The following is a 72,089-nucleotide window of genomic DNA, read 5'->3' as shown; positions in this document are numbered from 1 at the left end:
TTTTTCTCTCACAACAAAACAGCTCCAGCCGACTTTAATACCAGCCGAACAGGGCCTAGAATATGGATATTGGTTCAAGCACATGTGTTCGTCCGAGATTGATCCTCAGTCTCACACTTAGTTGTGCCATGGTTTTTGTGAGCTTGAATGCTGTAGGATTGCTAAACTGTAGCAATCAAGGATCACACTCCGGTTTAGTGGTTTTGTTGATCTTCAGTTATCGGTTAGAGCAGCAGTTTATATACAGTATAGAGTACATAAAGTAAAATGAGTGGTGCATCACGAAACTTGCCCCAAATTCTGAACAGGGTTAATCAACTTGACTAAACTTGCCGCAAATTCTCGACTGGATCATCCAAGTTGAAAACGGAACGAAGTGCATCATCAAACTTGCCACAAGGTTTACCCAATGAACGTAAGCGCTTAGCACTAGTCATTCCACGTAAACAGGTTGAATCCATCGAGGCAGTAAAAGATTGTAGGGGGCACGTTCGTCGTCCGCTTAAGACGGGTGACCTGTGGAGCTGGGAAAATTTTCACAACAAAAAAACCGTAAAGAATTAGGCAACGGCAATTGTTCTGTTTCTGCCCAACAAATGAATGGTGTGGAGCATTTTTTAGTGATTTTCCGAAGTGTGATATTTTGCTGAATAATGATTGGGAAGTGTTCAATGAGTGCATCTTTGCATATGTAGTAACTAATTGTTACCACTACTGTACAATTCTTTACGTTAGTAGTACTCCTTTTGTTCTAAATTATAAGTCGCTTTAACTTTTTTTGGTACATCTATTTTGCTATGTATCTAGCTATAATATATGTCTAGATACATATCAAAATAGATGAACAAAAAAAAAATCAAAACGACTTATAATTTAGAAAGGAGGAAGTAACTAATTGTGTCTTGGTTCGGCCATTCCATCCCATAGTCCCTCGTCGTCGTCCACCTTCAAACGCCTGCATTAATGGTGTGTTAAGGTCTCTTGAGAGATGAGAAAAGACAGTAGCAAGAAGAAAGGGGTAGAATGCATGGTCTATACAAAAATATGTGTATTGCGTCATATGCCTATAGGTATGCCCAAAGCCTCGCTAAACGCAGTGCGTGATGCATTTCATGGGAAAAAGGAATTATAATGGCACATCTAGGGGCGGAATCACCCAAGGGCATGGTTGGACGACCGCCCTAGCTACTAGGGTGGTCGCACCAAACCTCCTTCTTCCTCATTTCCTGATACTGAATGTTGAGCTGAGTGTCCACCACGGCTGCGACATGGTAAGGAGCGACTGAGGAGAGATAGAAGAAGGCGCCGGTGACTAGGGCTCACGTTGGTTCAGCCCAACAGGTAGCAACAGACCATTGAAGGCTCAATCGTCCCACACAAGTGACCGATTTCTTCCCCAATCAACGCATTGACCATCCATCGACTCGAATCCTTCGTGCTTGGATCCCAAATCCCAACCCTAGCCGGCGAGCATGGAGCACTGAGGTCCGCGGACCGACTGACGCAGACATCATGCAAACAGCCACGGTGCCACCTGCTAGAGGTCAGACTGCTAGAGGACAGAGCCTCGACACCCGAGCACTCGAGAGCCAAGTCGATGCCCTCAACGGCTCAACAGACGTGTCTCGTATAATCGATCGCCCTTAGTGGCTTTGTGCCGATGTCTCTCGTAGTCGGCCGCCCTTAGCGCCTCCATGGTCGTATCCTGTGTAGCTGGCCAGGTGGTCATCGGCCACACGAGCGCGCGATTACTCAGAGAGAGTAGAAGTGATTCATGCCCATGGCACGCTAATTGGTTTTCATACAATTTACACGTTCCTTCATTTTCAGCTTTTTTTGTATTTTGCAATGTATCATATATATGGATCAACTCATCCAGAACTATCAATTTATTCTTCAAATTTAAGGTAACATTATGTGATTGCGGTGTGATTTGGTCCGTAAACCTTTTGATTTCTTTTTCTGTTAGAACTCGTCCCACTTATAACTTTTTTTTTGAGTTTCGTCACTAGACACATCTTAAAACATCTGAAATTTTTGGTGCGATTTGGTCCGTAAACCTTTCAGTTTATTTTTTTGTTAGGACTCGTCCCGTTTATAACTTTTTTTTAGCTTCGCCCCATCTGAAACCAGGTGAATTGTACTTTTTTTTAATCCACGAGCGAAAGTTGCAATGGCACCCATCAATTGACCCAATCTCCTTATCTCAGCAAGATAGGAGACACATGAAAACGATCCATCCTATCCATGGGTCCCACTCCAGCCCCTCCTTCCTATGTATGGCCATGCAGCCCAAGCCCGTTGGCCCAACCCAAGGCCCTTTTTTTGGCCTGGCCCGGCGACGAGCGGGCCCGGGCTGGCATGGCTCGGAGGAGCAGGCTGTGCCTGGGCCTTACCCCAGGCACGTGGCCCGGCACGGCACGACCCGCTCCTCAACCGGAGGCCCGCTGGTGGCCCAGCCTGCCATCGGCCGGCCGCCTCCCCACGCCCCCGCATATATAACCAGAGAGCGTCGGCTGAGCCGCTCCCCGCTCGCCCACTCGCCCAGTCGCCCGCTCCGCAGTCCGCTCCGCTCCCAACCCTAACCCTAATCCCCACTCGAGTCTCGCTCACCGTGGTGCAATCTCTGCTCTCTCTCTCAGCCGCATCCACGATCTGGCGAATCTAAGCTCTCTCTCGTCCGTCGTCCCCGACTCCGGTGACCTCGATCCGCCTGTCTGACCCTGTCTCCACTCTCCTCCCTTCTCCCTCTCTCCTCTCGACCTCTCGTTCTCGGTGAACTATGTGAGTTCGTGACCGTGTTCCCATCCGTCCCTCCTCCACCGTTCGTTGTCGTTTCTAATCGGTGTCTCTCCTCTGGGTGGCCCTCGTCATCTCCGGCACCGGGCTCCGATTGCGCAAGTAGTCCACAAACCCTAACCCTAACCCTAACCCTAGATCCGTCTTCTTATGTCTCTAAGACTGAGTGTCTGACCCTGGATCTGGATCTCTATCTCCCCGACTCTCTGTTTTTCTCCTCCGCGCAGGTCGGTTGCCGATGCCTCGTCCTCTTCCTGTGGCATAGAACGGCTCCAACCAAACACTAAAATAGAACGGCTCCATCATTCTTCCAAACACACGTATGGAATCATTATATTCCTGAAAACTAGAATGGATCCGCTCCATCCTGCTAGTTTTCAAACCAAACGCATCCTAACTCCACTCAGTCTACACGGGGACCAAAAAAGATATCAATAAACACTCTCTCTTCCGATGAACTAGAAGATACCCCACGCACCGAAATTACAAAGAGATTAGACTAAAATTGTGTGGAGATTATGTATGTTGATAGCTTGCAATTAAGAGATTGAAAGTTAGTGTGGAAGATGACGTGAATAGTTAGTGGGAGATGATATGGATGGCTTACATGTTGAGATAGACTTGTAGTGGGGATTAGCCTTATATAAGGGATATAGATTATTAATGGGTTGTTTAATTGAGACATAATACCGATTTTATCTCTATATTAAGCACCTTTTTCCACCCAGCGTGTTTGAATGATAGAATACAATTAGCCAATTATATATGCATTTGTTTTATATTTGTATGAAATTTATCCTACTGCGATACAAAATCGTCTAATATGTTTAGACAGGTCTCGTGTTCTAGATTATCTAGACGCTAGTTGGAAGGTTGGCGACTGTCTTGCGTATAACGACTAGACTAATATTGATTCTACGCTACACTAATTAAAATAGAGAAACAACTAAATGGGCCAACTAAGCCATCAAAAGAATAAAAAGCAATCTAACGGAGCAAACCAGTTACAAATTAAATGGGTCCATAGGTATTAATCTTAAATTACCGGTATCAAATGGTTTCACCAAAATTCGGATGCCTTCAGGAAGAATTCTATGAGGAACGCTCAAAATGGATAAAGAACAAGCACAAGGATCAAATGTAGTCAACTTTGACCAAATATATTAAAAAACATTAATATTTATGGTATAGATCATTGAATATATTTTTTATAAAAAATTATTTAAAGATAGAAATGTTGTTAATATTTTCTATAAACCTAGTGAAATTTAAGAAAGATTGGCCGACAAAAATATCATAGCAACTCCACGTGCATTACTCGTCCAACATTGATAGTAAAACACAGCGGTGATAAATGAAAGAATCATTCCGCTGCCTCTATAGAAAATAAATGCAATTCTATATCTCTATCCTTAATTAGAATTTTGAAGTTTGACCAATATTATAAAAAATATTGATACTTACATCACAGATATATATATTATGATCTTCTATAATAAACTTGATCAATTTAAAATAATTTGGCTTCATACTAGTATGTCGCATTCTTCTTATACTGAGGGAGTACATAAGCTCACAGACCTACGCTAGTTGACCAGAACATGTACTACTGCTTATTACCAACAACACATTCGTCCAGCAATCCAATTGAACAGCAAATCAAGGAGAGGAGCCTTGCATGCAGCAGTGAGTAAGGAGAGGAGTACTCCGTAGGTGACTACTGACTATGCCATGATCATCAGCCTCGGCTTCTTGAAGGCCAAGGGGCTGAGCACTTCCTCCCCCTCCTCGGCCTCGGCCGCCGGTGGCAGCATACACCAATCGGCGTCAACCATCAAGTCCGGCAGGGCCGGGACGTTAAGATCGAACCCGCGGCTGCTCAATAAGGCAGTGGTGGCGGCGCCGGCGCTGCCCTCGTAGTGGCACCGTTTGTGGCCGCCCAGCGCCTGCCCCGTCGGGAAGGTCTTCCTGCAGACGGAGCACTCGTGCACCCTGCCAGTGCCAGCAGCGCCGGACGTGGACGGGGACGCGGCGGGCGACGCCGAGGACGCCGGATCGTCCGCCGGCGGGGAAGTGGTTGCGGCGGGAGTTCTGCTGGCGCGGTGCCGGTGGCTCGACTTGTGGCTGCCGAGGGCCTGGTGGGACGGGAACGTCCTGCCGCACACGGAGCACCTGTGCTCCTGGGGCGACGGTGTGGGCGCGGGGGTGTGAACGGCGACGTCGCGCTGCCCGTGCGCCAGCATGAGGAGGCAGAGCGCGAGGTGCTCCTCCTCGGTCGGGGTCGGGGTCGGGGTCAGGGCGGCGCGGGGGTGGTGGCGCGGCTGGCGCCTCGACCGCTTGCAATTGGCGGACCCGTCGGCGGCGCAGCGCGCCTGTGCATGGACATGGACGACAGTGCCGTCGTCCTCGTCGATCTGCTGGCGTGACCACGGAGTAGTCGCCGCGGCGTCGAGAAACGCCTCCGCCATGGCCGTGCCAACGATCTGTATGGCTAGGCTCTCTGCGGGCTTCAAGATCACTGGAGCAGAGTTAGAGTAGCTGGGTAGTGGTTGGGTGACTGGTGACTGGTGAGTGCAGCACATTGAGAAGCAGAGTTAGCGCGGTTTTATACTGCAACATTAGCAAGGAGAGAGAAGAGAGGCCGGCCAGCCAGCCGGCCGGCCGGTCACAATTCAGAAAGGGGCAGTAGAGAAGCTGGTGGTGTGCGCAACTGGAGGAGCTGGAAGGGAGGTGCACTGGCAGTAGTGTTTGCTCAACTAGAGAGGATGGACACGTGGGTGGATGAGAGACGACGGAGGAAGGAGGACTTTGTCTGCCAGGTAGGCACGGTCCAGTCAACAGGGGAGAGTAGCGATGACTGGCTTGGCTTTGAGTACGTGGACTGTAACTGTGCGCTGATTCGCAAGCCCACGCCATCGATGGAAGCCAGGGCGGACACAGCGGTGGGGCAGGGGGCTCAAGCCTCTCCTACTCATATTGTAGCCGTGGAACCACTGTGGAGCTCTCAAAAAATTTTAGACAAGGGGCTAAGACTAACACCTGAAATATTTTCTAGGTCCGCCGCTGTATGAAAGTTGCAAGTTGGTAATGCCGCTGCGATGGTGGAGTCAGCAGGCCGGCCAAGACCAGGGCATTTGGCAGTAGCAGTAATCTAACACGAGTAGGAGTAGTCGAGGTCGGCAAGCAAGCGCGAGCAAGACCGGTGCCGTCCGAGTGAGTGAGTGGAGCTGGAGCCTGCTGCTTGCTTGTTTCGTTTGTCACCGCGCGCTTGTTGCCGCGTGGAATCTCTACAGCTATTAAGACCCGGAGGTCGCTTCACCCCTTCTCGTACGTAATCGCCCCGCTAATCCCCTGCCCCGCGCTCCCTCTGTCGCGAGTCCGTGGAACCGCTGCTCGCGCACGACGCCCGGCCCTGCGGCCTTTTATCGCGTCGCTCCGCTCCTCCGCATAACCAACGCCCGTGCATGACGTCGAGGCCACGATCCTCCATCCGCGCGCCAGCCGCCATTCACTGCTTCGTCTCCCCACGACACCGGCTGCCCCACCACTTCCCCGCGCCATGCTACACGAGTCAATAACAGGATCCCTACGCCAATCCAGATTACGGCCGAGAAGATCCTCCGGCAGGCTAGGGAGCAGCAGGAACCCTGTTTGGCAGGGCTCCTCTCCGGCTCCGGCTCCGGCTCCTCCAGAGGAGCCCTGCCAAACGTTTTCTTGGAGGAGCTGTTTTTCAGTAAAAAACAGAGGAGCCGGAGCCGTTTTGGAGGAGCCACAATTTGTGGCTCCTCCAAAACGGCTCCGGCTCCTCCGGAGGAGCCCCTCGGGAGGAGCCGTGCCAAACAAGCCCTAAATCCACCCGCCCAAGCAGAAGCAACTCGTCGCCGCCGCCGCCTACGAAGCCGGAAAGCGGTTCCATCTCCTCCATGGTCGCCTCCTCTGCCTCCTCCGCGGCAGCCGCGGCCACGAACTTCACCTGTTGGGCCCAAACCTTCGGCGCCGAGAAGGCCGACGCTGCCAAGGCTGACCAAGCAGAAGCGACTCGTCGCCGCCGCCGCCTGCGCAACCGGAGAGCGGTTTCATCTCCTCCATGGTCGCCTCCTCTGCTTCCTCCGCGGAGGCCGCGGCCGCGAACTTCACCCGCTGGGCCCAAACCTTCGGTGCCGAGAGGGACGACGCTGCCAAGGCTGCCCAAGCCTCCGCCACCACCTTGGCCACCTCATCTGCCTCTGCGACGGCTTCTGCTTCCTCCACGGCCGCGTCCTCCACCTACGCTGCCGCCTCCGACCTCGCTCTCATTACCAAGGTGATGGCCCCCATTCCCCTCGCTTTGTTCGATCTAGGCACCATTTGGTGAAAGCTCAAACCTTTGGTTGTCCTGTTCGCAGGAGGAGCTGGAATGGGTGAATAAGGAGTACTGTGTTCACGAGCAGATTGTGTTTGTCAAGATCAAATTTTGCTATGTAAAGATCAGATAGCTTGGAATTCCCCTTAATTTGATGTCCTCGTAGATGATGTTCATCTTTGTTGGTGCAATTATGCTATTTTCTTTTCATTTTTGCTCAAGCAGGGAATGTTTAGATACATAATAGAGCAAATTATTTCCTTGGCCTAAAAAAGTGCCTCTTAGTTTCTTGGTCTTTTTTTGGTCGAACTTGCTTATTTGGCCTAGATTCAAGTTGTAAGGAAAATGCACTCTAGGTTCATTTACTTTGGATTTTGGTGTTTAATGACCAACACAACCAAATTGGACTAATGAATTTGCAAGTGATTGTTTTATAGTTCAATAGGGTGCAAGACGTGACGTGAACGAAGGCGACGTGATGATCCGATAATCAACACAATAAGTAAGACCTTAGAAGCACAAGAGAAGACCCAACATAACAAGCAAAAGTCCAAGCACGAAGAAAGAAACTAAGGCGGACGCAAGATCGCGAAAAAACGAACTCACAGAAGTGACTGGACGCTGGCGGAAAGCGACCGGACGCTCCGATCAAGAGGCTCGGCAACAACAGTTGCGACCGGACGTTGGCGACAAATCGACCGGACGCAGGACTGCAGCGTCCGATCAAGTACAGAAAGGTTTCAGAGCGGCGAAATTACGACTGGACGCGTTCGGTGGCATGTGACCGGACGCTGGCAGCGTCCGATCAGTTGATCGTGGCTCTAACGGTCGGGACGACCGGACGCGTCCGGTCAGTAGCAGAAAAGCGGAATTTCGTCCCCCAATGGCTACTTTCTCAGTGGAGCTTATAAATAGACCCCAAACCGGCCATTTGAGAATAGTGGAGCTAAGGAAACATATCAAGGGTGCTGATACACCATTTTAGTGATCTCCACTTGCATAGTGCTTAGTGATTCATTAGGTGATTAGTGTAGGTGTTTTGCGAAGTGCTTAGGTTGATTAGACCATAGCTTATGCGCTTGCTCTAGGTTTAGGTCTAGTGTTTAGTAAGGTTTGCATACCTCTTATCACTCGGTGCTTGCGCGCACCATTGTTGTACATCGGAGGGGCTTGTAGTCTTGCGAGATCACACCAACCGCGATTATGGTGTGGCCGCCACCCTGTACCAGAGAGAACAAGGCCCGCGGTGTTTCGGTCGAAAGCTTAAAGTAAAGACGACGGGGAGCATCTGGGAGAGGCTTGCTGAAAGACACGTCGGAGACCCACTTACGTGTGGGGAAGGCCCGAGGCTATCCACGGAATTACCCGACAGAGAGCTTGGCCCTTGCGAGGGGCTCCAACGAGGACTAGGGAGAAGCTTGCGTGCTTCTCGATACCTCAGTAAAAATACCAGAGTCATCGACGGGAGTTGTCATATCTCTACCTTGCTCTTTATCTTCCGCATTTACATTAATTGTATTACTCCTTTTGCGGTAGAGATAACAACATACTAGCAAAACCGTAGTTGCATATTTGGGTAGTTTATCTATTGCATAGGTTTTGCTAGGGTTAGTATGGGGGTATGACCCCTGGTATCCTTAAGACAAGACATGGGCCGCACCATCAGAGGTGGTCCGGCCCATAAGATCGAGGCGTGCACGGCAAGATTACAAGTTATACTAGATATTGTAATAGTATCAAATATGATACTTTACTTGTAACCCTCCTCCAGACTATATAAGGAGAGGCAGGGGTCCCCCTCAGAAAACATCTACAATAGATCATCTCAATCAATACAGAATAATGAGACACAGGACGTAGGTATTACGTCAACACGGTGGCCGAACCTGTGTAAATCTTGCGTCTTGTGCCTCTGTAACCATCTGGTTCCTGATTACACGCACCGTCTACCGATAATCTACCACCACGGGCACCCCCCTCGGTGGACTGCCGACCATATTTCATCGACAGTGGCGTGCCAGGTAGGAGTCCCCTTTTAGGGGTTGTACGTGCTGATCTTCCGGCGAATCAGATGGGATCCTCTTTATCAACACCACCCGTGGTGACTTCAGCTGCCGCAGCGATCTGTCCCAATCAAGATTGATCCCGACGTTCAGCCTCTGTCAACTCCAACCAGCATGCAAGACCAAATTCTCCATGCCAGATCTTCACGACGCCGCAATGTGTGGTCAAGGAAAGCTCCAGGCAATTAAAAAAAGGAGGTGTACGATCTAGTACGTGACAAGCAAGAACCACCATACGGACTACGAATGCATAATGTACAGGATTAATCGTGCAGGCATGCGGCGGTAATTGGTCATGTGTCTGTGTATTTGGCCAAAGATCCAATAATGCCAAACCAAGAACCAGACGTACATGCAATCTACAGAGCCATGCCATGCACAACCATGCCATGCACAGGGCCCATCGCAAGCTATGCAAAGTTAATTAGAATATGTAGCTTGCATGCATCTACGTGTATACACACATCTACACGGAAGGAAGCCAACTTTAGATAAGATTGGTTTGCATATATCCGTACATCGTGTAGGAAGACACATACATGCTCAGCATATGAGAAGCAAGCTAAGTCATGTTTCTTATTTTAATTAATTATTCTATGAAATATATGTCAGATATATCTACATCTACGCGATTACTTTTGGCAGGAGCTGCGCAGCCACCATGGCATCACTAGAACTCCAACCAAGTCGATGAACAAGCCATGTCGAGCCGCTGAGCGAGCCACGTCGAGCCAGTGAACCACACGAGCCGTCAAGCGAGCCGCCGAGCTCTGACCACATCGACCACGTCCCGAGCGGCTCCACCGAGCTTCGACCACCTCGACCATCAGACCACGTCCCGAGTGGCTCCGCCGAGCTCCGACCACCTCGACCACATCGACCACGTCCCGAGCAGCTCCGCCAAGCTCCGACCACCTCGACCACCAGACCACGTCGACCATGTCCCGAGCGGCTCCGCCAAGCTCCAACCACCTCGACCACCAAACCACGTCGCAATGATGATCGCCGCGAAGAACGACGCTATGACAACCGCGACCACCGTCACAACAGGCCGAAAAGCATGAGGACCGGACAACTTTATCGCCATCGACCAGATTTCTATCCAAAGATAAGTACACTTCTAATATTTATATTTAATACAATTTTCATTACGACGTTTCTCCACAAACGTCCTCGTCATGATTATTCTTCAAATAACGTTTGTCCATGTATACTTAATGCAAATCCTCGACCAGTCATGTTGACACTCGATGTCTCCAGAAATGGTCCTGTCTCTGGCTCCTCCCTACACGTGCACGAGCGTCTGCCCTCTGCGTTATGGGTGGTCGGCAGTGGCTCCTTAGCAACGCTTTGTTCATCCTACACGTGCACGGGCTCCACGCCCCGCGTTATGGTTAACGGGCTAGCTAGGGATGGAGGCTCAGCTACATACTAACTGGTCAGACAGTTTATATTAAGTATAAACACAAACTTCACATTAACACTGATGTTTACAAAGCACCAACTGCTTTATCACATCATGCTCATTTGCAAATGACTACTGAGCGTCATACGCTATTTCTTCACCACTGATTTTTCTTCATAATTTATTATTTTGTACATCATGTACTACCGTTCTATGTATTTATATTGCAGGGATCTCGAGCTACGCTCGGGGACTTCGCCGCTCACCCCTCGACCTGTGATCGGGGACTGCCTCGACCACTCTCTGACCATAGCTCGGGGACTTCACCGCTCACCCCTCAACCTGTGCTTGGGGACTGCCTCGACAACTCTCCAACCACAGCTCGTGGACTCTACCACTCGCCCCTCGACCTATGCTCGGGGACTGCCTCGACCACTCTCCGACCATAGCTCGGGGACTTTGCGTCTCAATTACATGCGACTGGCGACTCGCATACAGTTGGGATATTCTTTCTTGTTTAGACCTTGCTACAAGGCTCATACCTCGCCTTCCAGCAAGCTCGGGGACTACATCGGTACGATGCACCTGCCGGTGCATCTTGTATTGCCTGTATGACGATTGGATTCTCAACTTAACTGGGAGTTCTTTTTAGACCCTGGCACCACGTGCCTACGTCACCTACTACCAGGCTCGGGGACTAAATGGGCATACTTCACCTTACGGTGAATGTGCTCGCTCTGATGGTTCAAACACCTCCGATTCTACAAGGATGATGGTGTCTCTTTTTGACTCAGAGTCAAAGTGGGCACACTTCGAGGAAAATATTTTTCAAATTTTATCTTGAGCCCCTTACATCCTTCTGGCAAGCTCAAGACGACGCTACTCGAAGGATACAAGGTGCTCGGGGACTAGCTGTGGGGGTATGACCCCCGGTATCCTCAAGACAAGACATGGGCCGCACCATCAGAGGTGGCCCGGCCCATAAGATCGAGGCGTGCACGGTAAGATTACAAGTTGTACTAGATATTGTAATAGTACTATAACACCCTAAAAATGACATTCTTTTAAAATTAGTAAGTATGATTTATTTATGCAAATATGTGTGCATTAAAATATAGGAAAATAATAAATTTTATGGAATTAAAATTTAAAAATAAGGTTAGAAACTTTTTGATGCATACATGCTGCTGCATATCTAATTTTGTGATGATTGATCTTGATTCAAATTTCAAATGAGTTCAAAACTTATTTAAAAATGCCTTTGGAAATCCATGTGGAAAAAGAAAAAAAAATGCAAAATTCATTTTTCCCCTCCCTTCTTCATTTCAGCCCGCAGGCCTTCCTTCTGCTGGCCCAGCTCCCTCCTGCAGCCCAACTCGCCTCCCCCTTGCGCGCTGCATGGCCCACCACAGCCGCTAGCCCAGCCGCCGTGCCTTCCTCACGCCCGCAGCCGCTGACCCCCGGCCCCACGTGTCAGCGCCATCCCCTTCCTCCTGCGCGGCTCAGAACCGCCCGCGCCCGGCGCTGCTGCAACCGCCGCCCACGACGTGCGTCGTGGGAGCGTTCCCCCCGTTCCTTGGCTTCGATTTGAAGGAGCCATTCCCCCCGCTCCTCAGCCTCGATTTAAAGGAGCCGAGCCCCCCCTGCGCGCTCCCCTGCTCTCCCCACTCCGTTCTCGCCCTCGCCCACGCCACGGAGGTCACAACCGCCGCACGGAAGAGCTCCGCCAGCCGCCGTCCTCACCTCCGCACGGAACGCTGTCCCCGAGTCACGTTCGTCCCCATTTGAAGTCGTGGTGAGCTTCGCCGTGCTCCCCTCCTTCCCCCTGTGCTTTCAATTTAGTATTTCGTGGCCGTTTGGGGCCCTTTTCGCGAGCATCCGCGAGCTTTGGCCGCCAGCCATGGCGTCCGACGCCTTGGCTCACTCCTCCGGCCGTCGTAACGGCCTGGGCGAGTTCCCCTTCACCCCAGCTAACTCCCGGTGCCTCCGGTTTTCCAAATCGTGGCCCATAGGCCGTGTTCCGCGCGCTCCGGTGACCTCCATGCCACCGGCAATGGTGCTTTGCCACCAGCGTCACTGTACCGGCCGGCCAGCTTTCTTCTCTCTCCCCCGGATCCATTTCTGGCCGCTCAATTCTAATCCAACGGTCGAGAACGTCCGGTACCCCTTCGCGTGGCAAATTTGCAAAAGAGACCCTCGATTTTGGATGAATAGAACCCACAGCCCAAAGCGCATTTCCCTGATTACGCATTCTCATTTTGAAAGCGTAAAGATCACTGCTTAAGTCTAAAAATACATTTTCAGTATTTACAGAAATACCATTTGAACTGTTTTGCGTATAAAATTGTCGTTTTAGCTCCGAATTGATCCATTCAAATCGCGTTAGCTTCGTAATTCCATAATCTACATGTTAGAACCACTGTTAGTCAAGTTTGGAACTTTTTAATTTCATGGTTAGATTTAATTAAATATATTGCTATAGGAAAACCCATTTAAATCATAACTTTCGCATTTTAGCTCCGTTTTTCGTGAACTTCGTATTGACGTGATCGTAGCGAGACGGAGATTATTTTCACAAACATTTTACCTTGTTTTCTATACTGTTGATGTACTATTCTAATGATAGAAATGTTTGCTTTGCATGAATACTTTTGGAATGTTGTATGTTGCCGTGTTGGTCGCGTTCAGACGGTGAGGAGAATGTTGGAGATCAAGAATTTTTCGATGACCAGTAGGACCAGCAAGAGTTTGTGAACTAAGGCAAGTATAGCATGGGCCTACCTTGATGTCCTATTTCACTTTAATCAATTACTAATTTGCATGTGTCTAATTTTGATACCCGTAAGGACATCCTAGTGATTGATTATCCTATTCCTTGTCTCCTATGGGTTAAATGCATATGGGTAGATTGCTAGTTCTCTAACTGAACTTGATATACATGATGATGAATGATTATATGGAACTAAGAGTTTAACATGATCTTATAACAACTGTTCCATAGGGCGAAGGAGCAAATGACCTTTGTTCATGTTACTCCCAGCCCTCCATAAGGACTTATCTGTCGGCAAAAGCTGGGACTGACAGTGCAACCGGGAGAGTCATATGGCTCTAACTTTAGCTCAGTAATAGGACCTTTTCTAGCTAGTTAGAGGTTACCTTTTTGGCGCAAATGGGGCTTGCCATGTTGGGTATAGGGTTGCCTCTGTTCCTATGAGTATAGCCACGATGGATATGTGCCATAGGAAAGGGGGGTTCCTACATCTGCCTACCAAGGAAACCTAGCAGCCCTAACTTGTTAGTGAAACCTATGAAATGGCTTCATAGTGTACCCTACTCGCTCACCTTGGCAGTGACATGGGAGTAATTAACCCGGCCATATGGGAATCACGACTCGCGGTGAATGTGCACCACCTCTGCAGAGGGTAACAAACTATTATAACAGCCGTGCTCATGGTTACGAGCGGCCCGAAAAACTCATAGAATAACTGGATACTTGTTGATGATCATTTAAGATGTTCTATGATGTTATATGATACACTTGACCTTGATATCTGTTCATATGGGGTTAAAAGGGAGCTTAAGCATAATTTGATAATACCTAAGAATAAAAGTTTGACTTATTAAAAATGCTAACTGCAGTAAACCAGAGTCAACCTTTTTGAGCTTCATAACCCCATGTTAACTTGTTAAGTATGGGATGTACTTACGCTTGTTTATTTTCTTTATTTGGATAAAAATCCCAGATGGGTAACAGATGACAACGGGTATGAGGAATTCCTGGAGGATTTTTAGGCTTATAGTCAACCAGTTGACCTTCCCTGTGATGGTGTTCCACGAGAGAGTTATCCTTTACTATTCTGCTGTGTTGTGTAAGACTACTTAATGTTATTATTTGTGATGTAAGAGACACCGTGATGATACTTTATATGATTTGTCGACTTGTGTGTGTGACTGATTTCTGGGCACACATGAGTATTGTGCATTCAATTTTATCCTTAAAATTGGGTGTGACAAGTACCAAATAGGATACTTTACTTGTAACCCTCCTTCTCCAGACTATATAAGGAGAGGCAGGGGTCCCCCCTCAGAAAACATCTACAATAGATCATCTCAATCAATATAGAATAATGAGATACAGGACGTAGGTATTACGCCAACACGGCGGCCGAACCTGTATAAATCTTGCGTCTTGTGCCTCTGTAACCATCTGGTTCCTAATTACACGCACCGTCTACCGATAATCTACCACCACGGGCACCCCCCTCGGTGGACTGCCGACCATATTTCGTCGACAGTTAGAAAAAGAGGCCATAGTTTAGAGTTAGAATTTTGAGTTGTCTAATTCACCCCCCCTCTTAGGCGTCATGGTCCCCCTACAAGTGGTATAAGAGCCGGTTGGCTCAATTTGGACCTTTGGCTTAACCGTCGTTGAGCCGATGCTTTTTAGAGAATTTGGGATGGATACCTTAGGCCTCCGTAGTTTGACGGTACTAATTTCCCCTATTATAAAGCTAGAATGGCTTGCGACCTTGAGGCGGTTGATTTGGGAGTTTGGAGAGTCACTCGTGATGGGATGAAACCCATTAAGAATCCCGATAAACCCACAAAGAGTGAAAAAAGGAAATACATTTCAATGCTAGAGCTAAGAATTGTTTGTTTGAATCTTTTAGCATGGATGTGTTTAACCAAGTGTTCACTTTAAATACGGCACATGAAATTTGGTTAAAACTCTAAGAGCTCCATGATGGCACATCTAATGTCCATGAGCAAAAACATTGTCTAGCTAAACAAAATTACAATTCCTTTACAATGAATGATGATGACCTTGTTCGTGATATGTATTTTTATTTGAATCTAATTATCAATGAGCTCCATTCAATAGGACTAACAAAGCTAGATGATGCGGACATCATGAGGAAGATCATATCCGTGCTACAACAAAAGAAATATGCAAGCATCATCACCATCCTTCACAACATGAAGGACTTGAGCACCATGACCTCGGCCATAGTCATTGACAAGATAGTGGCATTTGAAATGTCATGCAAGATGGGTCAAGAAGAAGCCTCTTCATCAAGCAAAGGCAAAGCTCTCGCATGTAGCGAGAAAAAAGATGAAGGGCAAGCAAGTTGAGACAAGCTCAAGCTCAAGTTCCTCAAGTGAAGATGAAGAAGAAGATGAGGATGATGATGATGATGAAGATTCAAGTGATGATGATCAATCTTTCTCCTCCACCTTCGACCTTGATGAAGAATCAATCAAACTTATCAACAAGGTGGAGAAGATGATCCAAAGGCTCAATGTCAACGGTGTGCCCATCCAAATTCAAGATATCATCTTCACTAATCAAAGAAATGAGTAAAGAAAGAGAGGATGCTATGGACGCGGTGAGTTAGGGCACTTTATGGAAGTTTATCCAAACAAGCCCACACCCAAGACAAAGAAGAAGGCATGCAAGAACCAAGGCCTCACATCAATAAGGACATGGGATGACTCTTCAAGTGAAGAAGAAGACCATCACAAGAGGCGAGGGCGCAAGCACTCATCATCAAGCTCTTCTCGTGTGTGCCTTATGGCACAAGGTAACGAAAGCTCATTCTCTAGTGAGAGTGATAGTAATGATGAAATGCCTTCTTATGATGAAATTATGCAATAAAATCTTAATTATGCTAAAGTTTGTATTAGTCAACAAAAGAAGCTCAATAAAATAAAATAAAAGCTAGATAGTTCACAAGAAGCATACAAAACTTTGCTTGAACAATATGAGACATTTCCTAATCTCAATATTGAACTATCTACTAAAATTGAGCAACTTGAGGCTAGTGCAACAATAAATGCATGCACAATCAATGATGAGCAACTTGTAAAGAAAAATGAAAAATTAAAAGAAAAGTTAGTTAGTTCATAAGATGCTTATAAAAGTTTGCTTGCTAAAATAGAAACCATGTGCACACATTGTGATGAGCTAACTAATAAAGTTGCTACTCTTGAAGCCGTTAGTACAACCCCCACTAAGGCATCTAAAAAGAAAAGTTCTATCTTTAACACATGTAAAAAGCATGCCTCTACTTCTTATAATAATTTGTGTTTAGACTCATCTTTGTGCAACCAAGTTTGTGTTGAGAAAGTTGTTGTAGATACATGCACACAAGAGGTTGCAAAGGAGAATGAGCAACTCAAGCAAGAAGTAGCTCGCCTCACCAAGGACTTGACTCAAGTGAAAGGCAAGACAAAGCAAGCCCAACTTCATCAAGATAACACCGTTAAGGGAGTGAAGAAGCTTGATGAAGGATAAACCGTGGTTTGCTACGTGTGCCACAAGGAAGGTCACAAGTCCTATGAGTGCAAGGTGAAGAATGGGGGATGTGCAAAGAAGAAAGAGAAAAAGCAAACAAGCAAGCTCTCCAACACCTACACCAATAAGGTGGACAAGAAGGCCTCCACACCATACTTGTTAAAGAAGAAGAAAAATGACAAAGTAGTGGCCATCATGGTGAACAAGCAAGCCGATAATGGGGTCAAACACTTTTAGGTGCCAAATGAAATCATTTCCAATATGAAGAGCATCAAGAAGGTTTGGATCCTGAAAGGGAAGTTAGAAGTCCGATGGACTTCGGGGAATTTAGAGACTTGGCAAAGTATGGGTGCATTTCATGGGGCGCATCATAATGGATAAGATTATTACCAAGTGGGTTAGTGAATACTATGGACCCAAATTCGCCTTCCCATGTTAGGTAACTAGATTCAATTTGCTTCAAATGGTACTAGATTTAATTTCCTATAAATGGCATCTTTAAGCATCTAGTTACTTTTCATGCCTAGGTTTGCATTTGCATGCTTATATCTTTTGTCATGCATATACTAGGTATATCTTATGGTAGGCTTGCTCAGTTTCATTCTTAATCCTTGGAGCAAACCTACATGGTTTAAAATTATTTAGGAGCAAGGCACATAGCTTGTCTTTCGATTGTTCATCTAATATATGCCAAAGTCCAAATTGTAGATAATTTCTCCCGAATATCACCTTCAAAAATGATTCTCACATTCATGTGATGTCATCTTTCAAGTGGTATTGTTGATTCTAAAATCAATGTGCATGTCTCCTACAAGTATTCCATACTTGTGTACACAAATTTTGGGGAGGTTATTCTACAAGTTGGATGCTTTGAGACTAACATTTTTTCAAGCTTATCAGGTGTGTAGTAGTCTCATTACAAGGAAAATGGAGTCCCCAGAGTTAAGCATCATACTTCAAATATCCACCACCTATTGCAAGTGGTAGAAATCAAATTGGTTTCCAAATGTGGTATTTCTAAACCTGTATCATCATGTTGATTTCATTTTGATATTTATATGCTTTCTCCATGCATTATATAGATTAAATTCCCTTGAGCAATAATTTGCCAATTATGCATATGTTTTGCCTTCTACTATATGTATGCATATATTTAGGGGGAGCTTAATCTATATAATGTGAGAGTCAAATTTTGTGACCTATTCCACTCTACACACAAAGGATCACAAAGTTTGACCCTCCCTTGTGCTACTAATGTCTTCCTTTTCGGTGTTTGATTCCAAAGGGGGAGAATTTAGAGGACCAAAACCAAGCATTAATTTATAGGACCAAAAGCTAGATCATAAAAATTTACAAGTGGTAATGGTCTACAAGTGGTGTCTACAAGTGGTAATGGTCCGAGAAAGGGAGGATAGTGGATTATGGATTGCCTATGTAATGGGGAGAATTTGTAGGAAGCAAGGCTTAAATCCATAATGCCACATGGGGACATTTGCAAGGGCAAGATAAGTTTTTTATGTAGTATCTTTTAGTCTTACAAGTAGTATCTTTTAGCATCATATAACCTTGCCGATTGCATTGCATTCTAGCAAGTAGATAGCTTTTAAATTACAAATTTTTATTATTTGCTTGCTTTGGTCGTGTTGTCATCAATCACCAAAAAGGGGGAGATTATAAGGAAAATGGACCCTAGACCCATTTACTTTGGATTTTGGTGTTTGATGACCAACACAACCAAATTGGACTAATGAATTTGCAAGTGATTGTTTTGTAGTTCAATAGGGTGCAAGACGTGACGTGGACGAAGGCGACATGATGATTTGATGATCAACACAATAAGCAAGACCTTAGACGCACAAGAGAAGACCCAAGATATCAAGCAAAGTCCAAGCACGAAGATAGGAACCAAGCTAGACGCAAGATCACGAAAAAACGAGCACACAGAAGTGACCGGATGCTGGCGAAAAACGACCAAACGGTCCGATCAAGAGGCTCGGCAACAGCAGGTGCGACCGGACACTGGTGACAAATCAACTGGATGCAGGACTGCAGCATTTGATCAAGTACAGAAAGGTTCCAGAGCAGTGAAATTGTGACCAGACGTGTCCGGTGGCATGTGACCGGACGCTGGCAGCATCCGATCAGTTGATCGTGGCTCTAACGGTCAGGACGTGATCAGCATTCGGTCAGTAGCAGAAAAGCAGGATTTCATCCCCAATGGCAACTTTCTCAGTGGGGCTTATAAATAGACCCCCAACCGGCCATTTGAGGATAGTATAGCTAAGGAAACATATCAAGGGTGCTGATACACCATTTTAGTGATCCTCCACTTGCATAGTGCTTAGTGATTCATTAGGTGATTAGCGTAGGTGCTTTGCGAAGTGCTTAGGTTAATTAGACCACCGCTTATGCGCTTGCTCTAGGTTTAGGCCTAATGTTTAGTGAGGTTTGCATACCTCTTATCACTCGGTGCTTGCTTGTTGTACATCGGAGGGGCTTGTAGTCTTGTGAGATCACACCAACCAGGGTTGTGGTGTGGCCGCCACCGTATACCGGAGGGAACAAGGCCCATGGCATTTCGGCTAGAAGCTTGATAGTGAAGATGGCGGGGAGCATCCGGGAGAGGCTTGTCGGAGGGCATGTCAGAGACCCACTTGCGCATGGGGAAGGCCCGAGGCTATCCACGGAGTTACCTAACCAAGAGCTTGGCCCTTACGAGGGATTCCTTGCGAGGGGCTCCAATGAGGACTAGGGGGAAGCTTGCGTGCTTCTCAATACCTAGGTAAAAATACCAGAGTTGTCGATAGGAGTTTGCATATCTCTACCTTGCTCTTTAGCTTCTGCATTTACATTGATTGTATTACTCCTTTTGCGGTAGAGATAGCAACATACTAGCAAAACCATAGTTGCATATTTGGGTAGTTTATCTATTGCATAGGTTTTGCTAGGGTTAGAAAAAGAGGCCATAGTTTAGAGTTAGAATTTTGAGTTGCCTAATTCACCCCCCTCTTAGGTGTCATGGTCCCCTACATGAGTTTTGTTTGATTTCCTAGCCCTTCCATCCAGTCCATCCATCTCTATCGTTAGCCAGCACATGGACCGCACACGAAAAGATAAAAATAGCCTTACCCCTAAAGTAGGCGGCGACTTCCTCCTTCGCTCTTTCCCGTACCTGTTTGAGCTACGGTCATGATTTTAGGCGAGCGCGATTTCTAGTGTCGGGCACCCAAACCCTAGCCATCGGCGATGGAGAAGGCCGGCTCCGGTGAGGCCCCATCGATAGATCCACCAACGCCAGCGCCGGATCCACCACCATCACGTTAGAGCAGGGTGGCTCGGTTGGTGTCAGGGCTAGCCACCAACTGCACAAGGCAGGGCACCGCGGGGCTAGCTACCGGCCGCACGAGCCAGGGAGCCATGCCTACTGGTACTTGGCCGAACAGAGGAAGGCGGTGTCACAGGCTTCGTCTAGCTGGTCCATGGTGTCTTGGTGGGATGCTTTGGCCCCCTGTTCATCGAATGCTCTGATTCTTAGTGCTCTGTAGTCAAGGTCCATCAGAAGAACAGCCTTAGAACCATAGACCATGAAGAAAGGTGTGTAGCCAGTGGCCCGGCTAGGAGTTGTCCTTAGGCTCCAGAGCACTACCGGGAGCTCAGCGAGCCAGTGCACGCCAAACTTGTTCAACTAGTTGAAGATCCTAGGCTTAAGGCCCTGCAGGAGCATGCCGTTTGCACGCTCGACCTACCCATTTGTCTGGGTGTGTGCGACGGCCGCCCAATCGATCCTGATGTGTTGTTCATCGCAGAATCGAATGAATTTCCTATAGGTGAACTGCATGCCGTTGTCTATGATGATGGAGTTCGGTACTCCAAAGTGATGGATGATGTTGAGGAAGAATAGTACAGCTTGCTCGGATTTGATCGTGGAGATCGGTCGAGCTTCGATCCATTTCGTAAACTTGTCTATGGTGACAAGGAGATGGGTGAACCCCCGGGCACCTTTTTGAGTGGCCCAACTAGGTTGAGCCCCCAGACCATGAAGGGCCACATGATGGGGATCATTTGGAGTGCCTGGGCCAGGAGGTGAGTCTGCCGAGCGTAGTACTGACATCCTTCATAGGTGCGTACGATTTGCTCGGCGTCGGTTACTGCAGTAGGCCAGTAGAAGCCCTATCGGAATGTGTTTCCAACCAAGGCCCTTGGCACGGCATGGTGACCGCAGACCCCACCGTGGATGTCGCTCAGCAAAAGTCTTCCCTATTCATCGAGGATGCAGAGCTATAGGATCCCGGTGTGGCTCCGTCTGTAGAGTTTGCCCTCTACAAGGACGAAGGACTTGGCATGACGTGTGAGCTGTTGGGCTTCCATCTTGTCCATTGGTAGTGTGTCGTGGAGGAGGTAGTTGAGGTAGGGCGTTCTCTAGTCGTCTGAAGGGTCAGGCTTTGCAGTCGGATCCTTTTCAAGCTCCATGACCTCGGGGTCAAACGGAATAGTCGGCGGGTCAGCCCATGGGGCCAGATCAGATAGACCATCCTTGGCCCAATCCAAGCCTTCATAGCGCACTGAGGGTTTGTGTTGGTCGCTGGCGAAGACGCCCGTTGGCACTAGCTCTTGACCGGCCGCAGCCTTTGCGAGTGCGTCGACTGCCTCGTTGAGGCGCCTCGGGACATGATTAAGTTCGAGGCCATCGAACTTGTCCTCCAGCCATCGGACTTCTTGGCAGTATGTAGCCATCTTGGTGTCATGGTAGCTAGACTCCTTCATGACTTGTTTAACGACCAGCTGAGAGTCACCCCGAATGTCGAGGCATCGGATGCCCAGCTCGATGGCGATGCATAGGCCATTAACGAGTGCCTCATATTCGGCCACATTATTTGATGAGGGAAAATGGAGCCAAACCATGTACCTCATGCGGATGCCGAGGGGTGATACGAAGACCAGCCCCATGCCGGCGCCCTTCTTCATTAGTGACCCATCGAAATACATCATCTAGCACTCTTGATCGACGACCGCTGGTGGCATCTGGACCTCGGTCCATTCTACAATGAAGTCAGCCAGCACCTAGGACTTGATCACCGTTTGGGGGGCATACCCGATGCCTTGATCCATCAGCTCTAGTGCCCACTTTGTGGTTCTTCTTGTGGCATCCTGGCTATGGTCAACCTCACCAAGGGGGAACGACGTCACTACGGTCATAGGGTGTGACTCAAAGTAATGGCATAACTTCCTTTTGGTGATGAGGACAGCATATAGGAGCTTCTGGATTTGGGAGTAGCGGGTTTTGGAGTCAGATAGTACCTCACTAATGAAGTACACCGGGTGCTGGACCTTGAGGGCATGCCCCTCTTCCTCCCATTCTACTACTAGGGCAGCGCTAACCACTTGCGTGGTGGCCGCTATGTATAGCAAGAGGGATTCCCCGTCGCTTGGAGGGACTAGGACCGGGGGTTTTATTAGAAGTAGCTTGACCATGTCAAGCGCCTCCTAGGCCTCGGCTATCCACTTGAAGTGGTCGGCTTTCTTTAGGAGTCGATAAAGGGGGAGTCCTCATTCGCCGAGGCATGAGATGAACTGGCTGAGGGCGGCAAGGCACCCTGCAACCCGTTGGACCCCCTTTATGTTCTGGATCGGACCCATCCTTATGATGGCTAAGATTTTCTCTGGGTTGGCTTCGATGCCTCGCTCGGAGACGATGAAGCCAAGCAGCATGCCCCTCAGGACCCGAAAACATATTTCTCAGGATTGAGTTTGATGCAATTTGCCTAGAGTTTCGCAAAGGTTTGCTCAAGATCGACGATAAGGTGGTCAGCCCATTTGGACTTAACTACGATGTCATCGACGTAGACCTCAATGATCCATCCGATGAGGTCCCCGAAGCAATTGAGCATACAACGTTGGTAAGTGGCTCTAGCGTTTTTAGACTGAACGGCATTGAGATGTAGTAGAACAGTCCGAAGGGGGTGATAAAAGACGTCATGAGTTGGTCGAACTCTTTCATCGTGATTTGGTGGTAGCCGGAGGACGCGTCAAGGAAGCAGAGGGTTTTGCACCCTGAGGTGGAATCGACTATTTGGTCAATGCATGGTAAAGGAAACGGGTTTTTTGGGCATGCCTTGTTGAGACCTGTGTAGTTGACACACATCCTCCATTTCCCGCTCTTTTTTCATACAAGAACAGGATTTGCTAACCACTCTGGGTGGTGTACTTCCCTGATGAATCCGACGGCAAGTAGTTTTGCTATCTCTTCACCGATGGCCTTGCGCTTTTCCTCGTCGAAGCAGCGCATGTGTTGTTTCACCAGCCTGGAGCCTAGATGGATTTTCAAGGTATGCTCGGCGACCTCCCTCGGGATGCTTGGCATATCTGAGGGTTTCCATGCAAAGATGTCTTTGTTATCACGGAGGAAGTTGACGAGCGCGCTTTCCTATTCAAAGGAGAGCGTGGTACCTATGTGTACCATTTTACCCTCGGAGCTGCTGGGGTCTATGAGGACCTCTTTGGAGCCCTCTGCCGATTTGAATGACCCAGTCGATTTCTTTGCATCGGGTGCTTCTTCGATGACCTCCTCCCTGAGGGCAGCGAGTTCCCTGAAGGCGATGATTGCTGTGGTGTGGCCACATCACTCGACTTCGCACTCATAAGCCCGCTGGAAGGAGGTGCCGATGGTGATGACCCCATGTGGGCCTGGCATCTTCAGCTTGAGGTATGTGTAGTTGGGGACGGCCATGAACTTCGCATAGCATGGTCATCCCAAGATGGCGTGGAAGGTTCCGGGGAACCCTACCATGTCGAAAGTGAGGGTCTCAGTCCTGTAATTGGACTGATCCCCAAAGGTAATGGGTAGATTGATCTATCTGAGTGGCATGGCCTGCTTTCCAGGGATGACGTCATGGAAAGGCACTCGGACTAGACAGAGGTGCGTTCGATCGATGCCCATTACATCGAGCGTCTTTATGTACATGATGTTGAGACCGCTGCCTCCGTCCATTAGAACTTTGGTGAGGCGCTTTGGGCCGACGATCGGGTCGACAACAAGTGGATATCTTCCTGGATGCGGGATGGCATTCGGATGGTCGGTCTGGTCGAAGGTTATGGTGGACTCCGACCATCAGAGGAAGAGAGGTGTGGCTGATTGGGCTATGTAGACTTGGCGGCGTGCGACCTTCTGACGACATTTGGAGTCATAGGCCATTGATCCTCTAAAGATCATGAGGCAGCCATCCGACGTTGGAAATCCATCATCTTTCTCCTTGGTGTCGTCGGTAGTGGGGGCAGGTTCCTTCCCCTGCTCCCCCTTGTTGGCGCTCTCGATCAAGAACTTGCTCATGAGGCCACAGTCCTTGAGCAAATGCTTTATGGGGAAGGCGTGGCTTAGGCACGGCCCCTCAAGCATTTTCTCGAAGTGGTTCAGAGCATCCTCCATGGGCTTCTGACCACCCTTGCGGTCAGCGGCAGCCATGAGTGGGTCCTTGTGCCATTGCTTCTTGTTTTTCCTTTTGGAGGAACGATTGGAGGTGCCTTCATTGGCACCCTCATCCTGAGGCGTGGCTGGTGGTGATGTCCAGGAGCTCCTTGGTGGTCTATGGGCCCTTGCGTCCTAGCTTGTGAACCAAAGACTTATAGGTTGTCCTGGACAGGAAGGCTCCTATCATGTTGGCGTTGGCGATGTTAGGGAGCTCATTGCACTATCGGGAGAAGCGCTGGATGTACCTGTGGAGGGTTTCGCCAGCCTTCTGGCGACAGTTCTTGAGGTCCCAAGGGTTCTCAGGACATTTGTACGTGCCCTGGAAGTTCCCCACAAAGATCTCCCTTAGGTCCGCACCAATCCTAGATGGCGTCGGATAGAAGGTGCTCCAACCATGCTCGTGCCGAATCGATAAGGAATAGTAGAAGGTTGCGGATAATGAAGTCGTCATTATCCACACCATCGGCTTGACAGGCAAGCCGATAGTCTTCAAGCCAAAGTCTAGGGTTTGTCTCCCCAGAGTACTTAGGGATGTTGGTAGGTGGTTGATACCTTGGCAGGAACAGAGCGTTGAGGATGTGATGGCTGAAGGCCTGAGGGCCTAGCAGGTCGAGGCTTGGGCTCCTGTCCTCACCACTGTTGTAGCATCTGCCACGTCGAGGATGATAGCCATGGTGGTCTCCTTCCCCCAGGTCATGATGGGTGCATCTGCGAGCGTCGATGGTGCTACGTGCGTCGTGGTTGTGGCCAAAATGTTGATGTACTAGGACCATTGCGCGCTGCCCGCCACCTTGTGGTGCTTGGCGGATGAACATGTCCCTAGCGGGATGCACCGAGGGGGTATGCTGGCTGGCGTCGGGCTCATGTCGCCGAGACATCAAGCTCTCAGCCTTCTGTGCTGCCGCATGCTCAAGTAGCATACGAATCTCATGGTGGACCCGGCGATCTTCGGGCGTGGTGGCCTCTGGAAGGCCATGAAGTAGGGCCGTCGTGGCGGTGATGTTCTAGCTCGCATGAGCAAAGCGGGGAAGGGTTTTATCATCGGCGATGATCCTTCGGTTCATGTCGCGGGCTGTGGTGCGTGCGCGCCCTCCATCTCCGCGGTGCCTGATCTCCTTGTTGATCTTCTTATACTCTCAAACAAGCTACTGTCTGGCTTCATCTATTTCCCGCTTTTAGGCTTCCAACTGCTCCACCTCTATGCGAGGTGGGGCCGCTCCTCCCCCTTTGGCTACGTTGCCAAGGTTGCCTGCCAGGGTGACCTCCTCCTCGGAGGCGCTTTCGACGTGTCCCTCGGAGGTTTCTACCATGAAGCATTCCTGGGAGGGATGATGGCTCCCCCTATCAGAGTCAGAACTCGAGTTCGACCCCGAGTCTTCCACGAGGAGGCCGTGGAGGGATTCTGTGATGCTTTCGATCATCCCTATGAACTCGTTGTTCATGGGAAACAAGATCGCATGTCGAGCCACAAGGTGGCTTACGGTCGCCGTGGCGTTGCGGAGACCGAACGAAAACGCCATCGAGGCACACCAAGTGGAGCATTCCAAAGAGAGGGTGATGTGGCATGGGGCCTCCCTAGACGGCTGGGGTCCAAGGGAGACGCCGGGCTCGCCCTCAAGCCTCTAGTAGCTGGAGTTGGTGGAGGGGAGAGACTGGACGGCCTTGTGGGCCAGCGCTAACTCTCCTCCCAGTGTGACAATGAAGTCCAGGTCACCGAAACGCACGTGTACGCCTGGGACCTAGCTGATTGCGTGGTTAGCCATCCGAGGTGTGATTTGAAATGCACAAAGGTCCCCTACCTAGCGCGCCAACTATTGGTGTTTCAAACAAACACCGACTAGTAAATTTGTGATTATTGCGCGTTAGGCCCAGATGGTGCACTAAAGGACATGAGGATTATACTGGTTCGGGCAGAATGTCCCTATGTCTTGTTTGCTACTGCTGCTCGTGTTATCAGTACTGAAAATGGTTCGTAGTAGGGGGTACAAAACAGTCGAGAGAGGGATGAGTCCCAAGTCTCTGATGGAATGATCGAAAAGGTTGCCGAGAGCTTGGTCACTGCTCAGCTGTGTATGTCGTGTTGTGTGTGTTCAACTTATCCATCAAGAGTTGGTCCCCCTTGTTGGAGGAAGCACATCCTCTTTTATAGATGAAGGGGACGACTTTACAAGTGAGAGGGAAAGGGTGCGTATGCTACCAAGCCTTGTTGTCCACGTCTACCAAGCCTTGTTGCCCATACCGGCAGATACCAGATAATGGTAGGCGCCTACAACACTATCGATGTCACTGTAGAATGTCAGGATGGCTACAAAGTACTGCTCTACGCAGGGTATGGTCTCTGGTATAGTGGTTTTGACTTATGAGCCTTGCCCTACCTTTCTTCACATGCCTTCTGGTTCCTACGAGCCCTGGTCGAAGGGACGTGGGGTTGGTGTCAGAAGTAGCACTTTTGGGCAAGGCCTTTCGATCGGAGAGGGTGTCCGGAGGCCGAAGCAAGTGCTTTGATCTAGTGGGCCCAAGGGGCCATGGAGCAGGCGCCGCTCCTTTGGGACCACGGTGAGGTGACATCACATCCATCATTGTAGAGAGCACGAGTCTCTTCCTGGACCATAGTGGTTGTCGTATGTCTATGTCATGTTCCATGTCTAAGGGCTAAAGGCGGCGCCTACAATACTATTCGGACTCTGCAATGCAGGAATGGTCTAAAGCACCTATCCCATCGTGCCTTGGTGGTACTTTACTTGCCACGGTGTAGGGCATGGTCCTTGGTGCTGTGTTTGACTCGAGTGTCAAGTTGTACCCTATGCTCATCCTTATGATGGAGCAGGGTGTACTTGTAGGGCGAGGCGGAGCCTAGCCCTCGGGGGTTGGGAGAGGTGGAGTCTAGCCCTTGGGGGTCGGGTGAGGTGGAGTCTAGCCCTTGGGGGTCAGGTGAGGTAGAGTCTGACCCTCGGGGGTCGAGTGAGGCAGAGTCTAGCCCTCGGGGGTCAGGCGAGGCGGAGCCTAACCCTTGGGGGTCAGGCGAGGTAGAGCCTAGCCCTCAGGGGTTGGGCAAGGCAGAACCAGTCTCCTGTCATTTTAGACAAGAGATGCAGTAACATTCTCATCTGATCGGGAGTGTCAATGTTCGATGGTTATTAGTTTCACCTCATTGAGTACCCCGGTACTAGGTCCTTGACAGCAGGGCTGGTAGCCGGCTGCGCTAGCTAGGGCGCGACAGGGCTTGTAGATCAGGTCACCATGAGCGACGGCACTGCGAGCGAGGGCACCAAGCAGAGCCTCACCGCCGGCCATGCTTAGTAGACTTCTAAGGCAGCTGTTGTCCAGTCTTTGGAGGGGAATGACTCGCTCTCAGGGTGAGTGTACCATCATCATTTTCATTTGCATCACCTACAAATTGTCATGACTGTGAATATGGTACATTCCTTGTGTTAACAGATTTGATTCTAGTTTCAAGTTGGAAATCAAATTGTTGGACAATAGTAAGACTTGTAGAAAGGATGTTAATTGTTTTAGCTTTGAGATGGTTGTGGATTCAGATAGAACAAATTTCAATGATTTTGTAGAATAAGTGGTAGAGAAATATCCTCCGGGCTATGTGGAAGTAGCTCATGTTTAGTACCATGACAAAGCTCTAAAAACATTCCCTAAAATAAAATCCGACCAAGATTTGATGTGTATGTTTAGTAAGCACTACAAGAGCAAGGTTATCATCATGTTCATTGTATATCGAGGCCCTTCTGATCCATATGAGCCAGTCATGAAATGAGATTTTAATGTTGATAGCCAACCCAAAAACAACATAGAGCTTGATGAGGATGATTACCTTAGAAACCCTGCACCACAGAATGAATATGTTGGTGTAGTGAAGAGGCAATGTACTTGGAGACTCTACCACAGAATGCACTTCAGGTTGTGAATTATCCAATTGAAGCTCGGAGGAGAGCTGATGAGTCCGAGGATGATAGCGGGTAGGCCTAAAACTGAAAGGCATAAAGGCAATGGTGACAAAAAAGGAAAGGGCAACACATGTGCCCTATTTGTGAGGGCTATGGACATCATTGGCATAACTGCAAGAAGGGCAAACTAGAAGACATTGAAGCTATGAAAACAATTAGGTAATGATGTGTCTACTTTTACTATCATTTATGTTTTTCCTTCCTACAAAACATAGTGATGACATGTGGTGTTCTTGTAGGGGACCACCAAAGAAGAGGACCAAATATGCTCAAAGTTCTATTGTTCCTTTGGAGGATGATGCACCGACTGCATCCATGTCTTTTCCACCAAGGTTTGCACATTATTACTTCCTCTAGTTGTTATTTCAAACTTGTCATCAATACTAAATATTGACTTTGCCCCTCTAGTCAAAACTTGGAAACAACAAGTAGCAAAAAAAAAAGAAATAGCGATGATCGTACTCCAGAGCATCTAGAAGGTAATTGATACTAGTGCTCAAATATTTGTGTTAGTATTATTAACGACAATTTGGTAATGAAACTAAATAGATGCTCTCCATCATAATGGCCAAAGCTTGGATATTTCAAGTAAGACTATGGGAAAACTAAATAAATCTAGCTCTGGACTATCAAAAAGGTATTTTTCTACTTCTGAATTTTTTCCATTCGACTATTGAACTATCATCATTTGCTGCTGAAAATAAATATTTGTAGGTCAAGAAGTGGCTCAAATCAGCTGGAAGCACTTTCCATAGAGCATCCCTTACACATAGAACCACCTGTCAAGGCCAAGGGTAACAAGAAGGTGAAACCCACAAAGAAGAAGCAAGGGCTAGGTGCTAAGAATGTTAGAACTACAAATGTGCCACTTGACAGCCCCTCCATGGGTACTAGAAGCAAAAAACATAACCACCTAGCCCTGCAATGAGCACAAGAAGTAAAAGAAGGCTTAGTCTTTGATTTTAGATATGCTTGTTCTCATATCTGATGCAGATCTTGGGGCCGAGCTCGGCTCCATGGTTACTGGCACCAAGCCTATCTTTCGTATGGGCCCTCCTTTCCTTTCTCTTTCTCTCTCCCTCTCTCTCTCGCACCGCCAACGCCCGCCCGAACCAACGCACCACCGCCACCACTGCCCGTACCCTCTCCCGCCGCCACCTGCCATCGTGCCCTTGCTCACGCCTGGTCACCCGTGCCGGCGCATCCTTCCCCATGCCCTCGACCGCGGCTGCAGTGGCCACCATGCCGGCACCGCGCACCGCGCCCGCTTCATCGCCGCGCCAGCGCCATGCTGCCCTTGCCTGCCCGCCGTGCCATGCCACCCACGCCGCGCCGCGCCATGCTGGCACCGTGCCACCCATGCCCTTGCCTGCCTTGCCGTGGCCATGCCATGGCCATGCCCGCCTTGCCGTGATCGTGCCGTGGCCACACGTGTGCCCGCCATGCCGCCCGCGCCCGCCGTGCTGGCCTCACCCACACCTGGCGTTCGCTGCGACTCCGTTGACGAACAGGTAAAAATTGTGAATATGCAATATACATACTTAGTTAGCTTTGATTGTAGTGTAGTAGTTTTGGCATTTGTTATTTACTAGTTAATGTGATGACTCAGGTAGTTGATTTATTTAGTGATCTAGTGAGATAGATATGTAGATAGATAGAAACATAGATACATAGGTACATATATATAGTTAGATAGCTACTTAGATAGGTAGTTATATTTTAGTTAACTAAATAGGATCTAGCTATTTAGTGAGTACACTATATATATATACGTAGTTATTATCTTATTTACTTAGTTTGTAGTTAGAAATTAGTTGTTAGGTACTATCTATCGTCTAATTTGGACTAAAGGATATGTGTTTCGTTATGTGTTTGAACTAGATGGATAACCTAGTGACCATATATCATGGAGCCACCATTGAATACGATTGCTATGGATATGTTGAGTTTGTTGACATGCATAGCGTGCCTGTGCTATTCAATGATAGGCCTTCATTTAGTGAGATGGTTGCAAGGGCTCGGGAGGAGCTATATTGCCTTGGAGATGATGATGATGGCATTGCAGTTGAGGGTGTACTGTACCTAGGTTCTCCTCCCAACATCCTCAGGCGAATGATCCCAATTAGGTGTGCAGATCAGTGGAAGAACTATGTGAGATCGGCTATGAAGAGCCAGCTGTAATGTTTTGGACATGGTTGTGCGTCGGGTGTTAGTTGATCCCATCCCTCATGGGTCAGCAGGCACACATCGACCCTCCCATCCTAGAACCTGATATGGATGTGGAGGTTACACCTATGGTTCTCGATGCTCAATCTGCCCCCAATGAGGTAGTTGGAGATGCTTATTAGACTCATGTTGTTGTGGCAGATCCTCCTCATGAGATCCCTTTGACACAGAATCATCCGAGTAAGTGTCTTAACCAGATGGTTATTGGGAGCTTACCCCCTTCCTTACATCCATTGCTTTCATTATTTCCTTATTTCTCTACTTATGTTGCAGGTGACATTCCTGAGAATGTGGATGTGCCCCCTGTTGCTGCGCAAGTGCACTGTGGAGATGGATTCCGTGGCTCCAATAGTGTTGAAATTATGAATGATTCAGAGCCATATGAGATGGCAAGGGCTCTTGATTCTGATGATGATCACCCTATTGGAGAGTTGATAGAGAGTGATCTTGAGATGATGAGGTGTATCTTTTCCAGCCATCGTGATCCAAGAGTTCTCGAGTTTAGCGATCTTGCTCATTCCGATCAGGCATGTGCAGTAGGATGTGATAATGAGCTCCTAGAAGCTTCTAAGGATGGCCCTAACATGGTAATTGAGAATGGGAGGGTATTCAAGGACCTCCCTGCATTGAAGAGGTGGTTGTAGGTGTTTGCAGTGATACAAAAGAGACCTTACAAGGTCTTGCATTTATATGCGGAGTGCCATTATATAGTTGTGTGTGACAAGGAACGCTTCATCTACAGCCTCTACGGCCTGAGTAAAGAACGCGTCATCATCCTTCTCCACCTACAAGCCGCCTCTGCTAGAGCAATGAGCTCGCTTAGTCTGCCAGTGTTGTCCTCAGCATCCTCTGCTTGCAAGCCTGCCTCTGCTAGAGCAATGAGCTCGCTTACTCTGCCAGTGTCGTCCTCTATCTCCTCCGCCTACAAGCCCACCTCAGCAAGAGCGATGAGATCACTCAACCTGGCAGTGTTGTCCTCATTCTCGTCTCCATCATCAGACAACAGAATCGATGATTGAACGGTGCGACCGGCTCATGTTATGTGCTCATCTAACTTTTTTTCCTCATACCTTGCATGAGCCACCTTTGTGGCATGGTCCTCGCTACATCCAATCCCTTCATGTATAAAATGCAATCAGTTAGCAACGTGATTATATTACATTTAAAATTAGGCAACAAAAAAAGGCTTTCAAGCACTCACTGGCATGTAATGCAACAACATGCTTGTTCAAGACCTACATCTGTACTCTTGTCTCCTCCCTTGCCTCATTCCTTGCCCTCTCCTCCTCTAACGTCCTCTGTCTCTCCCATCCCCATTTGTCAAGCCCAACATCGATCGGGTTATGAATATCGTGCTGTCTAGCAAACTCACGCATCTTGATTTTGTGATGTTTAATGAATAGGTTACGTAGTCAGGTCCATATCCCCTCTTCTGTGTAATTACTTGCCTCCCCTTCAGTTCATCCAAGAACTTAGCTTGACCCTCATAACATTTCCACCTACATTTCCTAGTGCTCTGTTCAAATGAAAAATTATATCATATATTGTGGGGGATATGACCCCGGTATCCATAAGACAAGACATGGGCCGCACCATCAGAGGTGGCCCATCCCACAAGATCAAGGCATGCACGACACTGGTCGACGTGCACCACAAGATATCGTATAGTACCAAATAAGATACTTTCCTTATAACCCTACCCCTCTAGAGTATATAAGGAGAGGCAAGGGTCCCCTAGTCGACATCTACATACATCCCATATGATGTAGACTAGGCCCGATCTTCTGAAAGGTATGATAGCGTCGATTGGTGGAGACTCGACGTTCATGATCTAGACTTCGAACCAAGACTCATTCAGACCCCCGCAATCGTTACACCACTGCTCCGTTGGTTATCAACCACGCGAACGTGATTGACCTCGCCAAAAACACTTTCCTACAAGCGAATTGAGAACACAAGCAAGAACGGGATGAATGTAATCTGAAATTGCAAATAAATATGAGGCTTATGATAATGAGAAGGAGTTCAAGTCTTTATTCGAAATGACTAATCGCCACAGGCAAACAAGATCAAGAATTGGGGCCCTGGTTCACAGCAAGAAGCCTTGGCGGCACAGTTGCAGCAAAACAATGTCTGTTTCATGAGGAAATCAAGAACTAAACAAAACCCTAACCCTAAGGAGAGCGATGGCTGTTATTTACAGAGACATCACCCCCTGGATGTGCCCCCTAATTGTGGCAGAACCGCCCAAAATAGCACACTTACGGAGGCACTCATCTTCCACCAGACACTAAGCACCCCGAAAGCAAGCTACCGTGGGCGGTATCCATCGGGCACACCCCAAGGGAGAACCCGAAAGATCCACATTTTTCCTAAGGATCCAATAATGAGAACGAGTTACAATACTTATCCATTTCATACATTAGAGCTTCTTAAAAGTACATTATTACAATACCAAATATCAGAGTACGGAATGATAACAGCAGAATTTAAAAATAACATCTAGCGGTAAGGGGTGAGGATTCTGTCTGAGCCCACTAGAAGGATCCTCCACACAAAGGTACTCTTGAAGCATCACCTGCAACAGGGGTAAATAAACCCTGAGTACACAATGTACTCGCAAGACTTATCCGACTAGTGGGAATAATTTCTCGACTCTAAGGAATATGAGAAGCTATCTGGCTTGCTGGTTTTCTTTAGCAGAAAGCAATACTAATAGTGAGTCCTTATTTATGTATTATTATTATTAGCCGTATTAAGTTATCATCTAGCCTGTCTATATAAGCACATGTTCTACTTTCAAGCAAGAGTTGAGCAATCAGTTCCATTTCTTCTCCTTTCAATTTTCAGTTCTTACTATGATGCTAAACCGCAGACAAGCCGTACCAGATTTCCCGGCGATTCGTGAATCAATGTGCCCAGCTGGATGCCCCGAAGACACACGCCCCACTTGTACCCCAGGCACAAGCAGGACTAACCCATCACTCTCCTATCTCGGGTGTCTAGGTCCCCGTCCAAACTTGGACTCCAAGCCCCCACATCCTGAGTCCTGGACTCAGTGTGGTGCAAGGACCTCCACCACCTCCTCTTCCCATCAGTCGGTCCGGAAAGAGCCGGATCCGCGACAAGAGAGCAACAAGTCTTCCCTGTGCCCATACCCAAGTGTGTGCTCAGGACAATAGATCTATGACTTGCCTAGAGCCATATGCAACGACCGGTCCTTAATTGACACAGACAGGGAAAAAGTGTAACCGAGCTATGCCCTGTTGGCCACAGGACACAACCCTTTACACCCATCAGAACCTAACCATATCCCTGCCCGATCACCATTTTCCTTTCCACCATTTTATCATGAGTGATCATATTTATCACCTATTTGCGAGTAACGACAGGTTACTCACACTACCGAGATCCTGAGCATAGCAGCTACTCGACCTGTACTAGTAGGACTCATAGGTAGATATATTTATGCATGTAGTTTCCATAAAATGCCTGTAACGTAAATGCACATCATAGATATATATTTAGTTATTATTCAAAATAAGGGTTATGCACCGGGGCTTGCCTTCAGCGGGCACGGTGTCAGCAAAGTCAGTGACGGGCGGCTCCGGAACGTCCTCCTACACGAGGATCTCCTCCTCGTACTCTTCGACGACTTCGTCGTACTCCTGCTCGCCGAAGGTCACGATCTCCAGTGGCACGTTCTCTATATGCATACAGTGATGATGATGCAATGCTTAGTAATATAGCAACAACAACTCTTAAAATAAAAATACATCTACCAAGCTACTAAGCTAACACTAATGACTAATACGCAAAGTTACCTATTATTCCCACTAAACAGGTATGAAACATTTCATGTATTATCTTAGCAACTAAAGGCATCCTTATTGCTGATATCAATTTACTATATATATGATAAAATAAGGTGCACTAGCTACCATACATCACAAAAATTCATTCTCTAAATAACCATACTAATAATAAGCATTTCAAAATTAAAGTAACCCTAAAGGGATCACTAAACTATACGAACTAATTACACTAACAGATAGATCATGAATTTAGGAATCTAACAAAATTTATTTCACAATAAATAAATAAATTCAAATGAGCTCTAGAGATGAAGAAAACGATATTATTGGAGGAGGCCAATTAGCTTGATTAACCAACTGATCTATTCGCACCTTTGCGTGTTCTTGGAAAAGGTAGAACACGAAGCGGTGAATCGATGTGAGATGCTGGTTACTTGATTTGAGAGAAGTGAATGATTAGTGGAGTGAAATAGCTCGATGGCTCGGCATGTCCTTATAAAGGCAAAAGACGCGGGGAGGGAGAAGCTGGCTCGTTGCACGCGGTCACGGTCAGGTCATGCTCGTACCGCTACCGTGCTGACAATGGATGCGTGTGGAAATGTGAACAGTGTTTCGTCACCTAACAAGTCAAAGCAGAGCCAGTGCCTTTAGGCTTCTGACAAACGTGTGACATGGCTCAGCTATAGTGTACGAGTATAGTTTAAGTCTTTGGGTCAAGACTAAGGAATGGACCACGAGAGTGAAGCTGAGTAGATGAGCCATGTCTCCAAGCCAGGACAGAGCCTTTGCTGCAATGCCGTGCTGTGCAGGTTCCTTCAAGTCAGTGATTATCTTTCTCCTGCAGTGGAAAAGAGAGTCTAGTGCCCTAGTCCTTGTCTCCTTGACTAACCGAAGACTTGACTTGCTTTATGACTAGTAGACTTTATAACTTGTAGAACTACCCTGATCTTTTTAGAACATGAACGGCTTTACTCGATCCAATAATTTCAACCATTCGCAGGTATGGTGTGGATCCGATCACAATATCAGGGCTCATATGTCATCTATGATCATTTAACTAGGAAACTGGTGCATGTGCTTACACTCCTGTACCAAAACAACGATTCTTAGTGATTCTTCGTGCTACAGCGATTCAATAGAAACAGCAGGAACCGTGTTGTCCGCGGATGAACAGTGTTCCGCGGATGAACAGTGATCCGTTACTGCTACAGTACTGCATGTAGAAAGGATCAAAATAACAGGACCCGTGTTTTCTACTATGAACAGTGTTCCTATGCTGCTACAGTAGCGCAGTGTGGAAAAAGTGCCTGTCCTTCATTTGCAAAACAACTGAGCAGTGAGCGAGCGGAGTGCTCAGCGGGCTGAGCTTGTGAGTGATATAAATGCGCAGCGTGTGCGACACACTATGGCAGCGACAGCGCGACGTGCGCTGATAATTTTGCAAGGCGATTAGCAAGCGAAGTAAAGGCGGGGTAATTAGAACAACGAGAGATGACAGTGGCACATCGCGAGATTGATGGAGATATAAATCTTGCCAAGTGGTATGCTAATAATTAGTGAATGACAATAATTTATCATTTGACTTTGTGGCTATGGAGCTCTCACGTGGAGAGAGATGACGTGCTGGAAGGACAACTTGGACAAGGAATAGATTAGAGCTCAATTTGAGAATTAGTGCAAAAAAATTTTAATTTCTCATTTACCACATGCAATAATACATAAACATGATGCTCATGACATGGTTTAGTATTTTGATTAAGGCGTAACACTGAGGGTGTTACAAATCTACCCCCCTAAAACAAAATCTCGACCTGAGATTTCATGTGCCTAGTGTGAGAAAAAGGTAGGAAATACATTTTGATGCAGCAACTAACTATCCGAACCAGAGAGGAGATGGGGGTAATGCTTCAATAGGTAACTCTCTTGTTCCCACGTGGCTTCGTCCTCTGAATGGTTTTGCCACTGCACCTTGTAGAACTTTACTACTCTGTTCCTGGTCACTCTCTCCTTCTTATCCAAGATTTTGATAGGGTGTTCCACATAAGTCAAATCTGGCTGGAGGGGAAGCTCTTCAATTTCCACAGCTTCATCAGGAACACGTAGACATTTCTTCAATTGTGATACATGAAACACATTGCGTACCGTAGATAAAATATCAGAAAGCTGGAGACGATAAGCAATTGGACCACACTGCTCTAGAACCTTGTACGGACCCACATACTGAGGGGCTAGCTTGCCATGGACACCAAGCCGATGCACCCCTCTCATAGGAGATACCTTGAGATATACATAATCCCTAGCTGCAAACTCCAAAGGCCTTCTTCGCTTGTCAGTATAAGCCTTTTGCCGGCTCTGGGCTGCCTTCAAGTGGCTTCAAATAATGCTTACTTTCTCTCGAGCCTTTTTTATGAATTCAGGCCCAAAATATCCACGATCCCCCACTTCAACCCAGTTAAGTGGCGTTCTACACTTTTGCCTGTATAGAGCCTCAAATGGTGCCATGCGAATGCTCTCTTGGTAGCTGTTATTATATGAAAATTCAGCTAACTTCAAGCACTTATCCCACTTCTCAGGAAAAGAAATGGTACAAGCCCTCAACATATCCTCGAGCACCTGGTTCACCCTTTCAGTTTGACCATCAGTTTGTGGGTGGTATGCTGAGCTTCTCAGAAGATGAGTACCCAGACAGTGCTGTAATTGCTCCCAGAAACGAGAGACAAAGACTGACCCTCTATCAGAGATGATAGTAAGGGGAACTCCATGTAGGGTTACAATCCGATCAAAATATATCTCAGCATACTTCTTGGTAGTATATCTAGTGTCCATTGAGATAAAATGGGCAGACTTGGTGAGACGGTCCACAATGACCCAAATAGAATCAAAGCCCGTGGAGGTGCGGGGTAAACCCATAATGAAATCCATGGAAATATCCTCCCATTTCCAAACAGGAATGGGCAAGGGCTGCAAATATCCTGGGGTACGCATATGATCTGCTTTAACCCTACCACAAGTGTCGCACTCCACGACGTGCTGGGTGATGTCCTGCTTCATGTTAGACCACCAGTACAAGTGGCACAGATCATGATACATCTTGTTACTGCCAGGATGAATAGACAACTTTGAATGGTGAGCTTCATTCAAAATTTTTCTTTTTAGCTCTTCATTGGATGGAACCACCAGTCTATCCTTGTATCTCATGACTCCATGTTCATCAACACTAAAGTGAGGGCCACGCCCTTCAGCCATCAACTTCTTGATGTGAGGAATCTCTTCGGGGTCTTCTTTCTGCTCCCGAATAATCTGCTCCAACAACTCTGAGGTTAATGCAATATGAGCTAGCACCTCTGTGTGGTTGAGAGACAAAGGTATTTCCTCAACCTGATGTGACTTATGGCTCAAAGCATCTGCTACAACATTGGCCTTTCCTGGGTGATAATGGACTTCCAAATTATAATCCTTTATTAACTCTAACCATCTTCTTTGCCTCATGTTTAGCTCAGACTGAGTGAAAATATACTTGAGGCTCTTGTGATCTATAAAGATATGCACTTTGTTGCCCAATAGATAGTGCTTCCAAATCTTCAAGGAGTGGACTACAGCAGCTAGCTCTAAGTCATGGGTGGGGTAATTCACCTCATGCTTCTTCAGTTGACACGAAGCATAAGCTATCACACGCCCATCTTGCATAAGCACACACCCTAACCCTATCTTCGAGGCATCACAGTATACATCAAAGGGCCTATGAATATCTGGTTGGGCCAACACAGGAGCAGTAGTCAGAAATGTCTTCAGAGTTTGGAAAGCTTCTTCACAAGCTGAGCTCCAATCAAACTTAGCTTCTTTTTGGAGCAGCTTAGTCATTGGCTGGGCTATCTTGGAGAAATCAGGAATAAAACACCGATAGTACCCAGCGAGACCAAGAAACTGACGAATCTGATGCACAGACTTAGGAGATTTCCAATCCAATACATCTTGCACCTTGCTGGGATCTACAGAAACGCCTTCAGGTGTTAACACATGCCCCAAAAACTGCACTCGATCCAACCAAAATTCGCACTTGCTGAATTTAGCATACAGCTTATGCTCCCTTAGTCGAGTTAGTACTATCCAAAGGTGTCGGGCATGCTCTTCATCATTCTTGGAATAGATCAGGATGTCATCAATGAAAACCACCACAAACTTATCCAGCTCCGGCATGAAAACTGAATTCATCAGGTACATGAAGAAGGCAGGAGCATTGGTGAGACCAAAAGACATCACTAGGTACTCATACAACCCATACCTAGTAGAGAAAGCTATCTTTGGTATACCATGTGGCCTGATCTTAATCTGATGATAGCCTGATTGGAGATCTATCTTCGAGAACACCTTGGCACCAGCTAGCTGATCGAACAAAGTATCTATGCGGGGCAAAGGATACTTGTTCTTAACTGTTACCACATTAAGAGGACGGTAATCCACACACATCCACAAGGTACCATCCTTCTTCTTCACAAAAATGGCTGGGCAACCCCATGGTGAAGCACTAGGACGGATGAAACCTTTGTCCATCAACTCTTCTAGTTGCTTCTTCATTTCTGCTAGTTCTCTTGGAGCCATGCGGTACGGGCGTCTAGAGATAGGGGCAGTATCAGGCTCTAGCTCAATGGAGAATTCTACTTCTCTGTCCGGTGGCAACCTCGGAAGATCTTCAGGGAAAACATCCAGGAACTTACAAACCACAGGGATGGAGGTAAGATCAGGAGAGGCTTCAGCATGGGCAGCAATAGGTAAAACTGGATCTAAGGGTACAATAAGAGACATCCTATCCTTAGAAGAAGGAAGTCGTAACTCCACACTTCTCCTCTTCATATCCAATACTACCCCATACATCCACAACCAGTTCATTCCAAGAATAGCATCAATGCCTTGCCCAGGCATTATCATGAACTATAGATGGTAAGTGTGGGTGGCTAATACCAAACTTACTATATCTGTGCAGGTAATGATGAACATCTGAGAACCCACAGTACGGATCTTATAGGCATACGGTATAGCCAATAGTGATAAGTTGTGCTGCTCTACAAACTCCATGCTCATAAAGGAATGCGATGCGCCGGAATCAAACAACACCAAAGCTGGATGGGATTCGATAGTAAACATACCAGCCATAACTGTCTCCTGCTACACAGCTTGCTAAGCATCCGTGAAGTGCACCTTACCAGATCTGCTGAGCACCTTCCTTTTGATGAAAGTCCTCTTAATCAGCCTAGAATTTGCAGACGGCTGAGATGTCTGCTGCTGAGGACACTCCCTGGCATAGTGGCCATCCTTGCCACACTTGAAACAAGCACCAGGCTTGTTCCCGAATCCCTAACAAGGTGGGACCTGCTATCCCTGAGTTTGCTAGGGTTGCACCTGCTGCTGAGGTGCCTTGTACTGAGTAGCAGAAGTCTGTGATGTCTGCTAGGGTGACTGGTACGGAGGCTTGCCGGATGGTTGATAGGGCCCCCGCCTAACAATCTGCACCTTCTGAGTATGGGGATGGCTTGAGGATCTAGCTGCCACCCGCTTCTGCTTCCAATCCGCCTGAGATGCCTGCTAGAAACCCTCAAGAGCAATGGCGGCGTTCATCAAAGCCCCAAAGGTCTGATAGTTCCCTAGGTACAATTTCTCCTGAAGAGCAGGAGTGAGACCACGAAAGAAGCGATCCCTCTTCTTGTCATCCATGTCCACCTGACTACCAGCATACTGAGCCAAGTGGTTAAACTAGGTCACATACTCCATTACCGTCCTGCTCCCCGGATGCAGCTCCATGAACTCGGTCACCTTCTGGTGGATAACACCAGCAGGTATGAAGAACTTGCGGAAGGCGGTGGAGAACTCCTGCCATGTCGCCGGGTGATCCGATAGCTCCACGGCCTAGAAAGTCTCCCACCAGGCACCTGCGGACCCCAAAAGCAGCTAGGACGCAAAGTGCATCTTCTGCTCGTTGGCCACTCCGAGCAGCCAAAACTTCTGCTCCAGCGTGCGAAGCCAGTGCTCCGCCTCCAACGGATCGTCCGACAGTGTGAACGTGGGTAGGTGGGTCTTGAGGAAGTCCTGGTAAGAGGACTGTCCCTTAGGACGACGAGCACCACCCTCATTCCCACCGTTGCCTTCGGGGCCTCCACGGGCGAGACCCGCGATGGCCTGTGCCATAATCTCCATGGCACAAGCTGTCTCCTAATGAGCAGTGGCTAACTCCTAACGAGCAGCCAACAACTCCACCATGACCTCCGCGGTGGACAGTGATGGAGGCGGTGGCGGAAAAGGCAGAGGAACCAAGGGTGGAACCTCCTGAGCTCCCTCATTGCCACGCTCAAAAGCCCGAGCACTATCACCATGGCCCTCATTGGCCGCTCTCGAACTGGTGCTCCCACATCCAGACCTCAGATTCATCTGTAAGAGAGACGAACCATCCATTAGGACACCTTCTCGATCAGGATCCAGGGATTAAAGAAATGACAGCACATTTATTAAAGCATTTTGTTAGTTAGTCCTATAAATTTACTAATTCAATTATACGTGAAGGGGGATTTCAATTGAAGTAAGATGCTATTATCATGATGCATGCTTCGGCCTATACGTTCACTCAAGCTGGAATATAGCGGCATTCGTAAAATTTTCGGCACATCGCACACTCACTTTCCGTATACTAAGGGATTTCTTACGCAACGTAAGTCAGTGTACCTGCAGAAAACTAATTAGATAAAAATAGTGCCGCTATCCTAGATAGACCATATTGCTAGGGCTTATACTTATTTACCTAATATAATCGCATCCTACTTTTTGCAAAACTTTTGTTGGTCAAATTTTTTTTAAGTTTTTGAAAAGAGTGATGAACTCGTAACCATTATTGGCTCTGGTACCAACTGTGGCAGAACCACCCAAAATAGCACACTTACGGAGGCGCTCGTCTTCCACCAGACACTAAGCACCCCGAAAGCAAGCTACCGCGGGCGGTATCCGTCGGGCACACTCCAAGGGAGAACTCGAAAGATCCACATTTTTCCCAAGGATCCAATAATGAGAATGAGTTACAATACTTATCCATTTCATACATTAGAGTTTCTTAAAAGTACATTATTACAATACCAAATATCAGAGTATGGAATGATAACAGCGGAATTTAGAAAAATAACATCTAGCGGTAAGGGGCGAGGATTCCGTCTGAGCCCACCAGAAGGTCCTCCACACAAAGGTACTCTTCAAGCATCACCTGCAACAGGGGTAAATAAACCCTGAGTACATAATGTACTCGCAAGACTTATCCGACTAGTGGGAATAATTTCCCGACTCCAAGGAATATGAGAAGCTATCTAGCTTGCTGGTTTTCTTTAGCAGAAAGCAATACTAATAGTGAGTCCTTATTTATGTATTATTATTATCAGCCGTATTAAGTTATCATCTAGCCAGTCTATATAAGCACATGTTCTACTTTCAAGCAAGAGTTGAGCAATCAGTTCCATTTCTTCTCCTTTCAACTTTCAGTTCTTACTACGGTGCTAAACCGTAGACAAGCCGTACCGGATTTCCCGACGATTCGCGAATCAATGTGCCTAGCTGGGTGCCCCAAAGACACACGCCCCGCTTGTACCCCAGGCACAAGCAGGACTAACCCATCACTCTCCTATCCCGGGTGTCTAGGTCCCCGTCCAAACTTGGACTCCAAGCCCCCACATCCTGAGTCCTGGACTCAGTGTGGTGCAAGGACCTCCACCACCTCCTCTTCCCATCAGTCGGTCCGGAAAGAGCTGGATCCGCGACAAGAGAGCAATAAGTCTTCCCTGCGCCCATACCCAAGTATGTGCTCGGGATAATAGATCTGTGACTTGCCTAGAGCCATATGCAATGACCGGTCCTTAATTGACACAGACAGGGAAAAAGTGTAACCGAGCTATGCCCTATTGGCCGTAGGACATAACCCTTTACACCCACCAGAACCTAACCATATCCCTGCCCGATCACCATTTTTCTTTCCACCATTTTATCATGAGTGATCATATTTATCACCTATTTGCGAGTAACGGCAGGTTACTCACACTACCGAGATCCTGAGCATAACAGCTACTCGACCTGTACTAGTAGGACTCATAGGTAGATATATTTATGCATGTAGTTTCCATAAAATGCCTGTAACGTAAATGCACATCATAGATATATATTCAGTTATTATTCAAAATAAGGGTTATGCACTGGGGCTTGCCTTCAGCGGGCACGGTGTCAGCAAAGTCAGTGACGGGCGGCTCTGGAACGTCCTCCTACACGAGGATCTCCTCCTCGTACTCTTCGACGACTTCGTCGTACTCCTGCTCACCGAAGGTCACGATCTCCAGTGGCGCGTTCTCTATATGCATGCAGTGATGATGATGCAATGCTTAGTAATATAGCAATAGCAACTCTTAAAATAAAAATACATCTACCAAGCTACTAAGCTAACTCTAATGACTAATACGCAAAGTTACCTATTATTCCCACTAAACAGGTATGAAACATTTCATGTATTATCTTAGCAACTAAAGGCATCCTTATTGCTGATATCAATTTACTATATATATGATAAAACAAGGTGCACTAGCTACCATGCATCACAAAAATTCATTCTCTAAATAACCATACTAATAATAAGCATTTCAAAATTAAAGTAACCCTAAAGGGATCACTAAACTATACGAACTAATTACACTAACAGATAGATCATGAATTTAGGAATCTAACAAAATTTATTTCACAATAAATAAATAAATTCAAATGAGCTCTAGAGATGAAGAAAACGATATTATTGGAGGAGGCCAATTAGCTTGATTAACCAACTGATCTATTCGCACCTTTGCGTGTTCTTGGAAAAGGTAGAACACGAAGTGGTGAATCGGATGTGAGATGCTGGTTACTTGATTTGAGAGAAGTGAATGATCAGTGGAGCGAAACAGCTCGATGGCTCGGCATGTCCTTATAAAGGCAAAAGACGCGGGGAGGGAGAAGCTGGCTCGTTGCACGCGGTCACGGTCAGGTCATGCTCATACCGCTACCATGCTGACAATGGATGCGTGTGGAAATGTGAACAGTGTTTCGTCACCTAACAAGTCAAAGCAGAGCCAGTGCCTTTAGGCTTCTGACAAATGTGTGACACGGCTCAGCTATAGTGTACGAGTATAGTCTAAGTCTTTGGGTCAAGACTAAGGAATGGGCCACGAGAGTGAAGCTGAGTAGATGAGCCATGTCTCCAAGCCAGGACAGAGCCTTTGCTGCAATGCCGTGCTATGCAGGTTCCTTCAAGTCAGTGATTATCTTTCTCCTGTAGTGGAAAAGAGAGTCTAGTGCCCTAGTCCTTGTCTCCTTGACTAACCGAAGACTTGACTTGCTTTATGACTAGTAGACTTTATAACTCGTAGAACTACCCTGATCTTTTCAGAACATGAACGGCTTTACTCGATCCAATGATTTCAACCATTCACAGGTATGGTGTGGATCCGATCACAATATCAGGGCTCATATGTCATCTATGATCATTTAACTAGGAAACTGGTGCATGTGCTTACACTCCTGTACCAAAACAGCGATTCTTAGTGATTCTTCATGCTACAGCGATTTGATCGAAACAGCAGGAACCATGTTGTCTACGGGTGAACAGTGTTCCATGGGTGTGCTGCATGTAGAAAGGATCAAAATATCAGGACCCGTGTTTTCTACTATGAACAGTGTTCCTATGCTGCTACAGTGACGGCATGTGGAAAAAGTGCCAGCCCTTCATTTGCAAAACAGCTGAGCAGTGAGCGAGCGGAGTGCTCAGCGGGCTGAGCTTGTGAGTGATATAAATGCATAGCGTGTGCGACACACTATGGCAGCGACAGCGCGACGTGCGCTGATAATTTTGCAAGGCGATTGGCAAGTGAAGTAAAGGCGGGGTAATTAGAACAACGAGAGATGACAGTGGCGCATCGCGAGATTGATGGAGATATAATTCTTGCCAAGTGGTATGCTAATAATTAGTGAATGACAATAATTTATCATTTGACTTTGTGGCTATGGAGCTCTCACGTGGAGAGAGATGACGTGCTGGAAGGACAACTTGGACAAGGAATAAATTAGAGCTCAATTTGAGAATTAGTGCAAAAAAATTTTAATTTCTCATTTACCACATGCAATAATACATAAACATGATGCTCATGACATGGTTTAGTATTTTGATTAAGGCGTAACACTGAGGGTGTTACACTAATGGGCCCAAACACGATACACGGTCCAACGGACCAAAAGACGGTGTCGCAGCACCCTGGTAGATTCTGGATGCTGACTTGTTTCGATGATTCCTGTTGATTCCGAAGGTCTTTTGATGTGAGACCACATGGATTGGCTTCCTTATCAAATTAGCTTTCCAACCATATGTGGATCATAAAAAACAGAGTCTGGATGCATCCTGGGTGACCAGTTTAAGGCAGACTGGTCCTAGAGGCCGAGGCATACTCGAACTTGAGTTGCTTTGGGCCTCCACCTCGGGGACTCGAACCGAATTAGCCTTAGGCCTCCTTCTTGACTTGGACACCCTTGCTGACCTCCTACCCCTCCATACCATGATCCAAACATGGTTATATGCATGGGTGCCATGTCCTCATCATCCTCCCCTTCTTGACGAAAAGTCGTCCTCGGCGTCGATTGTGCTTGAAACTGATCCTGCACAACACAAAGGAGAACGGGGTTGCAAAGAGAAAGGGAACTGAAATAATTGTGAGAAAGAATGTGACCATGTTTCCAAGTTTCTAGCATGTCATCTCGCATAAAAATTTCAGCAAGCATGTAGACTCCATGATCCAAATGCACACGATGTATGTCAACACTATCCTACAAAAGATTAGAACTAACCAAAGACAATGCAGGAATAGATGGTCTAGCAGATATAGGTAGCAACCAACAATGCTCCCCTTCTTGGAAATGAACTTGTTTCTTTGAGGAACATGAGAAAATATTTGTATTATGATGGCTGCCCTCTAAACGATCATAATCTTGTACAGCAAAAAGAGAATTCATATTACTATGAATGTATACTCGGTGTATCATATATTGTCCCTTGTTGTTATATTTGCCAATAACATTATATGTGTGTTTAGAAAACCAATGCAAATCAACATATTTAAAAAGGCTCTCCTCCAAACAATCTAGGTTACAAAAAACATCAAATTCAATGTAACCCAAAGTATATAAAGAAGACAACAGTGTGTGCTCATCAGTTTTAGAAGCAATATGAATAACATGTTTATTTTCAGCGCAAGTGGTTGGTTCCAAAATATGTAAAACTAAAGCATCATCAACCAATTCATCTTTATCACAATTCACAAGAAACATAAAGCAAATTATCATGGGACAAAGATAAATCAAGAGAGGGTTCCACTAATAATTGCTCTATGATAGCATGGTGTGTGGATGAATTTAGTACATTAAAACAATTCTCACCTTCCGTGAGTGTAGCACCATGGGCATTACCTGTGTTCTCAGCAGGAGTAATAGGTGCATTGTGAAGTGATGGTTCTGAATTTGCATATGAGGTTGTAAGCTTCTCATTTTCTTCCATGTCATCCTCTCGCTTATGTACATTATCCTGCAGAAGGTTAGTCATAGCAAGAGGAATAATAACAGACTCATCCTCTAAATGGTGCACCTCAGCATATGAAGTCAAAATAGGAGGTGGATTAATATAGGTTTCTCGCATAAGGAGTTTCATATCATTCTAAGGTTTATCAGAAGGATCTAAAGACTTTCACCAAGATAAAGCAGAATGTCGCAAAACACTAGCTGCATTTGTTACCTTCCTCCTTGGACACATAAAATGAGTAGCAAATATGTTATCGATGGCAATTTCCCACTCCATGTACTCATCAGCACCTATACCATCATAAGTCGGTGGATACGAATAACCTGTCATTGTTAGAAGACAACAAAAGACAACACAAAAGTATTATCCCTATCAACTACTTAGGTTGTGGATAAGAAAAAATAAGGCACTCAACTCTCAAGCGTCTTACCATGGTCTTACAAAGTGTTCTTACCAAACACTACTAAAAAAGTGCACATCTGAGATGATCTAATAATGTCATAGTAAACGCTAGAAGCGTCATGGAAAGATATCTGTGACGAAGTTATGACAAAATTATGTCCGTCATCTTTGTAGCATCACAAATGTTGCACTGTGATGATTTGTCGTGTTCCATCACAGATAAGTTTACATCCGTGACGATTTGGGCACCATCATTGAACTATTTTAGCAGGTGTTGTAGTGGACACGTGTATGACGGTAATGTTGATGCGTTTCATTCGCTCAGGACAACACGTGTCTTAAGCTAAGGTTTACACGTGTGTGACTATGAGTATGGCACGTGTCCTAAAATAAGGTTGACATGTGTTTCAATATGAGGTCGACACGTGTATGTTCTGTGAGGTCGACATGTGTATTTCTGAGAGGTTGACACATGTATTTCTGAGAGGTTGACACGTGGCATTATCTTAACGCTGGCAATGACATGGCAGTGCGTGAATGATGATGTTTTTTCATCATAAATTCTTTGATTGGATAAAATACAGGTTGCAGCCGTGCCTGATCACTCATTCCAGAAACAGAACATAATGTACCACATACAACAATTCATACATCATACACAGTTTATACATCACATGTTTAAATGTTCTCACAACCAAAGTTCCCAAACACAGGGGAACCACAAACATAGGGGAACCACAAGTTCCATAGGTTCACATCACTTGAACCACAAGTTCACAAACAAGTTCCATAGACCAGGCAATCACAGAATAAGTTCACAAGCGACAACTGACAGACCAAGTTTAGCAACTTATTATGAGTACCAGCAGTAGCGACACGAGTACCAGCAGTAGCAACATGGCCCAGCACAACCATGGACTGTAGAGGAACCTAGGTAGGACAGGAACAAGCTAAGTAGCTCAATTACCTGAGTTGAGGCCCAAGATGCGCTGAAGGATCATATCATTAGCTTCTTGTTTCTTCTTGAACTCCTCCAGCTCTTGCTAGTTCTTGAGCACAACTTCTTGGGTCCTGGCCATGGATTCTTCTGTTTCTGCAGCTTTCTTCTTTAGATGGACTAGTTATTCTTCAAGATTATTAGCCCGTTCCTTCTTCGCCTGTAGCTGTTCTCGAAGTTGTGCCTCTCTTGCAGCTAATGCAGCAGACTTGCTTACTGGTGTTTCAATACCAGCATTCTTGAGGAATGTACAAGCTACACTAGTTTGTGAGAGAACCTTTGAAACTATCTCAGTACTAGATCTTGGTGTCTCCAAGTCTTGAGCAGGCTGGGCCAACATATCTTCCATGGTACTCTACAGCAAACAGGTGCAACATTAGTAAGTTCATTATGCAGAATCTATTTCACAAGCCAAGTTATGAAAACCATCACAAAACATATTGCTGCATACATTTTAAAGTACATGAACATCAAAGATATGAATATCCTATCCATGTAATAATGCCATCCAGCAAGCATATAGGGACAACTATTTATTTCCTAAGCACAGATAGGACCATCCTGCTAGCATATAGGAAAAGTAACAACCAGCAATCATATAGGAACATCTTTTCTATGTACTAATCTCACCCAGCAAGCATATAGGAACATCAACATAGCATTTCATAGTCATGTACAGACAAACCATGCACTACCTTCTAGAAAGCATGTAGGAACCCAACTTAGCATTTCTCAACCATGCACAACCTTCCAGCAAGGGTGTAGGAACCCAACTTAGCATCTCACAAGCATATAGGAACACAACTTAACATTTCAGAACAATGCACACAACATATGATTCCATATATAGGCATAAACACATGAACAACTTTCTATGTACTCATCCCCTCTAGCAAGCATGTAGAACAACCTTCCATTTCATAAAGAACTGATAGAACCATTGACACACAATATCTAAGCATATGAACATACTTTCCATGTACTAATCCCATCCAGCAACTTTAATTAGCATAAATTCACACATATACTCAATCCCAACAAGCAATGATATGTAGGCACTTACAACTATTTCTTTGACCACATCAGTCATACCCTTCTTCTTGCTGGTATGCAATTCCTTGAAGATCTCAACTGCATCCACCTCTCTGTCCTTGTTTTTCTCCTTCTTTACATAATTATAGCGGGAAATGCAGCAAAATTAGCTTTTGTTTGTAGACAACTTTATAGGAAATAGATATGTATGTTTAAATTAGATACAATGTATTGTCCTAGTGTTTTAGCACTTACAAATGCGTACAAGTGTGAGATGTAGCTTTGAGATCCCGTCGCTTGATGGTGTCTAACCTTCTCATGGTTTATCTTGTTCTTCCGAGCAGTTTCCTATAAGACATATATGTAAATGGAAGACAACATAGAGAGAACAGAAAACTTTCTTTACAACATCATGATACCTTTGCTTTTGGAGTAGACCACATCGCCACGAGTGCCTTCCACTCGTCGTCAGAAATACTAGGAACAGGGGAAGTAGTGGGGACTTCATTAGCCGGTATACCATTGAAGTACTTGTTCTTCAACAAATATCTCCTCTGGCGTATAGCACCTTGGAGTATATTGCTGCAGGCTTGAACTATTGGCTCGCCATAGATGCCTGAGAGGCACGCCGTCGGCGGAGAACCTACTCTGCAGTAGGTGCCCACCGGAGCAGCCCGCTACACCACCAGAGCAGTTGCCTACCAGCGCATCTCGTACCAGCTAGGCTGCTAGAGCAGTTCGCCAGAGCTAGCCGTCGGAGAGGCTCGCCGCCAACGGAGAACCTACTCCCACCCTCTGCCAGATTTGGGTTGGGTTTGGATCTGGGGGCAGCACGATTGGATTGGGTTTGAGTCATAGAACTGATTCAATAAACAAATAAGAAAAAAAAATTCATCTCTAAGCATGACCAAAGTCATGTTCTGATGGTAAGGCAGCTTGACTCTGAGTGAAGGGTGCTGGGTTCGATTCCCAGGCACCGCACATTTTTTTAATATATGAATTATTTAAACAGATAATAAATTAATGTTCCCACTCTGTAACACGTCTAAATTCGTAGTGTGATGGTAAGCCATCTTGCTTGGGAAGTGCAGGTCCTGGGTTCGATTCCTAGGCACCGCACATTTTTTTTAATTTCACTTTTATGACAAAAATTTCGGCTGACAGGTGGGACCTCAACGGTGAAACTACTGAGCTTCACTTCTATGACGAAGTTCACAACATTTCTATGACGATTTCTTCTACTTTGTCACAGTTGAACAAAGGGGTTGATGCCCAAACCGGTCATCCATGACAAATAACGAAATTTCATCATTGATGAACCTTGTTCAGTGACCAAATTTGGGATCGTCATACCCAAAACGTCATAGATGAAAGGATTTCTAGTAGTGAAAGCAATAGGTAGTGCAATCGGTCGGTAACTGTGATACCATTGTAGCTTGAGTGTAATAGTTGCAAGGCGAACCTGTACTTAGTTAGAAGAAAGTGGAGCTTGGATAGGCACAATATAGTAGCAAGGAATAGCAAAATTCACAACTGAATAGCAAAGCTGAATAAGTATCCCAAGTACTTGTCTTAGTTGCTGGCCTACTCACGTTCCAAGTACCAGATGTATCAAGTGATGTGAACAGCAGGAATATGATTAAGAACAAGGCAGAAATCAGCACACGCAAACATAGCTCAAATGGCGCTATCTATGTTCTCCTATTCCACTTTAGCCCCTCTTTTCTCTATTTTTGGGCTGTCGTTGTTTTTTTTGGGATTCTTTGACTTTTTTATTTTTTTTATATTTTTCCTTCACTTAGGAGCATAAAAGAAGTAACCACAAAAAATATGAGCTTAAACAAGTGAAAGGCGTGGCATGTGGAAATTTCAGAAGATGCGCTCAAAATCCACAAAAAGCTTATGACCACAAAAAGTGGATCTTGTGACCAGTTTTTGGTCAAAATAAAAATTTCCAAACCTGACAAGGCAGGGGCGGATGGATCTGAAATTTTTTTCTAATCAATTTTGATATATGGAACGTCGAAATCCGAGTTCGTATGCGAAAACTAGACCAGTTTTACGAACTGACTCCGAATTAGAGGACAAGACGGGAACAATGCGCGCAAAATTGGTCACGGCAGCAAGGATTTGATGGAAACAATGAAGACAAGTGTAACAAATTAGATAGCATGGATTAGGATTTGATGGATATAAAGGAAATACAGCAAGACTTGAAGGTGTTCACGGATTATAATAAAAAACAAAGGGAAAAATACAAACTGGACTAAAAACGATCTAAAACCAGCAACCAGAACTTGCCCTAGGACACAAACTCAACAACGTGAAACAGAGACAAAATCGCACGGCACAACAAGGCTATAGGACAGGGAATATGTGGCGGTGTATATTTTTTTGGCTTTTTGTGGACTATAGCTAATGCAAAAACAGTAACAATCTAAAGGGGAAAACAAAGTTATACCTAACGGACAACAAGGGCTCTGATACCACTTGATGTAGACTAGGCCCGATCTTCCAAGAGGTATGATAGCGTCAATTGGTGGAGACTTGATGTTCATGATCTAGGCTTCAAACCAAGACTGATTCGGACCCCCACAACTGTTACACAACTGCTCCGTTGGTTATCAACCACGCGAACGCGATTGACCTCGCCAAAAAGGCTTTCCTGCAAGCGAATTGAGAACACAAGCAAGAATGGAATGAACACAATCTAAAATTGCAAATATATATGAGGCTTATGATAATGAGAAGGAGTTCAAGTCTTTATTCAAAAAGACTAATCGCCACAGGCGAACAAGATTAAGAACTGAGGCCCTGGTTCACAGCAAGCAGCCTTGGCGGCACAGTTGTAGCAAAACGATGTCTGTTTCACGAGGAAATTAAGAACTAAACAAAACCCAAATCCTAAGGAGAGCGATGGCTTCTATTTATAGAGTCTTGGGTGTTACCCCCTGGATGTGCCCCTAATGGGCCCAAACACGATACACGGTCCAACGGACCAAAAGACGGTGTCGCAGCACCCTAGTAGATTTTGAATGCTGACTTGTTTCAATGATTCCTATTGATTCCGAAAGTCTTTTGATGTGAGACCACATGTATTGTCTTCCTTATCAAATTATCTTTCCAACCATATGTGGATCGTTGAAAACAAAGTCCGAATGCGTCCTGGGTGACCAGTTTAAGGTAGACTGGTCCTGGAGGCCAAGCCAGACTCAAACTTGAGTTGCTTTGGGCCTCCACCACAGGGACTCGAACCGAATTAGCCTCGGGCCTCCTTCTTGACTTGGACACCCTTGCTGGCCTCCTACCCCTCCATACCATGCGCCAAACATAGTCATATACATGGGTGTCATATCCTTATCACCACATTCAATACAATACACCAAAGACAGAGGACGTAGGGTATTATGTCGATCAGACGACACAAACCTGTCTAAATTGCTATCTCTGCGCCTTGTGTCACCATCCGGTTTCTATCACGCGCACCTCCACTAATCAATCTACCTTCATGGGATATCCCTCAGAGGACTACTGAGCATCTTTTGTCGATAATTGGTGCCCACCGTGGGGTGTGTGCGTGCTGATTCCATGACAAACCAGATAGGATTTGAAAACTTACGTCCTGGCGAGATCGACTTTCATCTTGCCTGCGACATCTACATGGAGATTTGCTGCCGAACTCAAGTCGTCGTGCGAAGACCAACAGCCCAGATCGAAGACTCATGTGGTCATGCAACAATCGAACCCGACATCTACTCCGATTAAGGTGGGGCCAGCAGGTTTCCATTAACTTGGTGAAGGCATCGGGCGAGTACAAGAAGGTGCTAGATCCAGCTAACAAGCAGCGATAAGCAAACAATGAAGGAATCTGTACACCATGCATGCTAATCAAATTAGTACGGGCATACTCGTGCACGTGTGTATACGCCGAATTATTTCTTTGGCTATACTCGGTGCTTTTGGGAGATCCGGCTACATACAAGCATGAGCCGATCAAGCCTCCATCGAGTAGCAAGCGAGCTGTCCAAGCCATCAAGCGAGCCATTCATGCCGCATCTATCTACTCAGACATCATGACTTGCTGGCTCCTCTACTCCACTCGACATCAATAAAGCTAAGTCACGCTGTAATATTTTTCTAAATATTCTCCGATCTTCGTATATCGCCATAATGTTTCTGCAAGCTATTTTCTCCATGTTTGCTCTCCAAATAATTTTCTTTTATGTATACTATTTTAAAGATGACATACAACTAAGTCTAAGGTGAACCCCCGAACAGTCATGTTGACGCTCGGATGTCCCCAGAGACGGCCCTGTCTCTGGCTCCTCCCTACACGTGCACGAGTGTCTACCCTTTGCGTTATGGGTGGTCGGCAGTGGCTCCTTAGTGATGCTTTGTTCTTCCTACATGCACACGGGCTCCGCACTCCACGTTATGGTTAATAGGCTAGCTAGGGCTAGAGACTCAGCTACACACTAACTGGTCGAACAGTGGCACCCATCGTGGGGAGTGTGCGTGCTGATCCATGGCGAACCAGATGGGATCTCAAGATCAATGATGTTTGCGACAACGCCCTTTGGCAACAGTGACTACAACCTATAGTGGGACTCGTCATGCTTCCCGTGTGAGCCTTCCTGCTAGATCAGATCGGCAAGTGTCTACCGAAAAAGCAAAGCCAGTGACCCAGAGCGTCTCCATGCGGTCCTGATTTGATGGCATCGGCAACGACACCACGCAGCACCATACAAGATGATATCAAGTACAAGTCATGCTCAACTAGCAAACAAGAGCACATACACATCAAGGCATGCAAGACAACTAAGTTAGCCTTCCGTGCATGGGCACATGCATCCCACGTACGGATTGAACTTCAAGCAGATTGATCGACGCTTCACCCCTTGACCAAGTTCGACTACATCTACGCGTACTCGTCCAACTATGGCTCCAACATGAGATCAAGCCCATCCAAGCTGCCAAGCGAGCCATTCAAGCCATCAAGCAAGTCACTAAGTGAGTCGCCTGGACTACTTACTCCAACCACCTGCTACGTCGCAATGATGATCGCCGCAAAGAACGATGCCGTTACAACCGCGACCACCGCCATGACAATAGTTTAGAAAACTCGAGCGCCGGGCAACTTCATCAACACCGACTAGATAATGCCATACGCCACCGACCAGATGTTCTGTCTAAAGCTAAGTCACGCTTTAATATTCTTTTAAATACTCTCCAATCTTCGTATATCGCCATAATGTTTCTCCGAGCTATTTTCTCCATGTTTGCTCTGCAAACAATTTTCTTTCATGTATACCATCTTAAAGATGACATGCAGCTAAGCATAAGGCAAATCCCCGAACAGTCATATTGATGCTTGGATGTGTCCAGAGACGGCCTTGTCTCCGGCTTCTCCCTACACGTGCATGAGCGTCTGCCCTCTGCATTACGGGTGGTCAGCAGTGGCTCCTTAGAAATGCTTTGTTCTTCCTACACGCATACAGGCTCCATGCTCCGCGTTATGGTTAACAGGCTAGTTAGGGTTGGAGACTCAGCTACACACTAACTGGTCGGGTGGTTTGTATTAAATATAAAAACATCTTCACACCAATTGATCACCGAGTTGCATACGCTATTTCATCACCATTGCTGATTCTTCTTTGGAGTTCATATATTTTTACATCACATACTACCCATTCTACATATTTGTATTGTAGGATCATCATTCAGGTGATCGGACCACCTCGTGCTCAAACTTCTCCACTGATCAACTGGTCAGACTGCTAGGTTCATGGACTTCGTCGCCGACTAGTTGATTGGACTGTTTGTCGGTCGCTTCTACTCAATGCTCACTTCGCCGCCGACTAGTTGACCGGACTGTTCATCACTCGTGCTTCATCGCCAGCTACGTCGAGGACTCCTCGGTGCTCGGACATCGCCAGCTACACCAAGGACTCCTCGGTGCTCGGACATCACAAGCTACGTCGGGGACTTCTCGGTGCTCGAACATCGCCAGCTACGCTGGGGACTCCTCAGTGTTCGGATTCTTCATGCAAGCATCGCCAGCTAAGCTAAGGACTCCCTTGGTGGTCGGATTCTTCATGCAAGCATCGCCAGCTAAGCTGGGGACTCCTTTGGTGCTTGGATCTTGTTACGTCTCATTGGTGTGCTATCAAGCTACTCCATGTTGTTCAGATCAGGGTGATTATCTTGGACAACAAGTCTAGGATCTTGATACACGCATGTCGAATGACATCGGCAAGCTTTCAGACTTCTTTTCTTTGACCCTGCTACAAGATTCATTCTTCATCTTCCAATAGGCTCGGGGACTAAGTGGCTACACTTCACCTAGCGGTGAATGTAGTGCTTATTTCTTGATTTACCCTCCTTATTGATAGAGTCTAAGTGGCTACACTTTTCCTAAGTGGAAGAATTTTCAAATTTTATCTTGAGCCCCTTACACCCTTCTAGGAAGCCTTACTTGGCTAAGTCTGAGGTCTCCTAACCAATTAAACTGGTCGTCACTGACTTTCACCATCCAGGTCACCAGTTAAACTGGTCGGCTTCAACCTTCACCACCCAGGTCACCAGTTAAACTGGTCGGCTTCGACCTTCACCGCCTAGGTCACCAGTTAAACTAGTCGGTTTCGGCTTCCACTACTCGAATCACCAGTTAAACTGATCGGCTTCACGTCAAAGTGCTCGAACTTGTTTAAGACAACGTTGTTCAAAGGATACAAGGTGCTCGAGGACTAGCTATGGGGGATATGACCCCTGGTATCCATAAGACAAGACATGGGCCGCACCATCATAGGTGGCCTAGCCCACAAGATCAAGACATGCACGGCACTGGTCGATGTGCACCGCATGATATTGTATAGTACCAAATAGGATACTTTCCTTGTAACCCTACCCCTCCAGAGTATATAAGGAGAGGCAGGGGTCGCCTAGTTGACATCTACATACATCCCATATTCAATACAATACACCAAAGACATAGGACATAGGGTATTATGTCGATCAGACGGTCCGAACCTGTCTAAATCGTTGTCTCTATGCCTTATGTCACCATCCGGTTTCTACCACGTGCACCTCCACCGATTAATCTACCTTTGTGGGATACCCCTCGGAGGACTACCGAGCATCTTTTGTCGATAGTTGACGCCCACCATGGGGCTCGTGCGCGCTGATCCCTGACGAACCAGATGGCATACCTCAAGATCAACAATCTTTGCGGCAACTCGGCGGATCACGTCGACATCCTTCGACAATCATGGCGCATGTCTTCATACACGGATTGACACCACCAAGCTTCTACTGCGTCTGTCCTACTCCAACATGGGATCAACTTCGTTCCAGCCATCAAGCGAGCCGCTAAGCGAGCTACCCGCGTCGCCAACCAGATAACACCATACACCGCCGACCAGACATTCTGTCTAAAGCTAAGTCACGTTTTAATATTTTTCTAAATATTCTCCAATCTTCATATATCATCATAATGTTTCTCCGAGTTGTTTTCTACATGTTTGCTCTTTAAACGATTTTTCTTTCATGTATACCGTCTTAAAAAAGACATACATCTAAGTCTAAGGCGAATCCTTGAATAGTCATGTTGATGCTCGGATGTCCCCAGAGACGGCCCTGTCTCCGGCTCCTCCCTACACGTGCACGAGCGTTTGCCCTATGCATTATGGGTGGTTGGCAGCGGCTCCTTAGCGACGCTTTGTTCTTCCTACACACACACGGCCTCTACGCTCCGTGTTATGGTTAACAGGCTAGCTAGAACTGGAGACTCAGCTACACACTAACTGGTCGGGTGGTTTATATTAAATATAAATACATCTTCACACCAACTGATCGCCGAGCTGCATATGCTATTTCATCACCATTGCTGGTTCTTCTTCGGAGTTCATATATTTTACATCATGTACTCATATTTGTATTGTAGGATCATCATCCAAGTGATCAGACCACCTGGTGCTCGGACTTCTCCACCGATCAACTAGTCGGACCGCTAGGTTCATGGACTTCGTCGCCGACCAGTTGATCGGACTGTTCGTCGATCGCTTGGACTCGATGCTCACTTTGCCGCCGACCAGTTGACTGGACTATTCATCGCTCGTGCTTCATCGTCAGCTATGCACGGGGACTCCTCGGTGCTTGGACATCGCCAGCTACGCACGGGGACTCCTCGGTGCTCGGATATCACCAGCTACGCGTGGGGACTCCTCGGTGCTCGGATATCGCCAGCTACGCACGGGGACTTCTCGGTGCTCGGGCATCGCCAGCTACGCTGGACACTCCTCGGTGCTCGGACATCGCCAGCTACACGGGGGAATCCTTGGTGCTCAGACATCGCCAGCTATGCCGGGGACTCCTCGGTGCTCAGACATCGCCAGCTACGCCGGGGACTTCTCGGTGCTCGGATATCACCAGCTACACTGAGGACTCCCTTGATGGTCGGATCTTGTTATGTCTCATCAGTGTGCTATCAAGCTGCTCCATGCTGTTCGGATCAAGGTGCTGATCTTGGGCAACACGTCTGGGGTCTTGATACGCGCATGTCAGATGACGTCGCAAGCTTTCAGACTTTTTTTCTTTGACCCTGCTACAAGATTCATTCTTCATCTTCTAGCAGACTCGGGGACTAAGTGGCTACACTTCCCCTGGCGGTGAATGTAGTGCTTATTTATTGATTTAACCTCCTTATTGACAGAGTCTAAGTGGCTACACTTCTCCTAAGTGGAAGAATTTTTAAATTTTATCTTGAGCTCCTTACATCCTTATGGCAAGCCTAACTTGGGATACGCTGCTCGGCGACGGTTCACGCTGCTCGGCGACGGTTCACAGCTGCTCGGCGACGGTTCACGCTGCTCGGCGACGGTTCACAACTGCTCGGCAACTCAACACGGTGGTCGGACCATGAGTTTGACTGCTCGGTTTTGTTCGCACCCGCTCGGACAAGCTCAAGACGGCATCGTACAACAGATACAAGGCGCTCAGGGACTAGCTGTGGGGGGTACGACCCCGGATACCCACGGCAGACCACATGAGCCGTGCCATCAGAGGTGGCCCAGCCCACAAGATCAAGGCGTGCACGGCACTGGTTGACATGCATCGCAAGATATTATATAGTACCAAATATGATACTTTTCTTGTAACCATACCCCTCCAAAGTATATAAGGAGAGGTAGGGGTCCCCTAGACGACAGCTACTACATCTCAATATAATACACCAAAGACATAGGACGTAGGGTATTATGTCGATCGGATGGCCCGAACTTGTCTAAATCGCTGTCTCTACGCCTTGTGTCACCGTCCGGTTCCTATCACGCGCACCTCCACCGATCAATCTATCTTCGTGGGATACCCCTCGGAGGACTGCCGAGCATCTTTTGTCGGCAATTGCAATTTCTACAATCATGCTAGGAATTGGTTCATTTCTGTTTAATCTATAATACCTACAGTTGAGACCGTAGAAAATCCTTAGTTGACACTGGGAGTATTATTAGCATGTCTCTGTATTGAAGAGTTAAAGGGTGCAGTTACATACTACTCCTACTGTCCTACATAGGTGTCTCTTTCAGAAATTTTACTTGTTGTATGTGAATTTGGACTGAAAAATATTTAGTCAAGTTCGGACCGAGGAGTCCCCGTGCATAGCTGGCGATGATTATGCACGGGGACTCCTCAGTGCTAGGAATTGGTTCACTATTGTATTAAAAATGTTTGTGGTCACTGTTGAGTAATATGATCATTATGGTTTTCTAGAACTATGGAAGTATCATTAGTTTCTTTTGATGCCAATATGCAGGCCCGTCCCATGGGGGAGGGCAGGCAGGGCGACGCCCGGGGGCCCATGGCACTAGGGGCCCATGAGTATACGTATATGTAGTACATGTATTTGGCTCCATACGGTCACGTCCAGTTCAGTCTGCGGCTCTACGTGGCAACCCTTTCCTATTCGCGACTCCGCGTCAAAGCATGCGTGCTGTTGCGCCGTGGCGGCTGTTCCGGCGTTCCCAAATCCTGAAATCCCGATTTCCGTAATCTGGAATCCCGTGATCCCAGCAGGCGCCCACTAACCCAGCTGCGCTACAGTCCCTTCATCCCTGTCCCCGACTCTCTGCGGTAAGTGATTATGGTTTCAGTTCATCAGTATTTATTGTTTGTTCGATCTGAAAACTTCAGTTTCTTTTTTACCTTGCAATCCAATACATACAGGCATCAAGCGATAGTGCAGCGAATTGTTGATCTATTAGTTTAATTATTTAATTCATCAAGGAACTTATGGACATGCCACAGGCAGCAGGCTGCCCATAATTTGTTTTAAATTTTAAGTCATTTCATGGATTTCACTGTTCTTTAAGCTTCTTTGATGTATTGTCGTTTTTTAACAAACTATATTTTGCGAGTTAACTCTTATTACCAGTAGTACTATATAGTTCAATCTCGTGATATTAAAATATTAGATAGCCGGGACTTCATTGTCTTGTTTGCCCAAGAGCCCTAGAAATTGTTGAGACGGCCCTGCCAATATGATGCATGCTTTCTGATGCATATCTTATATCATCGGACTATGCATTTGTTGCTTTGTGATTTGATATTTGTACCCGTTAGTTGATGTGCCTTGATCTGTTACACAGTGTATAATATAAACTGTAATTTAGATTCTGTATTTTTTTTCTCTTTTTTGCCAGGCAGCACAAGTTGCTGGTGAAGTGAACTCCTGGGTAGAGAAAGTGCCTCAGGTCTAATCAAAGAGCTGCTGCCACCGGGATCTGTTGATCAGACCACCAGGCTGGTTCTTGGCAATGCATTCTATTTCAAAGGAGCTTGGACTGAGAAGTTCGACGCATCTCTGACAAAAGACGGTGTGTTCCTCCTTCTTGATGGGGGCTCAGTTCAAGCACCTTTCATGTCCAGCAGAAAGGATCAATATATTGCGTCTTACGACAACTTTAAGGTGATTAAGCTCCCTTACCAACGAGGTGAGGATAAGAGGCAGTTCTCCATGTACATACTTCTTCCAGAAGCACGAGATGGACTCTGGAGCTTGGCTGAAAAATTGAGCTCTGAGCCCGAGTTCATGGAGGAGCATGTCCCGACGAGGAAGGTTCCGGTTGGGCAGTTCAAAGTCCCCAAGTTCAAGTTATCCTTTGGGTTCGAAGCAACCGATTTGCTAAAAGGATTGGGGGTTGAGCTACCATTTAGCTCAGAAGCAGATCTGTCAGAGTTGGTTCATTTGCCAGCAGGACAGAAACAGAACCTGTGTGTTTCATCCATTTTCCACAAGTCGTTTGTCGAAGTAAAGGAGGAAGGAACGGAGGCCGCCGCCGCATCTGCTGTAGTGGTTATGCTCTGTTCATTCAGGATGCCCACGGATTTCATCGCGGATCACCCTTTCCTGTTCCTGATTCGTGAAGACACAACTGGTGTGCTGCTGTTCGTCGGTCATGTGGTGAATCCCCTGCTTGCTCCATAGAGGCAGACCATAGTTCTGAACTGCTGCCTTTGTGCGATCCCATCCGTTGCATGCTGAGTACAGCATTGCGATATTTGATCGAGTGTATGCATAAATAAGTGGCTTGATCGATGTATGCAAGGTTGTGCGATGATACACTGTAATAATCAATATACATGGTTCCTGTTTACTATTCAGATGAGACATGTTGGTTAAGTTCTTTGATGAAATATAAGGTACAGAAGCTCATCCGGTCCAGTTTACCATCTTTTTTCTTTTGTATTTCGTATGTGAATCTTCTATTATGCCAGGTACAGGAGCTGCTCAGCAAAATTCACTGAAGGTGAATAAAGAAATAGATTTTTTTTTATCTTAGTTGGATTACAGTATTCCATTCTTTATACCAACTATGAATGCGTACAACCACTAAATCTATAATAAACATTTAAATAGGTGACAGGCGTTTCAAAGATAGTGCCTTTGTGATTCAGCCGTGAGATACAGAAGTCAAAAGACACCAAATCTGAGAAAGATCTCCAGCGGGTTCTCCAAAGATTGTGAGATACGGATGAAATGAAAAGAGAACGGGCAATGGAGTTTCTTTATTTTCCTACACCAAATAATATGATACAAACACAGTGTAACAATAATAATACAAGTACATCGCTGTCCCTTAGTTGGGGATGCAGAAACAAAGGGTCTTCTCAGATGAACGAGGTTCTAGTAGTAGCAATTCCAAAGGGCTAAACTGTTGTAAAACACTGGAGGTGCACCAAACAACAGCCAAACACAACAGGGTGATAAAAAGGGGCATCACGGCATCAGGCGTGAGCAGCATCTGCTAGCAGATACCTGCAAGTACAATACAACTACCAGCAGCACACACCCCTTTTCGTCCCACTATTTATCTTGGTAACCTGCGACGCAACAAAACCATCTGAGCGCGGTTGATGATACACATTGCCTCGTTGCTGAGTATTCGATGCTGTCACATAGCATAAACGATCTCCCCACTGCTTTCCAGGTCAAGATCGGCATCTGAGTCTAGGTCCTCCATGTCATCATCGAGGTCAAGGCCATCGTTCAGGAACTGGTTGAGCCCACGGGAACCAGCTGCTGGAATGGTCGCCTCAGCCAGGATCTGCATGATCTCATCCATGCTCTGCATCGGTTGTTCGGGCTCCTCATACTGCTTGCTCATTGTGCTGTCACCCATTAGGTCAGCTGGGAGGTTCTTCAAGAACCAAGGATGGTTTCTTATCTCTGGGATGGTGATCCTCTGTATCGCAATGTCAGTGATTTGTTCAAAGCAAACATGTGCAGAAGATAATGAAACATTATAAAGCCAGAAGTACTCACAGTGGCTGGGTTGGCGACAAAAATCCTAGAAATAAGATCTTGGCATTCTGGAGATATGTGGACATAGTCTGGAATTGAGTACTGCACACCCAATATTCTCTGCCAAACAGATCTCGTCAGTGTTTAGTCAAAATGGGCAGCCAATTCAGAAATTCTGAAGTGTAAATACGGCTGCAAAGGAAACCTGAATTGTCTTCCTGAAATTCTTAGGTTCATCTGGGTCCTCAAATGGATATGCACCAACCAGCATCACATAAAGGGTCACTCCGCATGACCACACATCAGCAACCTTGGTTCAGTAACAAAGAGTTAGTGACTGATTTAAATTCCAACCTTCCAACATAGTTCCCTACAGTACATAGCTATACACCATGCATGTATAAATGCTTTGCCACATAAACATGTTGCTCGTGCGTATTCATAGAAACAGCATGGGAAGTGTAGATTTCGGATGTATGCAGGACAATACCTTTCCATCGTATTCCTTCTTCAGAAGAACCTCAGGAGCAATGTATGCAGGAGTTCCCACTGTAGATTTGGGCTGAGAGTGTAGAACTGATGACTGCAATGCAAAAAGAGTTATAAGCAGAGCAACAGTTTAAGGAGACAAAATTCCCACAAGATGACAATTTTTTTTTCTTTTTGAAAGGCACCAGCTAACAATATGTACTGAATTATAAGCAGATGATTCAGTTAATTTATTCTTGACTAGGTCATGGGCTGCTAATTACAGTTATTAATAGTCTTACTCCTCATTTGGTACGTATATTATAACAGGGTAAAGTGTGCCCTATTAATTGCATCTGCATTTCATTTCCCCACTAAATTCGTAAATAAACAGAGTGAGCATCTAGCGGTACCTTTGAGTAGCCGAAATCACATATCTTGAGGCGAGGCGCGGTGCTCCCGTCCAACAGGGTGTTCTCTAGCTTCAAGTCACGATGGCATACTTGCTTGACAAAGAGGTAGGCAGAGAACACAGCAATTTTAAACAGACCAGACCAGTTCAGTACTAAGATCCACCTGCTATATTTGGTAATAATATTGGAAGGGAAGAAAATAAAGAGTAGTGGTACCATGGAGTGGCAGTAGCTGACCCCTGATATGAGTTGCTGGAAAAAGAAACGCGCCTGAAAGGAGCTTTGAGTCAACCATGTTTGTACAGGACAGGTAGGAGTGGCAATACTAGTACAGAAGACAGACAGCACGAGTGACAAGCAGGGTTGATGAGAGCGAGAGAAGAGGAAAGAGATGGACCTCGTCCTCGCTGAATCTGCCGGCGTTGCAGATGCGCTCGAAGAGCTCCCCGCCGGAGGCGTACTCCATGACGATGGCGAGGTGCGTCGGGGTGAGGATGACCTCCTTGAAGCGGATGATGTTGGGGTGGCGCAGGGAGCGGTGGTTGATGATCTCCCGCTGCACGTTCTCGTCAATCTGCAGTGGGTGGGTGGTTGATGATGCTGGTGTTGGAGAGGCAGGTAGGCAGGCAGGCGAACAAAGAGTGCAAGGCACAGCAGCAAGTGCTAGTGAAAACCAACCTTCTCGCCTCGCTCGATGTACTTGACGGCGACGAGCTGGCCGTCGGCGCGGTTGCGCATGAGGCGCGCGACGCCGAAGTTGCCGGAGCCGATGTCGCGGACGAGCTCGTAGCGGTCGCCGTCGTGCATTATGGGCATGTCCATCCCCGGCCCCACGGTGAGCGCCGCCCGGTCCATCGCCGTCGTCCTTCTCTCGCCGGCGCCAGCCAAAGCAGCAGCTGGTAGGCAAGGGTCGAGCAGTCCACCAGCAGCGTACCGGCCCGCGGCGCGCGTCCCGTGACCCCCCGCGATCCAAGAAGCGAAGCGAGCCTCTCCCGCCCTTTTAGCTCTGGGAAAGAGGTGGGAGGGAGTATAAAGGAGGCGGCGCTGGCGGATTTGGTTGGGCCCGATTGGGCGGAGGAGGAAGCACACCTCGTGATCCCTGCCTCGTCTTCTCTCTCTCTCTCACCTCGCCCTTTTTTCCCCACCTCGCTCGCTGCCTTTTTTTATGGTTTTTTTTTATAGAAGCCATTACAATTCTTCAAAGTTGGATAAATGCCATTACAATTCGGGTATTCTAAAATATGTCATTATAATTCTAGATGTTGCTAGTGCTGACCATTGTCTACATATGTGAACAGCTCGGGCCCACTGTCAGGTCGAGGAAGGCGTACGTGACTTCCGTATGGACATCGATGCCCTTCTTGCGTGTTACAAGCCGCCGCACCCTCTCTCCCGTTCAATCCATCCCCCACCCGTGCTCCTCTCCGTCTTCCTATTCCTTTCCCTAAGAACCCTAACCCTAGACTGTAGCCGTCGCCGGAGACCTGCGGAGCTGCGACGGCGACCTACGCTCATCCTTCTCCGTTCCCCTCCTCCAAGAACCCTAACCCTAGAATATAGCCAGCATCCAACCCCCCCCCCCGCCTTAGCCGACGTCGCAGCCCACGACAGAGTAGTCTAGCACGGCCACCGCCGGTTCGATGGCGGCGCCCAACTTTGAAGCCATGGCCGGGAAGTGGAGTCGCAGCACCATGAAGGCAACTTCTAGTGGCTCGAGCTCGACGGCCAGCGGTAGAAGGGAGTGCCCCTTTTGCCATGTTACTTTGGTCCGCATCCAGAGCAAGTAACCGGCGACAAAGGGCGAGTGGTACCTCAAGTGCCCGTACAACATAAAGGTTATGATATTTTATATTGTTGTGCTCGCTGTGTGTTGATTCATCTCTGATTTATGCCCTTTGTTTCGATTGCGGGATGATGATAGTACCTGCCCATACATCCGCTCTGTGAAGGAGTATATGGCCTTGGAAATAGAGGAACGGAGGGTGCAGTCAGTGAAGGATGCAGCTGGTGTTTGTTGCGCCGATTTGAAGGAAGAATTGGAACTAGTGAAGCAAACACTGGATAGTGTTGTAGCAGAGGTTTGAAAAATAAAGATGCTACATGTTGAGGTGATGCCTGCAGTGAAGTCTAAAGTCGACAACAAGAACATGCCTACAGTGAAGCCTAAAGTCGACAACAAGAACATGCAGATTGTGCTTGATTCTTCTTTTGTAGCCGTTGTCTTTGTAGGATTTGTCGGTGTTCTGCTTGGTTTGCTTGTGGCTGCAATGTGGAAGTGAACTGATTGTAGCAGTTTCTGTTAGGAAGGAGTGTGTGTGTATGTTTGGGTTGTGTGTGTGTGGTTGTATGTTTCCAGAATCGTAATGAAATGAATGTATGATATGAATTGAAATGGGTACCAAATATCTGATGAAATGAGAATTAGTGATCGATTAGCTTGCATATCTCCGTGTGCTTGAGCTTGAACCAGGATCTGAGGTTGCGCCTATGCTTGTGCTTCTTGCTTCAGCAAGATGCTGTTGCTGTTGTTCGCCTTTGCCATTGCATAGATGCACCATAACATTGTAGAATGGCACCAAAACATATGTACCAGTGCCACAGTTGCAACTCTGCAATGGAAAACTAAATGGTCTTTTATGGCTATGTGTTTTATGCCTCACTCTTACATATATGTGGTTAATTGCAATACATGTTTCATATCACCAGAAAATATTAAGACATTCTCTTAGGCTGTAGAAAAAATTGTATGGTAATAGAAGTACAGGTAAAATGAACAAATACTTCACACTTCAAGCAAGTATATCATGGAATAGCTCAAACACACAACAGAGGCCCTATACATGCATTTCAGTATATGTTCAGATTGAGCTAACTGCATGCTGGCAACCATCACAGAAAAATGTAGATGTAGATACAAGCAGCGCCAATGCAATGTCATTGCACATAAGACAGTTCTACAATGCTGGCAACCATCTCATTACATTTCAAGTGTCCCTGAACATTTCATACAAATAGCCAACAAGGGCTCTACAAAAGCAATTTCATTACTTGGAAGCAATGAAATTACAGAGTTTGCAACCATTACTCCGACATACCATTCAGCTTACATAGCACAAGCATTAACAAGGGCACTACAAAAGCATAGCAGGTTACAGCACTCAGGCTATTCTCATATTACAAAAGCGCTTGTTCAGGTCCAAAGGCCATATAGGCCACAAAGGCCATTTACATCATAGACTCCTAAGTCACAAAATACATCCAAGTCATAAAATAAGCTATAGGTAGATTACTGCTCATTATTCAGCATATCCATTAGACCTCTAACAACCTTAGCAGGTGGAGTTGCAGCCTTTTTCATTAGTTTTTTCTTGACTGGTGTTTTCTTCTTCTTAGCTGTCTTCTTGTTCTTAGCTGAAGCTGACTTCTTCTTCTTCACTTGAGATGGTCCAGCTTCTTCTTCAGCCGGCCTCTTCCTGCATCATTAGTTCAAACAAATTATTTTTGATACCACTATTTAGTAAACAGATACAAAATGAAAACAATACAAGTCTTACTTTTTATTCAGTGCAGCAGCAGTCTCACCATCAGGTCCCATCTCAGGTTCCTTACATGTCTTAGCAAAGTGTCCAAAATCTCCACACCTTCGACATTTCACTTTCTTCTTTGTACTATTTTTTCCAAGCAACCTCTTATCCTTACCACTTTAGGCCTGCCTGGTCTTCTTCCAAGTAATGGTGGGAAAACTTTAAATCCTAGCTCAAAATGAGGCCACTGGGACCTGTCTGGCATAGGTTCTACTCTCTGTTCATACGTAGCTCTAAACTTTGCAACAGAGTAATACTCATGGACATAGTCAGAGATTTGGACTCCTCTGTTAGAGCAAATCCATGGCAGGGCGTGCTTGCAAGGCTTGCCAGTTATTTGCCATTCCCTGTAGGAACACTTATGGTTTTCAAGATCCACTGCGTGCCTTTTCTGGTTGTTCTAGTCATCTAATATTGTGACCTCTGCAATGCCATCATCACAGGTTGCAACCTTGATTACTTTCAAATTTTTGCTAATGGCATTGAGCTCCTTGAGTACACCTGGGAGGATGCCATCCTCCCACTACCTTGCAATCTTCTTCCTAATGTACCTCTTCTCCATTATGAGCTCCCTCATCCTATCACACAACTCATGGAGGTGAAGTCCCTTCAGCTTTTTAATATGTGCATTGAAACTCTCTAACACATTGTTAGTTAGGTAATCACACTTTCTAAGCTCTGAGAAGGCACATCTGTACCAAATCCTAGAATGGTGTTCCTCAAGGTACTGAATTGCATCAGGAGCAAACTCAAAAATTTTCTTCATGTGCCACCTGAACATGCCTTCTGTGTAGCTCCTTGCAGTAGGATACAGATGATCAGCGAACATATCACCTGAGTAGTGCTTCATGAAGTTTTGGTACAAGTGCTTCATGCACTCCCTGTTCTCAGCATGTGGGAAGACGCTCCCATAGCTTTTTCTAGGCCTTTACAAGCATCTTAACAAATCACCAATCCTAGAGGGTCCCCAATAGGTCTATGCAAATTCTGCATAAACCACTTCCAGTTATCTTCAGGCTCTGTGTCAAAAATACCATAGGCAATATGGTACAACCAACTATGGCCATCAACCCCAGTTGCTAAAACCAACTGCCCAAGATACCCCTCATTCAGACTAGAAGCATCTAAACCAATAAATGGTCTGCAACCAACTATGAACCCATCAATGCATGGCTTCAGAGCAACAAATATCCTTCTAAACCTTTTCTGATCACCTATTGTCTCTAATTCTTTCTACAATGCTAATAGGAGAACTTATTTCAACCTGTGCAGCCCAATTGAAAAATAGTTGAAAACTTTCCTCATAAGACACATGAATCTGGTCTAGAGCAACCTACAAACCTGACCAAGCTTTGGAGTACTTCAACTTAATTCCATAGTCACCCTCCAATTTATCTTTGGCATCCGTTAGGCCGTTATTTGGATTCTTTTTCACCCAGTTTGCTAGCCTATCAGCACACCAGCCCTGACTTGCCATCTTTCCTTCTCTAAGCTTGGTGGTAGGACAATTGTGCTGTGCAGGAAGCACTTTTATCTGCACAAACATGTCAAATAGGTCATTAGCATGTCAAAAAAGGTCACAAATAGGTCATAAACAGCAGCAGTTGAACACATTACCTTTATTGTTTTTTATCAAAAATAGTGGATGCATGTATGCGCCACGGACAACCCTTGACAGCACAGTGAGCTAAAAACCTGGTCTTGTCTGTTTTGAGCCTAGCAAACTCAAAACCAGTCTTACTGCATGGTGCCTAATTGCTTTCCTGAATGCAATGATATCAGGAAACAATGCCCCGTTCACTATGTTTGGATTCTCATGATCATGGAGTACATGCACCTCAAGAGGGTCTACATCATCAACTTCATCATATTCTTTAGGAACTGGCTGTGCATTAGCAGAAGCATTTTCATCAGATCGGTGAGCATCAATAGAATCATAAGCATTGTTAACTGGCTGTGCATTAGCAACTTGTTGTGCATTAGGAACTGAAATATAGATTTGTTCATAATCAACTCCAACATATTCTTCAGGATTATCAAAGATATCAGGCTCCCTCGTAGGCTCTACATCAACATCATCACCTTGTTCAGGCTCTAAATCACTATATGCTTCTAGATTGTTAGCAGCAGCGGTACTAGGTTCAAGAGCCTCGAGATTGTTAGCAGCAGCACTATTTGGTTCATCGACAATGGAAAATCATTGTTGGGTATCTCAAATCTAACCTCAGGAGGAATTGTACATAAAGGTTGTAGGTCATCAAACTTAGCATCATTATCAAACAATCCCACTACAAGCTGACAACCCATCTCTTCCTTGTACATTTCAAAGACATCAACCATCTGAATTTCACTAATTAATCTGACATCCTCATGCAGTCTTTTATCAAAGAACCACACTATGGATAACTGGTTAGAGGGCACATTCAATTCATTTGCAATCCATCCCACCAACAGTTCAAGCGTTAAGACCCAAATTCCACATCCCACTTAATCACAGTGCCTTTAGTGTATGATTTCCTACTATCTGAGTCTTTCGTAGCGAAACCGTGGACTTTAACCTCTATCGCGAACATACCATTCCTACCGACAATCAAAACGAGTCCCAAATCAAAATGTAAATAGGCAAGCACAAGTCAACTACAATATGTGCTCAAACTGATAACAAGGGATGCACACACATTACCAGCTATTGCAGTCCTCCATCTCCGCCGCAACACTATGGCGCAGATGCAGGAAGACCTCACCACCCGTCATCTTCATGGGTCCTGCATCTCCTCTGGTGGATGCGTCGGCCACAGACGCGACACCACCAACGTTGCAGCTCCGCAGGTCACTGTCGTAGCTCTGTAGGTCTCCGACGGCGGCTATAGTCTAGAGTTAGGGTTCTTAGGGAAAGGAAGAGAAAGACGGAGAGGAGCACGGGTGGGGGATGGACTAAACGGGAGAGAGGACGCGGCGGCTTGTAACACGCAAGAAGGGCATCGATGTCCATACGGAAGTCACGTACGCCTTCCTCGACCTGATAGTGGGGCCCGAGCTGTTCACATACGTAGACAATGGCCAGCACCAGCAACACCCAGAATTATAATGGCATGTTTCAGAATAACTGAATTGTAATGGCATTTATCCAACTTCGAAGAATTGTAATGGCTTCGATCCAAAAAAAAACCTTTTTTATCTATTATTTATCATCATCTTCTTCCTCTCTCCCTCTCTCACTGGTCTGTGTTTTTCCCCTCGACCTTTCAACATAAGCTTTAGTATCTAAAGTCACGCATTAACTCACGTCACATGCACACACCTTAAGGGCAGGTACAATAATAGTCGTATCATCAAGCGTGTCAAAAGCTTTGCCAATCTGAAGGAGAGAGGAAACATAACACGGGACTGCTTGGCGCTGCAGAAGTTGACTAGCCGATCACATATTTCCACGCAAAAAAGCTGTTGCCTTTCTACGAAGATTAGTGAGCAGCGTGAGAGGGAGGGTAGGAAAGAGAGTATGGAATAGTTGAATGGTGGGACCATTTTGGTACTAAAAATATATATTAAATTAGTTGTAGATGAGTTGTTGTATGGTTTAGCTATTAGAACTTGTCTTATAGCCGAACATGTGTCTCAACTATTGAATTTGCTCTACCACACTCACACACACCTTTAATGTGCAAATTAGATCTACAACATATATCTAAGACTAAAAAAATACGGTTGAAAGATATAATGGTGGTGGCACATCCGTACGAGGCAACTGAAATTATGCACCGAACCTAGACAGGTGGCCTGCACACCCACAGCACACGCCACTCGGTTCTCTGGTATGTGTTATTTCAGTAAGAGAGTGTTTGGATCTAGCTACTAAAATTTAGGAGATGTGCCGAGAGAATGTTGCATGGGGTGTTTAGATACTAATAAAAAAACAAATTATATAATCCGTCAGGACTCCCTTAACGAATTTTTAGCCTAATTAATCTGCTATTAACATATATTTACTATAGCAAAACATTGTCAAATCATGAACTAATTAGTCTCAAAAGATTCGTCTCGTAAATTAATCGTAAACTATATAATTAATTTCGTAATTAATCTATATTTAATACGTGTCTAAATATTCAATGAAAAAATAACTAAACTTTAGAAGTGACAACCAAACACACACGACCAAATATTGACCGGACGAAACCCAGCCGGCACCGTTACCGAGGCGATGAAATCCGATGAAACGCCCACTGAGCTTGGAGAGTTTCATTCCAACGCGCTCGGGCGGATCTCCTGCGACGCACGCGATTCTCCTTCCCGGCGCCGCCTCCCCCCTCCCTAGTTCACGCCAAATCCTTCCCTCCCCAATCCTATACTCACGCCTCCTTCCATGCCGGCTGCTGCTTGTGGGCGTCGTGTTCCACGGCCAAACGCCGGCTGCGCCACCGGCTGCTGCGCTGCCTCAGTCGCGATTCCCCTTCCTAATTGAAGGATTTTGGTCCAGATCTAGCGGCAGTGGTGGTGCAGTCCACTCCCCACAAGAACAATCAGCGAATATGTGGTAAGCTCATCTTCGCATCAAGTTCTGCTGTCGTCTCCTCTCCTATTAGATGATAGTTCAGATGATGTGTATGAGCGCTAACTGGTTGGGAGCATCAGATGTGTTTTTGCGTCAGATTTCTCCGATGTTGAATCCTGATGGCGTCTGGCAGCATCGTTCGTTTCAGTGATGGTTGCTGCTGCTGGCCTGTTGGCCTATAAAGCCAGTAAATTGTTTGAGGAGTGCCGATGTCAAGTCAAGATGCAGAGTTGGAGAAAATCACCATTGTCATGATTTAGGTGCCCTTATTCCTGAATTTGAATCCTGATGGCGTCTGGCAGCATCGTTCGTTTCAGTGATGGTTACTGCTGCTGGCCTATAAAGCCAGTAAATTGTTAGAGGAGTGCCGATGTCAAGTCAGGATGCAGAGTTGGAGAAAATCACCGTTATCATGATTTAGGTGCCCTTATTCCTGAATGTTTAAGAAAATCACCACTTGGTTCTCTGGGCTGTGTTGTTTCACTAAGCAAGAGAAAAAAAAGATTTGTTCAGTTTCTCTCTCTTCCTGTGTCCCTTTCCCTCCCTCGCGTGTTGCGGTGGAGCCCAGCAGCTGCCCAAGCGAGGCGAGACGAAGCAAGAAAGACGGTGCGGGCTGCTGCGGTTGCCGAATTTTTTTCCTTTTTTTAGCCTTTTTAAAAAAAAAATCACAAATATGCTCATGGAGGTATGTTTTTAAAATCAGGATAATTGGTGGCGTTGAGTTTACACGTCTTGGCATCATAGATTTTGGCGCATAGGTCTTGGGCTCAGCGTAGATGTGGCGGTGACTTGACAGGCAGCTTGACGTCGTAGATCGACGCCGAGTTTAGCGCCGTGGTTATTAGCACCAAGTTTGACGCCGTGGTTATTGGTGTTGAGAACGACGTCAAGATTTATGATGTTGAGGTGGTGTTTTAACCTGATGCCCAACCTTCCTGTCTGAGTCTTCCTCATCTTCTTTCTCCTCTCTCTTGGGTTTTTTCTTTCTCCACTTTGTCCTACCTCATGAATCGGCATATTGGACGTTGAAAACTTTGATTTGATCTGTAGATCTTCGAAACTAAGGTATCATCGTTCCTTCTTAGTTTTTTTAAATTAATTAGGTATGTATTAGTCGGATTTTTCAATTTAAGAATCGTCATTACTTAGGATTTCATGCAATTTTAGTATTTATATTATACAACCGTAGGATGCCAAGGCGTGGAAAAACTACAAAACCAAGGTAACATCAGCGCACGTTGTTATGATATGGGTTTATTGTTGTGGATTAAATGAAAAACCCTAGGTGTAGGGTTTAATGTTAATTGCTTTCGATTCTTAGAGCGAAAATGGCTAAATTGTAGTTATGGTCGGATGACTGAAAATACCTTCGACCTATTGTCTCTGCCTAGTGACGTTCCAGTGTCCATGTGCTTTTGCGGCGATCGAGGTTGCAAGGTAGTCAAGTCCGATGAAGATGACACGTATAGGCAGATGTATTAGATGTATTTCAATTTTGTATTTGAGCATACACTTTGTTAGCGCCGCATTAACAAGATGGTGAGAAATTGATGTTTGTGTCATATGACATCTTGCATTATTTTTTGTTTTGTAATAATTGTATTTTTTACAGACCCCTCCACCGCTCTGTGATTTTGAGCAGTGGATTGACACTGAGATCAAGTCTGAAGACAAGAAATGGATGCAGAAACTGTTGCGGTGGGAGGCAGAGGACAAGGAGATGATGAGAAAAGACGCGGAGAGGAGGCTGCAAAAAAGAAGTACAAGGAAGAGGAGGAAAGAAGACGTGTTGCTACATATAGGGAGGAGATGGAGAAGAAGCTTAAGCGTGCACGTCAAGCGAAAGCAGCGATGAAGAAGAATCTCGA

At 46.3% G+C, this 72,089-nt stretch overlaps 2 protein-coding genes and 1 pseudogene across 2 annotated transcripts; 1 reads left to right on the top strand and 2 right to left on the bottom strand.

The window, feature by feature from the left end:
* Positions 1–4,336: 4,336 nt before the first annotated feature.
* LOC136538641 (zinc finger protein 1-like) lies at positions 4,337–5,484 on the bottom strand. The gene has a single exon (XM_066530606.1). The coding sequence runs from the start codon at positions 5,379–5,381 to the stop codon at positions 4,524–4,526; it is 858 nt and encodes a 285-aa protein (XP_066386703.1). The 5' UTR covers positions 5,382–5,484; the 3' UTR covers positions 4,337–4,523.
* Positions 5,485–28,245: 22,761 nt separating this feature from the next.
* On the top strand, positions 28,246–59,916 carry LOC136536427 (serpin-ZXA-like; annotated as a pseudogene).
* A 524-nt stretch (positions 59,917–60,440) lies between these two features.
* LOC136522828 (serine/threonine-protein kinase SAPK10) lies at positions 60,441–63,194 on the bottom strand. Its single transcript, XM_066516631.1, has 8 exons — positions 62,764–63,194; positions 62,483–62,659; positions 62,302–62,355; positions 62,086–62,178; positions 61,695–61,787; positions 61,410–61,514; positions 61,226–61,324; positions 60,441–61,145 (listed from the first exon to the last, which is right to left on the bottom strand). The coding sequence occupies exons 1-8, from the start codon at positions 62,938–62,940 to the stop codon at positions 60,855–60,857; spliced, it is 1,089 nt and encodes a 362-aa protein (XP_066372728.1). The 5' UTR covers positions 62,941–63,194; the 3' UTR covers positions 60,441–60,854.
* Positions 63,195–72,089: the final 8,895 nt, after the last annotated feature.

The sequence above is a fragment of the Miscanthus floridulus genome, chromosome 2 (assembly GCF_019320115.1).
Source record: "Miscanthus floridulus cultivar M001 chromosome 2, ASM1932011v1, whole genome shotgun sequence".
In the NCBI taxonomy this organism is placed as follows: Eukaryota; Viridiplantae; Streptophyta; class Magnoliopsida; order Poales; family Poaceae; genus Miscanthus; species Miscanthus floridulus.
This window is presented reverse-complemented; position numbering and strand designations above follow the sequence as displayed.

Coding starts and splice junctions, on each gene's coding strand:
- LOC136538641 (XM_066530606.1), bottom strand. CDS start 5,381: ATGTGCTGCACTCACCAGTCACCAGTCACCCAACCACTACCCAGCTAC.
- LOC136522828 (XM_066516631.1), bottom strand. CDS start 62,940: ATGGACCGGGCGGCGCTCACCGTGGGGCCGGGGATGGACATGCCCATA. Junction 62,356..62,482: donor GCAGATTCAGCGAGGACGAG/GTCCATCTCTTT, acceptor AGCTCCTTTCAG/GCGCGTTTCTTTTTCCAGCA. Junction 61,788..62,085: donor GTGATTTCGGCTACTCAAAG/GTACCGCTAGAT, acceptor TTTGCATTGCAG/TCATCAGTTCTACACTCTCA.